This window comes from Sarcophilus harrisii, chromosome 4 (genome assembly GCF_902635505.1).
Source record: "Sarcophilus harrisii chromosome 4, mSarHar1.11, whole genome shotgun sequence".
Taxonomy (NCBI): Eukaryota; Metazoa; Chordata; class Mammalia; order Dasyuromorphia; family Dasyuridae; genus Sarcophilus; species Sarcophilus harrisii.
Genome location: NC_045429.1, coordinates 108,162,697 through 108,234,785, shown reverse-complemented (window position 1 = coordinate 108,234,785; position 72,089 = coordinate 108,162,697). Strand labels below are relative to the sequence as shown.

Sequence of the window (72,089 nt, the reverse complement as noted above, 5' to 3'; positions counted from 1 at the left end):
ATGATGGTGAGTTTACAAGAGATGAGTTTCCTGGAAGGGGCATCTTGTGCATGGAGAATAAAACAGCAAGGGCAGCAGATAAAAAGTGCAGTTAATGCTCTAAAACATTCTAAGTTACTTTAGATCACAAACACGTTAAAAATATAATATAATGGAAAGAGTATTGGATTTGGATTCATGGGAAACTTGAATACCTTCTCCATTAATTATGTGATCGTGGGCAAGTTACTTATCCTAAGCCACAGTTTTCTTTTATAAAATAGGGACAAAAAGAGTACATTTTGGGGTAACTAAATGGTATCAGTGCATGGCATGTTAAGGCTGGAGATAGGAAGACTCAACTTCCTGAGTTCAAAACTGGTCTCAGACACTAGCTGGGTGATCTTGGACAATTCACTTAACCATGTTTACCTCAGTTTCTTCATCTGTAAAATAGTTTGGAAAAGGAAATGGCAAACTAATACAGTACCTTTGCCAAGAAAACCCCAAATAGGATCATGAAGAGTCAGATTATTATTCTACTTGTATGAAATCCTAGGGAATTTCAGCCAGTGACCTCCAAAAGTAGATTGTAATGTATTTCAAAGCTACTATTAATGACTACTAATATAGCCCTCAAATAATCTCCATGCTAAAATTCTATGAGAAATGGATATTAAAAGAGCAGATTTGGGATTATCATGTTTGAAATATTGAACTAGAATTATATCTATATTCCTTTATCTCCCCCCTCAAATATTGGTAGTTTGGGGAAAATATTTTAAAAGTTCAAGCCACTCTCTGATTACAGTCCCTTAAGTGAATAAGGAGTGTCCCATGCTATATATCTGAAAGTTTGACACATTTTCTACTAAATGCTTGTTACTCAAAAACTTTTATATTTGTGAATAAAATCATTTATCTAAACCAACAGAAAACAGAAGTTGGAGAAATTGTACAGATTAGAATATACTGGGCAAACACAGATTGAATGAGCTCCCCAACTAAGAGACCTAGTAATAAGATGTTTCAGTTCAACCAAAAGTGAAAGTCTCTGATTTCACCCAAAAGAAAATTCCCTCCAAGATTCTAGTAAGACTGAAACAGGAATATTCTCAAGGCATAAATTTTTCTACATTTTTCCAGGCTTCTTCCTGGAGTCTTTTTTCTTTTTTCCAGGGACTTCTCCTTGGAGATCCTGGAACCCTGGGTGTCTTGGGTGTCTTTTGTGAAAGTCTCAAGCCAGACGAGAAAATATTGCTCCTCTCCTAAGTCCTCACCAACTCCAACCTTCATGCAAGCACTGAGTGTTGTGCTTATGCAAGTTCCCAGACTTGAATCTTGAAATGCATTTGCATTCTATGTTGCTGTCTTTGGTATCTTGTTTTTTTTAAATGATTTCAAATGATTCCTTTTAATTCCTTCATCATTCTGATCAATCTGTTAATGCGTTTCCTAAAATGTAAAAAGTGTAGTTTGATCAAGACAGACAATATGATGATCATCCCCTCTATTCTGAACACTATAAATCTCAATTCAGCTTAAAATCTTTTTTTTTTTTTTTTTGGCTAGTAAAACTGTTGAATCATACTGAACTTGTTGGTGACTGAAATAATCTAAAATTGGAATCAGACAATCTGAAAGCTTTAACTACCAATGGCTAATAAGAATGAAAATACATGAGCCTAAGGGAAAGTCAACACAAGCAGAACTGCCAAAAGTCTAAGTTTGTGCAAGGATTTTACCTCCAAGTATCATTAGGGGAATTTCTTGTATTAAAGAATGTCTTTCTCTTTCCTAACATAAAGTACTCCTTGTTCCAAGTATTCATTACCTCACCTGAACTCTTACAATTATATGTAATCATCTATCATATGATCTATAATCTATATAATATCATCTCTTTATAATAATCAGAATTCTTATAACATTCTTCCAGTTGGTCTCTGTACTTCTAGTCTCTCTGCTTGTCAATCCATCCATAACCTAGCTGCCAAAATAACTTTCCTAAAGGATAAATCTTAAATGTCCACTTTCCTGCTCAAAAACCTAGGTGATAGATAAAGAAATTGGTCCTGTGCTGCCCCAAAGATATAAAACAGAAATTCTTCAGGCTGGAATTGAAGGCCCTCTATATTTTAGTTCCTAACCAGCTTTCTAATCTTATTTCACACTGTTCTCTAACTTGACATTTCAGCTAAATTGGATCTGGATTATCACATATTTCACTTATTTTTTGTTATGGGCCAGAACTCTGAACTTGAAATAAAGGATTCTTACAAGATAATGGTTCCTAGTTATATAATGATTGGTTTGTACTCAGTGTACAGCATATAAACTAGAAGTCCCAGCCAGGGAGATTCAGAGACATTCAGAGAGAAGGAAAAGGACTGGTGGCAGGAGCAGAACCAAGGGGAGAAATTCAATTTAGATCTTCAATCTTCCTAGTAGCTGGTCTGGCCTTCTGCACTTCCCCCACTTAGACCAAGCCTAGTCTGAAAGGCTCCCCAGAAAGCTGCCCAGCCCCAGGAAGAAGAAAATAAAGGATCTGGACTGTAAGAAAGCTAACCAGGCCCCAGGAAAGGAGACAAGGCTTTGAAAGAGATAATAAAGGATTTGGACTTTAATATCCGGCTGTACTTGTGGTGATTACTGAACTGAAACGAAGGCTGCTCCCAGAGACCCCAAGAAAACCAAATCAGAGAACATTACAATTATTAATTCTATTTTCCTTCTCTGTATATTTGCTAAAATAAACCTAAATAAGAAGTTATTTAAAATTAGAGGAGAGACAGATAAATTAGAAACCAAATTATCCCAGGCCTATCTTTGCTTATCTGGGCACTGAGAAGGTTTAGCTCAGTTGCCATTTCCTCTGTGAAGCTTTCCTTTGTTCTTCTAGTTATTATTTTTTATTTCCTAAAACTGCCTTGCATTTCATATCTGGGTACATGTAGGACTGCATCCCTCCTTCCAGAGAGTAAGTTCCTTGATAGCAATGACTTTTGTTTTTTTACTTTGTATCTACTGAACCCAGTATCTTGTACATGACATATGCTTAATAAATGCTTTTTGAAGTTGGACTGAATGGGATAGTAAGTAAACAGCCACATATTCAATACTCTAAGGGTTGAAGTAGAATCAAAGGCACCAAGGAAATATATCATGGCCCCAAGCTTGTTCATGCTCCACAGAACATTCTCATCAGTTTAAGTGGTTTGAGAGTAATATCCCATTTTTTCTTTAGTCTTAATAAGTGCTTGATACAGAACCATGAACATTTTTGGTTCCAAATAGTACTTGTCAACTCATTAAATTCAAGGACTTGAGATGAATAGGGTTTCTGAGAGTCAGTCAAGAATACTTTTTTCTTGCTTACTGAGTGCTGAGTACTCTCATGGGTATCACAAGGAAAAAACAAAGGAATACAAACAAAATGTTCATCTTTTCAGAGACTTTGCACATGAAACTAATCTCTTGGTTAAAAACTCATTTTGAAAGTTGGATTCTTTTAACATTTGCTTAAATATATGTATGATGAGGGAAACTCATCTACCAAAAAGATATAAAATATACAAAGACATGTACCTCCCAAAGTATTAATTCAAATTCTGAGGTGGGAATGAACCCTGCTAAGAAGAAAATGGAGAGAATAGCATGATTGAAACTAAAGAATTCATTTCAACATTAGGGTAAATCCAATAATCCATTTTTATGATCCTGAGCCCCCAGTGATGAACTAGAATACTTTGGCTTTTTTTTTTTTTTTTTGAATTGTGCATGACTTGGACTGATTTAGAGCTATATTTAATTTATATTTTTAAAAAATGTTATCTTTAATTTTTATGTCACTTGGTATGTCCTTTCTTTCTCCACAATTCAGAGTCATTCCTTATAACAAAAGAAGACAAAAAAAAAAAAAAAAAAAAAAAAAAAAAAAAAAAAGAAAGCAGTTTGGGAAAACTAACTAATGTATCAACTAAATCCAACAGTTTATTTCACATATATTTCCCACTTCTGCTGAGAAGTAAGAAGAAGGAGCATTCTCATAGCTCTTCAAGGACATTTTGGGTTAGGAAAAAGCTTCCCAGAACTACCTATGATTCAGATTCAAGACCCCAGAGCTAAATCAGAAACCAGCCAGTCTGGTGTAAGGAAGACTGAAGGGACATTATATCTTTCCTCCCCTTGTCATTCCAAGAAGGTATCTTCTCAACAGAAGGACCTTTAAAAAAAACTGCTCTAAAAAGAGCACATTAAACTTGCTACTTTTAGAAACCAGTTAAAAGCTTAGCTTATTTACTCTACTTTATCATACTTTTAGAATTGACAAATACCAAAAGCAGTAGAGGACCTATCCCCTGCAAGTCCCATCAACAAAAAGTCAGATACTGTGTCAGGTATAACTTGGAAGCATTAAAGTCTCTGATTTTTGTAGATAATTGTGATGTTAAAAAAAAAAAAGTAAACTTTTTCCTCCCAATTACTAGCTGAATGGTATGTTAGGATCAGAGTAAGTATTGAATGAGTTAATGTATGTAAAGCCTTTCCAAACCTTAAAGCATTATATAAATGCTAGCTAACTGTTATGGCGAATGAACTTTTAATCAATTGTGTATCCCAAAGAGATTGTTAAAAAGGGAAGAGAACGTATATGTATGAAAATTTTAGCGCTTTTTTTATATCAGCAAAGAATTGGAAATTGAGGGAATGCCCATCAATTGGGGAATGGCTGAACAAGTTGTGGTATAGGAATATAATATATTATGCTATAAAAAAATGATAAGCGGGTAGATTTCAGAAAAAACCTGGAAAGATTTACATGAAGTGATACAGAGTAAAGTGAGCAGAACCAAGAGAACATTGTACACAGTAACAGCAACACTGTGCTATCATCAACCTTGACAGACTTAGCACTTCTCAGCAATGCAATGATAAAACACAGTTCCAAATGACTCATGACAGAAAATGCTATATAAATCCAGAGAAAGAAATATGGAGACTGAATGGGGATTGAAGTATCCAATTTCACTTTTTTTCCTTTGTGGTTTTTCCCTTTTGCTCTGATCCTTCTTTTACAATATGTCTGATGTGGAAATATGTTTAATATGATTATTCATATATCCTTCATCAGATTGCTTGCTCTCTTCGGGAGGGGAAAAGGAGGAAGGATGAAAAAAATTGGAAATCAAAATCTTTCAAAAGTAAATGTTGAAAACTAAAAATAAAAAATAAATAAATTCCTAGCAATAGTACTTGAATAGGTTTCCCCAATAGTATTTTTTTCTAATTACATATAAAGATAGTTTTCAATATGTATTTTCATAGGTTCATTTATTTGTTTTTTACTTCATAGGTCATTGGTCATAAGACTCATCAACTAGCTTTGTAAGGTTATTCGATTGTTGAAGTCACTAAGGACATTTTTTTTTTAATTCTGGAAAGATAATACTATCATGGATTTAGGTCAAAAGATCTAGAAGCTTTCTAGACAAATTCCTTCATTTTCCACACTGGGAAGCTAAGACAGATATTTTCTTTTCTTGGAGCCAGGGAGATAACTAGGTAACCTTTGATATTTCCCTCTTGATTTATAGCCTGACAACATTCTATCTTTCTTGTGTACTTTGATTTTAATTTTTATCTATAGTTTTATAGCTTTACAGTTCTGAAGAACATTCATTAACATGGATTCTCATAGTTTGTTCCTTTAGAACAGTGTTTGTAAGGTGACAGTGTAAGCTTTTTTCCGGGAACCTTAAAAATCAAGTACTTTACCTTGTTGTGAAAAAATTAGTAGAAAGTAGGGAGAATAATTCTAAAATATCTCAAGCAAAGAAAGCCTCACACTAAAATACAACTTGGCTATAAGATTGATGAGAACTTCTGAAAAAAAATGAAGCAAGACTTTTTTAAAGGGTCAAAATGATATTATAGATAAATGAGAGTGATAAAGGAAAGAACTGAAGAGAAATGAGAGCTACAGAGAAGAGACTCAGAAAGTGATTTTACAGCTTAGCCCAAGCACAAAAACTTGCTCAAGTAACAAGCTCTTGGAAAAATCAGAATGTTAATAATAGATGTTAATAATTCCACAAGACAGTAACAAATGTTAAAACAATTAAAAGCCTGAAAAATGGAAAAAATGTAAGGTATCTAATATACAACACACCCACACCCATACATAAATTGATAAGTCAAAAAGATAATTTAAGAATCAGTGAACTACTGAAAGCAATTAACCCCACCCCATCCTCATATCTCAACATATTAAATCAAAAGGGCAAAGTGAAAATAGAAAAAAAAACAAAAAAAACTCATCACCTTTTGAAAGAAACTACAAAATAAAAATTTCCAGGAAAGTTTGTGGATCAAATCCAGAGATTCCACTTCAAACAAAAAATACTTCAAGCAGGTGGAAAGAATCTATTCAAGCATTAGGGAAGCACAATCAGAATGACACAAGATTTAACAGGTATACCACAGTAAAGGAGCAGAGAGCATGAAATAATTTTTGCCAATTATTTTTTTGTAAAATAAAAAAAAATTTGCCAAAAAGCAAAATAGATAGGTTTGCAACCAAGAATAGATTACCTAGAAAAATTGAGTGTAATCATGTTTTTAAAAATAAAATAAAAAAAAAACTTCAATGAAAAAGATTTTAAAGCAATCTTAATTAAAGCAACAGAACTAATTAGGACTCTTAAAATCCAAATATAGGAGTCAGAACAAACATAAAAATATTATGGGCCAGAACTTTGAACTTGAAACAAAGGATTCTTACAAGGTGCTAAGTCAGTGGAATTGATAGAGACAATAGTTATCTAATTTAGCATGGTTCAGTATGATTGATTTAATCTTACAACAAATAATGGTTTCCTAGTGATATAATGATTTGTTTATAGTCAGTGTAGTGCATATAAGCTAGGAGCCTCAGCCAGGATTCATTTGGAGAGATTCAGAGGGCAGAGAAGACAAGTGGGAGTCGAGATAGGTCTCTAAGAAAGCTAACCTGGCCCCAGTAAAGGAACTAAGACTTTGAAAGAGATAATAAAGGATTTGGACTTTAACCCCTGGCTACTGGTGTGGTGATTACTGAACTGAAAAGAAGGCTGTTCCCAGAGACCCCAGGAAAACCAAACCAGAGAACATTACATAAAAAGGTAAATATAAGTGAGAAATTGGAAAGAATTTTATAAGAATGAAATGTTTACATTCTAATGGTGGGAGAGATGATGCAAGTATTCCTTCAGAATCCTAAGATCATCAGGTATCATAGAGGGATTTAAATAAAATATAGGGTCTAGGTGTTGTTTACAGTTTTAATGATTTTAAAAGGGGAAAGTGGGGAGTGGGAAGAGGAAGGATACACTAATGGAAAAAGATGAAGAACTTGCTCTTTTACATAGGTTGTACAAGAAGTTTATACAAATGATAAAGGGGTAGAGAGAGCAGATATCAGTTGAAACTCATCATCATTTGAACTGGTCAAAGAGAGTAAAAAAACAGATACATATAAAAAGTTGAGTATGGAAAGACATCTAATTCAAGAGGAAAATGAGGAGAAAGTGGTAAAGATGACAAAAATTTTAATAGTCAATATTGGAAGGGCTGTGGAATGACAGGTACACTAATACATTGTAGAAGTGTGAAAAATGGTACAACCATTTTGGAGAGTAATTTGCAATGATCTAAATACAGTGACTAAAATGTTTATAGCTTTTTGAACCAAAGAATCCATTATTGGGCTTATATCCCAAAGAAGCCATTGATAAGAAGTTCCCATACACATCAAAATATTTATAGCAACAATTTTTGTGATTACAAATAATAAGAAACAAAGTAGAGGCCCATCTATTGGGGAATGGCTAAATGTAGTATGTGAATGTAGTGAGATATCACAACACTATAAGAAATGAAGTATATGATTAATATAGAAAAGCATGGAAAGATATATATGGAGAGTAAAATAAACATAGCAAGAAAACAATATACACAATAACTATAACAATATAAATGGAAAGAACAAATACACACAAAAAATCAAAAGAAATGTAAGAAAATTCTAAGATAAAACATGATTTTAATGAAGAGCTATTGGAAACCACCCTCCTAATCTTTTTCTTTGTGAAGGTAGCAGATCTACAGATTTTATACATTATATGCTTTTTTGCACTTTTTCAGTGTATTTATTAATCAATTGTGCTATTTCCCCCTTTCTTTTTCTTCGTTTTTTTCTTTTCTTTTTTTTTTTCTTTTTAAAAAATGCTGTTTGTCAGGATAATTTCAGAGAGGCCTGAAGAGACTTGCATGAACTGGCTGAGTGAAGTAAGTAGAACCAAAAGTTCATTATATATGGCAACAGCAAGATTACACCATGATCAATTCTAATGGGTGTGGCTCTTTTCAACAATGAGATAATTCAGACCAGTTCCAATGGTCTTGGGATGGAGAGAGCCATCTATACCCAGAGAGAGAACTGTGGTACCTGAGTATGGATTGCCACATAGTGTTTTCATTTTTTTGTTGTTGTTATCAGCTTGCATTTTGTTTTCTTTCTCATTTTTTTCCTTTTTGATCTGATTTTTCTTGTGTGGGATGATAATTGTGGAAATACATATAGAATTGCATATGTTTAACATATGTTAGATTACCTGTTATCTAGGGGAGAAGGTGGGGGAAAAGAAAAGGAAAAAAAATTAGAACGCAAGAGTTTGCAGAGTTGAATGTTGAAAATTATCTATGTTTTGAAAATAAAACGTTTTAATAATAAAAAAAATAAAAATAAATAAAAATGGTGTTTGTTATATAGGGTGGCAGTCTGGGAGTTAGAAGGAGAGAGATACTGGAGATAACTATGAAGACTAAAAAAATCCAGGAGACATTAATAAAAACTTATTTTAAAAAAAAGATAAAAAGTTTCAGCAAAGTTGCAGCATATAAAATAAATCCACATAAATCAACATTTCACTATTTCAGCGACTAAATTCAGCAAAAACAACAACAACAACAACAGAGGAATTTGATTCAAAATAATGACAATGTATAAAATGCTTCAGATGCTACTTACCAAGACACACAACTAGGTACTATATAAATAAAACTACAAAACACAGTTTACAGAAATAGAGACGTAAATCATTGAAAAAAAACATTCATTGCTCATGGGCAGGCCAAGCCAATGCAATGAAATGAAAATTAATTTACTTTTTTAGTGTCATACCAATCAAACTACCAAAGGATTAATTTATAGAACTAGAAAAAAAAATTAATGAAATCCACCTGAAGAAACAGAAGGTCAAGAATCTGAAAGGAAGTAATGAATAAAAAAAGAAAATGAAGGGTTCTTTGCAGAATAAGATCTCACACTATACAACAAAAGAAGAAATCAAAATAATTTACTACTGGTTAAAAAATAGAAAAATCATCATAGAACATATTAAGTATACAACACATGGAAGAAAATAACTTAGTGACTTGGTGTTCAGTAAAATCCTAAAGTCTGATTACTTAGGTAAGGATTTAGAATCAGAAAAAAAAAAAAAAAAAAAAACTACTGGGTGAACTAGACGGCTTATGGCAGAAAATAGATTTAGAGCAATGCTTCCTATTGTATATTAAGAAAAATTCCAAATAGATTCAGGATGTGTGTGTGTGTGTGTGTGTGTGTGTGTGTATGTGTGTGTGTGTGTGTGTGTGTGTGTATAGTCACATCAGAAGGAAATTAATGTAAGAAGACATCACCTTTCAGATTTATGGTATTATGGTAAGGAAAGAATTTTGATCAAACAAGGGAGAGAGAGGATCATAAAAGAAAAATAAAATGAACAATTTTCATTACATCAAATTAAAAAGGTTTTGCATAAATACATCCTATGCGGATAAGAGTAGAAAGGAACCAATTAATCAAGAATAAATCTCTTTCAATAGCCTCCTTTTCAAAATACCTCTCTGATGGCAGAAAGCAAAAAGAATTAAGAAGCCTCTTGATGAGGGTGAAAGAGGACAATGCAAAAACTGGCTTGGAACTTAACATAAAAAAAAATCCTAAGATCTTGGCAACTAGTTCATCACTTTCTGGCAAACAGAGGGACACAAAATGGAAGCAGTGTCAAATTTAGTATTCTTGAGCTCAGAAATCACAGTAGATAGTGACTAAAATTATGAAATTAAAAAAAATACTTACTCTCCTTGGAAGGAAAGCTATGGAAAATCTGGATAGTATACTAAAAAGCAAACACATTGATGGGCAAAGATATGGTTTTTCCAGTAGTAATGTGTGACTGTGAAAGCTGGACTAGAAGGAAAGTTGAATCAATACTTTCAAATTGTGGTTCTGGAGAAGACATTTGAGTGTCCCTTAGACAGCAAGGAGATCAAATCAGTCAATACTTAAATTAATTCAGACTCTTCATTGGAAGGTTAAATACTGAAGCTGAAGTTTAAATATTTTGGTCACATAAAATGAAAATGGAACTCATTAAAAAAGACTATGAAGCTGATATGATGTTTAAGAAGTTTGAGAGATATTATTTTGGGTAATCATTTTATTAATAAATTCTAGGATATTAATAAAATAGGGTCAATGTTACCCTTGAATGCAAAAAAAAAACCAAACCCAATTATGGTGATGGGCTCACAATTTATATGTCCTTGGAAAAGTGGATGTTCTTGAGGATGGCAATCAACTCTGATTGGTTATTAATGAGACATTCTATAAACTTTGGATGGAAAATGTCATCCATATCCAGAAAGACCCATGGAGACTGAATTTGGATCAACGCACACTATTTTCACCTTTTTTTTTTCCATCTTTTTTTCCTTCCTTCTCATGGTTTTTCCCTTTTCTGATTTTTCTCTCTCAACCATATTTGATATATGTGAGAAATATATATTTCTCACATGGAAATATATAAAAAAGGAATGTATATATATATATATATAACTTTTAAAGTTAATGAGAATGAATATTTTTTTCAGTTTTTTTTACAGCTTTTTATTTACAAGTTATGTGCATGGGTAATTTAAGAATGACTATTATAAAGAGAGATGAACTTATTTCTTTTTTTGTTTTTGTTTTTAAAATTTTATTAAAGCTTTTTATTTATAAAACATATGCATTGGTAATTTTTCAGCATTGACCCTTGCAAAACTTTCTGTTCCAAATTTTTCCCTCCTTCCCCCCACCCCCTACCCTAGATGGCAGATAGTCTAATACATGTTAAATATATTAAAATATATCTTAAATTATATATATATGTATATACATACACATTTATACAGTTATCTTGCTGCACAAGAAAAATAAGATAAAGAAAAAAAAACCTGAGAAAGAAAACAAAATGCTAGCAAACATCAACAGAAAAAGTGAAGATGCTATGTTGTGTTCCACACTCTGTTCCCATGGTTCTCTCTCTGGGTGCAGATGGCTCTCTTCATCATTGAACAATTGGAAGTGGTTTGAATCATCTCATTGTTGGAAAGAGCCAAGTCTATCAGAACTGATCATCGTATAATCTTGTTGTTGCTGTGTAAAATGATCTCCTGGTCCTGCTCAGTTCACTCAGCATCAGTTCATGTAAGTCTCTCCAGGCCTCTCTGAAATCATCCTGCTGGTCATTTCTTTCTTTTTTCTTTTTTTTTTTTTTCTTAAATAACCTTTTATTGACAGAACCTATGCCAGGGTAATTTTTTACAACATTATCCCTTGCACTCACTTCTGTTCCGATTTTTCCCCTCCCTCCCTCCACCCTCTCCCCAAAGATGGCAAGCAATCCTATACATGTTAAATAGATTACAGTAGATCTTGGATACAATATATGTGTGCAGAACCAAACAGTTCTCTTGTTGCTCAGGGAGAATTGGATTTAGAAGGTATAAATAACCTGGGAAGAAGAACAAAAATGCAAACAGTTTACATTCATTTCCTAGTGTTCTTTCTTTGGGTGTAGCTGCTTCTGTCCATCCTTGTGCTGATCTTTTCTTACAGAACAATAATATTCAATAACATTCATATACCATAACTTATTCAGTCATTTTCTACTTGATAGGCATCCACTCAGTTTCCAGTTTCTGACCACCACAAACATTTCTGCACATGTGGGTCCCTTTCCCTCCTTTAAAATCTCTTTGGGATATAAGCTCAGTAGAAACACTACTGGACCATTCTGGAGAGCGATTTGGAACTATGCTCAAAAAGTTATCAAACTGTGCACACCCTTTGATCCAGCAATGTTTCTGCTGGGCTTATACCCCAAAGAGATCTTAAAGGAAGGAAAGGGACCCATATGTGCAAGAATGTTTGTGGCAGCCCTGTTTGTAGTGGCTAGAAACGGGAAACCGATATGGGGAACCAATAATACAGAATATTATTGTTCTATAAGAAATGACCAGCAGGATGATTTCAGAAAGGCCTGGAAAGAATTACAGGAACTGATGCTGAGTGAAATGAGCAGGACCAGGAGATCATTATATACTTCAACAACAATACTATATGATATCAATTCTGATGGATGTGGCCATCTCCAGTAATGAGATGAACCAAATCAATTCCAATGGAGCAGTAATGAACTGAACCAGCTACGCCCAGAGAAAGAACTCTGGGAGATGACTATGAACCACTACATAGAATTCCCAATCCATCTATTTTTGTCCATCTGAATTTTTGATTTCCTTCACAGGCTAATTGTACACTATTTCAAAGTCCTATTCTTTTTGTACAGCAAAATAACTGGACACTTATTTTGTATTTAACTTATACTTTAACATATTTAACATGTATTGGTCAACCTGACATCTTGGGGAGGGGATGGGAGGAAAGAGGGGAAAAATTGGAACAAAAGGTCTTGCATTGTCAATGCTGAAAAATTACCCATGTATATATCTTGTAAATAAAAAGCTATAATAAAGAAAAAGAAAAAAAAAAAAAGAAAAAGAAACACTGCTGGATCAAAGGGTGTGCACAGTTTGATAACTGTTTGAATATAGTTCCAAACTGCTCTCCAGAATGGTTGGATCTGTTCACACCACCAACAATGTATCAGTGGCCCGGTTTTCCCACATTCCCTCCAATATTCAACATTATCTTTTCCTGTCATCTTAGCTAGTCTGACAGGTGGTCTGAGCTAGTCTGAGTGGTATCTCAGAGTTGTTTTAATTTGCATTTCTCTGATCAATAGTGATTTGGAACACCTTTTCATATAACTAGAAATAGTTTCAATTTCTTTACTTGAAAATTGTCTGTTCATATGCTTTGACTATCAATTGGAAAATGGCTTGAATTCTTATAAATTTGAGTAAATTCTCTCTATATTTAGAAATGAGGCCTTTTCTGATAAAGGCCTCATTTCTAAATATAGAGAGAATTTACTCAAATTGATGTTGAATATAAAATGTTTTCCCAGTTAATTGCTTCCCTTCTAATCTTGTCTGCATTAGTTTTATTTATACAATCCTTTTTAACTTAATCAAAATTATCTGTTTTGTAATCAAGAATGATCTCTAGTTCTTCTTTGGTCACAGATTCCTTCCTTCTCCACAGATCTGAGAAGTAAACTATCCTATATTCTTCTAATTTGTTTATAATATCATTTTTTTTTTACAAAGGCAAAATTTATTAGATGAAACAAGATCTTTTTTTTTTAAACACGTGAGGTTATTTTTTGATAGATTTTTATTTACAAGATATATGCATGGCTAATTTTTCAGCATTGACCCTTGCAAAACCTTCTGTTGCAATTTTTCCCCTCCTTCCCCCTCCCTCCTCCCCTAGATGGCAGGTAGACCAATACATGTTAAGTATGTTAAAGTATATATTAAATACAATATATGTATACATATCCATACAGTTATTTTTGCTGCACAAGAAAAATTGGATTTAGAAATAAGGTAAAAATAACCTGAGAAGTAAATAAAAAATGCAAGTGGACAAACACAGAAGGAGTAGAAATGCCATGTTGTGGTCCACACACATTTCCCAGAGTCCTTTCGGTGGGTGTAGCTGGTTCTTTTCATCACTGAACAAGTGGAACTGATTTGGTTCATCTCATTGTTGAAGTGGGCCACGCCCATCAGAATTGATCATCATATAGCATTGTTGTTGAAGTGTACAATGATCTCCTGGTTCTGCTCATTTCACTCAGCATCAATTCATGTAAGTCTCTCCAGGCCTTTCTGAAATCCTCCTGCTGGTCATATAATATCATTCTTTATGTCTAGATCATGAACCCATTTAGACCTTATCTTGGTATATGTACGGTGTTAGGTGTGGGTCAATGCCTAGTTTCTGCTGTACTAGTTTCCAATTTTCCTAGCAATTTTTGTTAAATAGTGAATGAGATGAGCTTATTCCAATAAGTGTCTTGAGGTACATGACACCAAACACTCAAATCTTGATCAAACAGATGTGAGAAATGTTATTAATAATCAATATCTTGGGGAAATTTAGAGGCTCACCACTTTTTCTAAATTCCTTATTTTGAAAAGTTCCTTTTTCTTGAAGGACATTATTGATGAGATTGCATTGACTTTTCTCATCTAGGTTAGATCCCATCCTACCTTGCAAGGAATTTAATCTAAAATAAGGAAGCCCATTGTATTCTACTCATTTCCTTGGAGACCAAGCTTTTTATTTAGATAGTCCCAGGCTGGGAGTGGTCTTATATAGCTGGAGGTGTTAACTTTCTCCTTTTGAGGGAGACATCAGCTCTTTGTTGCTTCAAAGAGTATATAAACTGTGAGTCCCACCACCTTGATTATCTTTGGTATAAGAGAGGTGGCCAAATGACCATTCTTTTATTAATAACCTACTGGCTTTATTAATAAATTGATTAAATTACTCAGAAAATATGTCTTGTGAACCTTTTAAAAGATCACAGAGACTTATCAATTTCCCTATCGGCCATGGGGACATTCCACATTTTACCAGAACTATCTGAATAAATGCCATGAACAAGAACCCATTCATTCATCTTAATTTAGAATTTCTTTACTGTTTCTGATTAAATCTTAGCATTCCTGGTTGGTCAAGTCTTTGAGTAAGATTTCCCACATTGTTTGATTTCTGGATGAAAAGAAAAAAAAAAAACCTTGACCTTAATTCAATAACTAGTTATTAAATACAATAGAGAAATAACTGCTTGTCTCATTGGGAAAGACCGAAGGCAAAAGGAGAAGGAGGTACAGAGGATGAGATGGATAGATGGTGTCAAAAAAACAGCAAACTTGAGCTTGGAAATTTTCTAATTTCCAACAGTGAGAGAATAGAAGATCCTGGAATGCTTTGGTGTATGGGGTCATGAAGAATTGAATTCACTGACAGATTGAACAACAACATCAAAATTCCAAAATATGAAAGGAATTCAAATTCATAAAAGCCTATTATTAACTGATAAATAACCAAAGAAATGAACAGACAGTTCTCAAGTAATAGTTTTGGGTAATGAAGCACTCAATACATAGATTAGCATTTTTAAAAAACCATGGAACTACATGCCTACTCCTCTATTTACTTTTGCTTTGAGCAGAACAGTTTGATTTTTCATAGGAATACAAAGGCAGGACAAGGAACAATCAGAAGGCATAGAGAATTAAACTATTGAGTCTTTTTGTATATACCTGGTGAAGAGTCAGAACAACTGTTTTTCTCTCTGATTAAAAGTGTATATATTCTTTTTAGGAAAAGTTAGCAAAATGTACAATAGAAAAATACTAGCTAAAAACAGTAATGTGTCAATGATTGCCAGCTAGGTAAGAGCACAGTTATAGAAACTTCCTTGAACTTTTATGGTCTGTTCTCTGTGTTCTGTTTTGGTTCAGCTGCCCAGGACAGGGTAACTTTTATCACTCCCACGTTGTACAAAATTGGAGGTCAGGAAAATGTTTCAACTCCAAAAAATGGAGACTTTCATAATCTGGCTCTAGTCTACCTTTTTTTCCAGGCTTATTTCATATCATTCTCTTTTATGCAATTAAGTCCAAGTTTAACTGTTAAAATATTTCCTATTTTTCTATTCTATATTTTGGTCTTTACATGAGCTATCTATCAAGAGGGCTCCCCAACTACAGTAGGCTGGCTCTGGCCTTCTCAAGAACATAGATTCAGTACTGGGGAAGTCTAATTTAAAAGAAAAGGGATTCAGGTTCTTTTTCAAATTCTCCAGCTCAGAGAAAATCTATCAATCAAATAATATTTTATTCATTTCTAAGGTATGCCCTAAAAATCATTAACAAGGGACTTGATATAATAGCACTTTTTTGGTAGCAAAGAACTGGAAGCAAAGTGGTTACTTCTCAAGTGGGGAATGCCCTGAATGCATATGAATATAATGGAATATTATTGTTTTATAAGAAATGACAAAAAGAACAGATTCAGGTAAGCCCAGAAAAGTTTGATGAACTGATGCAGATGAAGTGAACAGAATTAGACTTTTTTAAAAAGCAAATTCAATTTTATTTCATTTTTAATTCTATTTCTTCCCATCTCATCCTCCCCTACCCATTAAGAAGGCAAAAATAAATAAATAAATAAAATCATTTACAAATATGTGTAGCCAAGCAAAATAAATCCCCACACTACACATATTCAGAGAAGGAAAGAGAAGGTGGGAAATAAGTTTTATCACAAGCTCTTAGCCATTGTGTTGATCAAATCTTAAATCTTTCAAAGTTATCTGTCTCTATTGTTGTCATTGTATAAATTGCAGAACAATTTATACAATTATACAATTAATGTATACAATACAATACATTGTAAAGGAAAACAATGGTAAAAGACTAAGAACTATGATCAATACAATGGCCAATTACAACTCTGGAAGAGTAATGATGAATCATGCTTTCCTCCATTTTTTGAGAGGGTATTGATGGACTAAAGGGACAGAAATTTCTAGATACAGCTATATTTGAGTAGTTTTGTGAAACTATACTTATTTGTTGGTAGAGTAGAAAATTGAGGGGAATCAGAGAAATAGTGACAGTGATAACAAAAGAAGAAAAGAACATTAATGAATTATTAAAAATTGAAGAGAGCAGAAAGAAGTTCAGAAAGAATCATAAATGGCAATGTTGGAACTATCATGTTAAACTTGAAATTTTTTTAAAAAGGTATTTAATCTTTCTTTATATAGGTAGAGAACTAAAAATATAAAGTACTAAACATAATATCAGACTTTTTCAAAATATTGTTTTTTGATATGGTTTTAATCTTACTGTCTCATGGAGTCATTGTGTTCTGTTTGTACCATTCTGTTGTACCATTCTGTTTAAACTGGGCAAGTTTTTGTGTTTTTATTTTTTCTTTCTCTCTTATTTCTTGGGAGGGCAAGGCATATATTGGGAAATATAGGTCAATTAAAAACAAAAGGTATAAGTAAAAATTTTTTTAAATTAAAAAAAAATACTAACAACAATAGAGAGTCCCAGTTTTATACTTGTAAGAGAGGCTAGAAGAAACAGGGGTAAAAGGGCTAAAGGTCTTCCTTTGAAATACTCCTCAGATCCTTCATAATGCAGAATTGATCTTGGTTTCTGTGGAAGCTATGGTGCAAGATGCAAGAAGTCTTACCAGTCTTGATACCTTCTAGTACTATTCTCAGTCATTTTGCATCACTGGAAGAGGTCATGAGCATATCCTAGATTAGTTTATCAAATCATCTAGATAATACTTTTGAAAACCAGAGTTAAATTTCCTTTAGGCAAACAATCCTAGGTTGCAGAAGAAAGATTATAAAGGCTAGAGCAAAAGTGAAAGAGTCCTAGAAGTTGGAATTTGGACCAACATTTGACTTATTAATGAAAATTGGGTTATAAATATATAAATGAAAATGGGATTGTCCTGATGTCATTTACTCAGAATTTTCTCCAGGGTCTATTCTGGGTCATGATTATTGTGAAATACGGCATCCTTGGTTTTATTTTTTTGTTGGATACCAAAGGGAACCTTCTTTCATATTTTTTTTCTCCATTCTTGACCTTTCTTCTGACTTTCTAACATAAGGCCAATTAAAATCAAATTCTACTTAAAAGAAAGTGAATTGTAGTAACTTATGTATGGAGCAATTTTAGCATTAAGAATAAATCAGTGTCAACTCAAAGGAGTGGAAAAGAACAGAGAAACATTACATTGTGTACTTTCTACTACTCCAAACTTCTTAAATAAATCAGGATAAAGTGAATATTAAGGGCAATCTTCAAAGGAACAAGAAGGTGGAGCACTCTTCTCAAATGTAGTTTCTCCTCAAACTTGGTATTTTCATTGATAGGTTGGGCCCCCAGAGAAAGAACTTACTACATTCCTCTTAACTCTGTGGGCCTTCTGATACTGTAGCTCCCAAGTCCTGCCTAGTATGTGTTCCATAAAAATCTGCTATAAACCTAGTTAATTTTTAGCAAGCACAGTGGGTATAAAACATTATCCTTTAATGCCTGAGGCATATTTTACCTCACATGTACCCAGCCTCTCCAGCAACGCTGTAATTATTGCAGCATAGGCTTTCCAGAATGGCTTAGCCAGGGGTCTTCAAACTACGGCCTGCGGGCCAAACGTGGCAGCTGAGGACATTTATCCCCCTCACCCAGGGCTATGAAGTTTCTTTATGTAAAGGTCCACAAAACAAAGTTTTTATTTTTATTATAGTCCGGCCCTCCAACATTCTGAGGGACTGTGAACTGGCCCCCTATTTAAAAAGTTTGGGATCCCTGGTAGACCCTTCTGAAACTCCAAAGATCATAACCAGTCTCAGACTTGTCCATCACAAGATGTTCACTTTGACTAAGATCAGGAAAGAATAAGCACAAAGAGAAATAGGTAACCATATGCTGATAGTCACATGGAGGTCAGATGGGACTAAGTGTTCCTTCCCCATCCAGCTCTCAGAAGGTAGAACAAAGTAATTCTGTCCCATATCCAGAAGGGAAAGTGTTACTAAGACTCCAGAAATGTGGAAGCCTTGATTCCAACCAGACTGCTATGTGTCAAGCAACAGCTGTGTGCTAATTTTTATGCCTAGGGAATTTATTGGATTCCAGTGACTTGGGAAAGTTGTAAGATTATTTCCTTTGTTGTTAATTCCTGTAGGCATAATGGATGTTCAAAAATGATTCCCACTACCCAAATGTCACTGGATATAAGTGTGATAATAGGTGAAGGTTCCTTTCTGACAATTTTGCTTGGAGTGTCACATCTAAACTTAGGACTCTATTAATTCATAAATTATCTAGTTTCTTTAGAAGCTTCATAGTGACCAATCAACTTAAGTTACTTTGGAATTATTGGTATAGATATCACAATAAAAAAAGAAAAGCAGGATTTGGATGTGCCAAAACTTAATATTTAATAGATACCAATTCATAATTATGCTAAATGATATCCATTCCTTTTGGTTCAGAAATCCCAATGTTAAGTAAGTTCAAAGGAAGAAAAAGATAAAAGATCTATATTTATCCTATATACAATAATATTTTCTGTGACAGCAAAGAACTTGAAACAAAATATTGAAGAGTAGCTAAAAAAATTGTGTTATATGAACTGAAAAAAGAAACAATGAACCTGAAGAATACAGAAAAGGATGGGAAGACCAGAAGACTACATGATTAAAGACCATAACAATGGAAATGCATGATAACATCAAAATGTGGTTATTTTAAAAATTTAATTAAAAAATTTATTTAATCATTAATTAATTATATTATTATCATTACAATTATTATATAATACAACAATATAAATACTATTATAATATTAATTAATTGAATTAAATTAAAAATTAAATTTTAAATTTAAAAATTAAAAATTTTAAAACAATTAAAAATTTTAAAAATCAAAATTTTAATTTAATTTAAAAAAATTAAAAAATTTTAAACTTGACATTTGAAATTTTATTCTTTTAAAAAGCTTTTTATTTTTAAAACATATGCATAAATAATTTTCAACATTCATCCTTGCAAAATCTTGGTTTCCAAATTTTTTCTCCCTCCTATTACTTTGCCCTCTCCCCTAGATGGCAAGTAATCCAAGAAATGTTAAACATGTATAATTCTTCTATACCTATTTCCACAATTATCATGCTACACAAGAAAGAAAAATCAAATCAAAAAGGGAAAAAAAAGAGAAACCAAAAAGCAATCAAACAACAACAAAAAAGTAAAATACTATGTTGTGTTCCACACTCAGTCTCTACAGTTGTCTCTCTGGGTGCAGATGGCTCTCCATCACAACATAATTGGAATTGACCTGCATCATCTCATTGTTGAAAAGAATATGGCTGTCAGAATTTACCATCTTTTAATTTTGTTATTGCTGTGTATAATGTTCTCTTGGTTATATTCACTTCAATTATCATCAGTTCATGTAAGTCTCTCCAGGCCTTTCTGAAATCATCCTGCTGATCATTTCTTATAGAACAATAATATTCCATAATATTTATATACCATAACTTATTCAGCCATTCCCCAATTGATGGCATCTGCTCAGTTTCCAGTTCCTTGTCACTACAAAAAGGGCTGCTACAAACATGTGGATCCTTTTCCCTTTTTTATGATCTCTTTGGGATAGAGGCCCAGTAGAAACACTGCTGGATTAAAGGGTATTGGACAGTTTGATAACTTTTTGAGCATCGTTTCAAATTGCTCTCCAGAATGGCTGGATCTGTTCAGAATTAGTGTCTCAATTTAATCACATCTCCTCCAACTTTATCATTATATTTTCCTGTCATCTTAGCCAATCTGAGACATGTGAAGTGATACCTTAGAGCTATCTTAATTTGTATTTCTCTAACTAACAGTGATTTGGAGCATTTTTTAAAAATGTGACTAAAAATGGCTTTAATTTCTTTGTCTGAAAATTTTCTGTTCATATCCTTTGACCATTTATCAACTGCAGAATGTCTTGCATTCTTATAAATTTAAATCATTTCTCTATGTATTTTAGAGAGGAGGCCTTTATCAGAAACCTAGGATGTAAAAATTTTCTCCCAGTTTTCTGCTTCCCTTCTAATCTTAATTGCATTGGTTTTGTTTTACAAAATCTTTTTAAGTTAATCAAAATGATCCATTTTGCATTTCATAATGTTCTTTAGTTTTTCCTTGGCCATAAATTCCTTCCTTCTTCACAGATCTGAGAGGTAAACTATTCCTTATTCTCCTAATTTGCATGTAGTATCACTTTTTATGCTTAAATCACGAACCCATTTCAACATTATTTTGCTATAGAGTATTAGGTGTGAGTCAATGCCTCGTTTCTGTCATACTATTTTCCAATATTCCCAGAAATTTTTGTCAAATAGTGAATTCTTATCCCAGAAACTGGAGTCTTTGGATTTATCAAATACTAGATAGTCACTGACTATCATGTCTTGTGAACCTTATCTATTCCACTTATCAACTACTCTATTTCTTAGCCAATGCCAAATGGTTTTGATGACCATTGCTTTATAATATAATTTTAGGTCTGGTATACCTTCTTTTAATTTTTTTCATTAATTCCTTTGAAAAGGAATTTAACGTTTTAAGAAATTAAAATCTACAATAAAAAATCTTAAAAGATTTATCCTTATTGGAAGTCTTAGGAGTTTTAACTTTTTTCATTAAAAATAGCTGTGGCAATTTAGTGAGGCTAGACTTTTAAGAATCATGTTTTTATAAGAATTACGCAGAATTACAAAGGAAAGAAAGTATATTGAAATACACTGATAAAATTTTTTTAAAAAAAGAATCCTTTCCACCCCAGTTATTTATCAAATATTCCTCATACTCTCAGGAAAGAACCTGAAACTGAAGCTTTAACAGTACAGCTTTTAGAAAGAACATGAGATAATAGCCCTTCCTGCATTCCTTGAAAATATAATAGCTTATATTTAACTGTAGGTGGTTGTTCAGTTTCAGTTTGGTCTGACAAAACCCATTTTAGATTTTCTTGGCAAAGATACTGGAATGATTTGCCATTTCCTTCTTCAGCTTATTTTACAGATGAGAAAACTGAGGCAGAGTTAAATGACTTGCCCAGTATCACATAGCTAACAAATTTGAATTCAGGAAGATGAGTCCTTTTTACTCCAGGCTTAAAAGTCTATCTACTGTGCTCATCATCCCAATTTTAAAATATTATTAGACTGTAAGAAATTACAAAGGATATTATTTCAAAGAAATCTAGCAAGGCTTATATAAACTGATGAAAAGTGAAGTGAGCAGAATTAGGAGAACAATTTATACAACTACAACACAAAAATAAACTACTTTTAAAAGCTCAGAAACTCTGATCAATATAATAATCTGCCTTAATTTCAAAGTACTCATGATGAAACAAGGTACCCCACCTACTGAATGGGGTTATGTTTGTGTGACTTACAGCACAATAAACTTTTTACAAAGTAGGAGGTGACATAAAAGAAATTATTTAGGAAAACTAATCTGGAAGATTGCTGAGACCCATTGGCCCAGCATCAGAAAAAGGATCCTTTAGTTTTGAAACTTGATAGCTCTAACTTTTCTCCTGGCTCTAGCACTTAGGATGACTTGCCAGACTTAACGGGGCTCAGGAAAAATTGGAGAGGAGAGTGGCAATTAGGAAGTTAGTTGGAAAAGGCTTCCCCATCCCATCCTTCAGTCTCAAAAAGCCTCAGCAGGTGCTGCCGACCCTATGAATGGCACACTGCCTATTATCTGGAAGGAATGAAGCAGTTAATAAAATTCAGATGGCCTAGTCCCACTAGGATTAAGCAGTGTGGGGACCAATTTAGCAAGTCAGGAGGTCTTCATGGCTTCTTGGGAAGCTTTCGTCCAGATATGAGCCTAAGACAAAGATTCTAGAAATATGCTGATGACTAGTTTTTGGAGTCTGACAACCTAGATCTATTTTCTCTACTATTTATTATTTTGTCAGATCTTGACCAAGTTACCACCTCAGTTTCCACATCTTTAAAATAAAGGTGTTAGATTAGATGATCTCCCTTTGTCCTTCCCCACCTTCTTTCTATAACAAATAGTAGGGATGTGATTGTGTATCCACATGCTGCTTTCTCACACAGGATGTGACTCCTCCTGTCTTAGAGTCATTTCCTTCATCACCCTTTTTCAGTCAAAATCATAGCTTTTACAGTACCCCTTCCACGTAATTCTTTCCCTGTCAGTTTTGAGTCCAAGAGCATCATTTAGCTCCCAGTAATAATCTTATTTACATAATGGACATTGAATAAATTTTCAGTGGTATGGTCTCCGACCATGTGAAAATGATCAAGTAACTTGTATATATGCCATCCAAGGACCAGGTTATAGCTAAGTTCAAAGGGATTCATCACAAAGAGGTTCATCTGGTCATGAAGCCATGAAATTTTTTGGTACAGCAACTTCTGATTATTATCTCTTAAGGCAAAAAAAATGTTTGTGATGGTTGTCAGTGATAAGCTTTACTTATTTACATATTCAGAGATCTATCTTTTCCTTGGTGTGACTATAGTTTCCAATGAAATAGACTTCAAGTCCTCATATAATCCAAATGATGGTATTCGTGGGTTTTTGTAACAAAAAAAAAAATGGATTACCCTCTAGCTAACCCAATGATTAAAAATTTATCTGAAATCAGGCCAGTCTCTGACAGACAGACACAGTCCATTATCATTAGGCCAATACTTGGTGCCTTTCCAACTGGAAAGGAATTATGAAAAAAAATCATTAAATGTTTTCTGTGTGTCAAGCACTGGGAATACAAATAGAAAAGCAAGATGGTCTCTGCTCTTAAAGAACTCATCTTAAAGGAAGGAACTCATAACTGGGTTGTTGTTTGTCCTTAGTTCTGGAAGAGGACCATGACATCAGGGAGGAGATGCTGTGACATGCAAGTGAGTTGGATTGAAGTGAGGGAGGTTGTGCAAGGTCACCTGCTTCACTTTCTCCTCCAGAGCTCTCTGGCTCCTGTGGTCAGATATAGAAGGAAACTATACATAAAGGAGGGTTCAGAAGTAGAGTAGATAGTGCCTAGTAAGCTACTAGAAGAGGTAAGGGAATAAGAGGATCAGAGTGGAAAAAAGGAAAGAAATGTGTGGGTAGGGAGGTTGAGGGAAAGGAGAGACCAGGGGGATCTAGTGTTAGGGCACAGTAGACTTGGGGAAAAGGCTCTCCTATGGTGCTTGCTAATTGAGACCTGATACACAGTGGTATCCTGGTATGGCAGGTGAGCTAAGGCAGAGGAGTCAAGATAGTAGTGGAATCAGTGTGTCAGAGGTGGAGGCTTGAACCCAGGCCTTCTTAACTCCATGATCAGCTTTCTATAAACTGTACTAGTAGTAGTATCCAGGACTTCTGATTCTCTTAAAAGACTAAGTGGTCTACAAGTTTCCAGCCTCTTCATTTCTTAATCTTGAACCATATTCTTTTACTGTTTTCCCAAGGTACATTTTCATACTGAATTTACCAAATATCAATGTATATGTTGCTTTGGTTTGAAGAATCTTGTCCAGTTTTTCATCCTCTGCAACAGCTGAAGCCACATAAATTGTAATTATTTTCACGATGGTCTTTTTGCTTATGCTCATCCTAAGCAGTGCAAAACAAAATGACAAGTGTCTCACAAATATAATGCCTCTTGTTGCCTCTACAAATATGGTAAAAAAAAAAAATTCCACTAACTCATTTGCTATTTCTTGGACATGTGAATCAACCTTTTGTTTAGCTGCTATTTGTCTTTGGTATTTTAACTGAGAGCAAACATATTAATATTAATAAATGTCAGTTCAGTTTTTCCAGTAATAGAACAACTATTTGATTGTTGAATAAGGATCTCACTTCCTGAGCACCAAATTACATTTAATGCTTATAGATTATCTAAAAATGTGTAATTTTTAGCACTCTCTGCTCCACCTTTCCAACAGTTTGGAACTGTATTGGAACAATTTCCAACTATCCTTGAAGCAGAAGGGAGCTATATAAGAATGAGGTCAATATTGTATTTTCTCATGTTTTACAGGATGTCACAAATAAGAATTTATCCCCAATGGTTAACCTCTTAGTGATGAGTCTTTCTGCACTTGGCCAGGCAGATTTCCAGATAACAGACACAATTTGTTGCTGAGAATGTACTCTACCTTTTTAGCTGGGTAGAACCTGCATTCTGCTGGCACAAATCAACAAGCCTTTATTAAGCTCATAGCCAGCTCTGGGAATACGAAGAATAAAACAGTTCTTACTCATGAAGAGCCTACATTTTATGGGAGGGGAAGGTATGTATACATACACACATATACATGTCACTATATACACTATACTGTTTATACTATACTAATAAAATAAATGCTAACAATGCAAAGCAATTACATACAGAGTAGTTTGGAAAACACTTGTAGTTGGAAAGAATTAGAAGAGGCTTCCCATAGTAGATTGAATTGTAGCTGGGAAGAAGAGATTATGAGGGGGATAAGGAGGAATGCATCCTAGGAAAGCAGAGGGGGATGGCTTGCGAAAAGTCACACAAACAGAAGATATAAAGTCCCTGTGATAAGCAGGGAAGCTAATTTGGAGACTGAGCTTGTTAAGAGTGAGGGTGTTTGAGTAACATGTCCATTGAGGCTGGAAACATAAGTTGGGTCTGTGTTATGAAGGACTTTATAAGCCATTTTTTGGCTTTGTCTGTGGGAAGCCACTGGAGTTTATTCAATAGAGTTTAAGTAAGATGGTTGTATCTGAGCTTAAGGAAAATCATTTTGGGTAGCTGTGTGGAGGCTCAATTGGAACAGGTGGGGTGTAGAGACGAGGCAGTAAAATCTACAAGGCCACTGGAATGATCCAGAAGAAAGGTAATAAGGACTTGGAGTATGGTGATCATCGTGCAAAGTAGAGAAAAGGAGTCAAATGCAAGAGATGTGGACATAGAGAAGATAAAATTCAGGGACTGACTGAATATGTGGGGTGAGGAAGAGTGAGGAGTCCTCAAGAGTCCAGAATCATGAAATATAAAGATCAGTATTGTAAAGCAGCATATGCAAAATGACATAACAGTTTTGGGAAAGAATCACTGAGATCTGAGATAGTTGGACCATGAAGACAAATATAAACTGCAAGCTCTATATGAGCCAACTCTCCAAAAAAGATATTTTATTCAAAGAGATTTAGGGCAAAGAATGGGGAGGTCCATCATCTTTGCTATTCCCTGCCTTGATGAAACCTCTGAATGAAACTTTGGATACCACATTTTAAAAACTATATCTAGAGGATGACCACAATGGCAAAGAATTGGAGAACTTCCTGTATACTGGAGAGATTTATTCTGGAACAGAAAAAACTTAGTGGAAACATTAAAGCCATCTTTATCTGAAGGGTTGTATCATGTGGAAAGGGAGTCACTATTTTTCTCTAAGTCCCAAAAGGCAGAAATAGGAGCAATGGGTACAGGTTGCAGAAAGGGAAATAAATGAAGAAAAAGTTCTTAACAATAAAACTATCCAAAAGTGTTAAGAATGGTGAGCTTCCCTGACAGATGGTTATCTTTCCACTCTGAAATAAATCCTATCTTACAGGACTTTGAGTAGCAGTGTCATCTAAAGGTTAACCTAACTAATCAGGTTAATAAATAACTGATAAGAAGTGATGATAACTATCGTAAGTATAATCACAGCAAACAAATACAAAGATGAGAGATATTCACTTTATCAGTTTACATATAAATGTAAATTTATAAATTTACTACTTTCTGTAGTACTCTAAAGGTAGTTCACATATATATTCTTACTTCCTCCCCACCAGACCAGTAAAAAATGAGGTGGTGGAGATGATCAGAAGTAGGGAAACAGACCAATCAAACACAATGATCTTAAGGGTCCTGGTGTGTGCATAGGCAAAGCCTTCTCCTAGATTTATTAGGAAACGGGCATTTCCTGTCTCTGGCTCACTTTTTTTTTTTTTTTTTTTGATAAGCTTTTTATTTTTAAAACATATGCACGGATAATTTGACAACACTGACCCTTGCATAGCCTTGTGTTTTAGATTTTCTCCTCCTTCTCCCCCCCCTCCCCTAGATGGCAAGCAATTAAATATATGTTAAACATGTTAAAATATATGTTAAATCCAATATGTATAAACTTTTTTATATAATTCTCTTGTTGCACAAGAGAAATCAGAACAAAAAAAGAAAGTAAATGAGTAAGAAAACAAAATGCAAGAGAACAAAAAGAGTGAGAATGCTATGTTGTGATCCACATTCAGTTCCTAAAGTTCTCTCTCTGGGTGTAAATGGCTCTCTTCATCACAAGATCAATGGAATGGCATCAATCATTGTTGGAAAGAGTCACATTCATCAGAATTGATCATCGTATAATATTGATGTAGTCATGTACCATGATCTCCTGGTTCTGCTCATTTCACTTAGTATCAGTTCATGTAAGCCTCTCCAGGCCTCTATGAAATCATCCTCCTGATCATTTCTTATAGAATAATAATATTCCATAGCATTCATATATCATAATTTATTCAGCCATTCTCTAACTGATGGGCATCCATTCAGTTTCCAGTTTCTTGTGTGGCTCACATTCTTTATAGCTTTATATACCAAGTTTTATTAATATGGGACTCAAATGGAAATTTGTCAATAGTAATTTCATAATTACACAAATTCTTTCTGAAAATTATAAATTTATATGTTCCATTATATGTGTATACTTCACATTATAAATGTAAAAATTAATGTTGCTGTAGCTAGTAAAAAATCAATGATATTTAAAATCAAACTTTTCTTGATTTATATGAAAAAAATGAAATGTGACAAAATCAGACTGAAACAAAAATGGCACATTTTTAATTGGACATTTGGGTATGGCAGTTGCCACGAACTAAACGAAATAAGTTATAGTCTGCCTCTCACCTACATGAATTTCCTTATCTAAATAAATGTTACCACTCTGTGGTATCTCTAAGGCACTGATGAAAGCAGCAGCAAGAGCAACAATAGCTGCATTTGTTCCCACCCTTCTCCCTAACCATTTGATTAACTTTTAAACGACACACAGTCAGTGGCAGAACTGGAGCCAAACTCTGGATCCAGAAATGCCAATTGAGTTTATTTTTCATAAACTGAACTAATAACAATTTAAAGTTATCCATAATTCTATGCTGGTGGCCCCTATAAAGACCATGTTCTTTCTTTGGTCAAAAAATGTATTTTTTTTTTCAATGCTGCCACCAGGTGGTTTATTAGGAAATTATTTTCCTGGAAGAAATCTGGGAGGTTATTTTTGAAGAAAATGCCGGAGTTTGGGAAACAGTTTCAAAGCATTCTGAGTTGTCACTTCTATAACTTCTTCCACTGAGATCCCTTTCACCTGGGCAATGTATTCTGCAGAAATGGAAATGTTCCTAGGTTCATTCCGCTCCTATAATACAGAAAAATAGATCTGATGAGCTATGACAGCTAACAATACCAAATTTCTTGTACCTGAGGGAAATAAGACAAGCAACAGAAACTTCAGATAGGAACAGATGCACTGCTTTTTACAAAAAACAAAAATCAAAGTCACTGTCTTTTATTTTCAAAGATGCTATACAGCTCAGCAAAAACATACATGTTCATGCTTTGCCTGAAAAAAATCACTATAAATCAGTAAGGACTCATAGCCCATTAGCCACTTATAAATAAGATTAACATTGAAAATAACAATATAGTATGAAACACACTGAACAAATATAAATATTAAACCTCTACACAATCCTACTTTGATGCTAGTAGAATGCAGGATCAGGCAGGTTCTACCATGCTGGCCAGCCTTTAAATGGGGTTCAAGGAAGAGACCATGTCTGCTTTCCAAGGGACAGCCTAACTAGTACAAAGAAGCCCAACTCCAGTAGCCTAGTCACTTAATGATGATTTCCAAAGCTATGGTTATTTATGAAACAAAGAAAAATGCGAAATGGCCCTAATTTCCTACATGGCCCCTTTCCACTTCTGCCATGATGGGGACATTAAAGGGCAAATTACGACGAGTTGTTTTTAACATATATTGAAAGACAACAAGAAATATCATCTCAGAAAACACTTAATCATCTCATACTACATTATTTATGATAAGAGGAAGAAATATATCACCATGAAGATAACTGCAATTTTTGTATCAAAATAGACATCAAAGAGAAATTTTATGAAGAATTTAAGACCCCTTCAAATTAAATCAAAATTTACTTGGTGGCTTCAATGAAAAGTTGAGTACAGGAAAGGATAGCAAAGGAATCTTGTTGGGAAATATGGTTTAAAGCTAAAAAATGAGAAAGATCAAAGGCTTGAAGCCTATATATAAGCCTTTCTTTATATTAACACTTTCTTTAAAATGAGGCTGAAAGTAATTAATCAATTATGACTATTCCTCCACCCCCCCCCCCCCCCCCCCAAAATCTCCGACAACAAAAACATTGAACTGACTCTAATAGATTGGAAACAACTTGATTCTGATTTATGAGTGTCATTTATGAATAAGCTCTTTTTGTACACTCAGATCCCTGACTTGTAAAGATTAAAAATAATACCAAATGAGAAGAAAAAAATTGAAAACATTATACAAATAAGGCAATTTTAGCCAAACTTTTTGAATAAACATTTAAATTGCTTTCAGAAAGTAGAAAATGGATAAAAGGACATCAATATAGATATTACCATTTCCTAATTTGATCAACTTTTAAAATCCATCTCAACAAGGGGACTAACAGACTCTGAAAGCTGACCTAGTTAAGCAGGTAAATATAGAAGGCAAATCAGAAAATCAATTTGTTTATAAAATGTAATGGAAGATGGTGGGAGATTACAAGTAGTAGTATCTCCAAACAATAAAAAGCAGTGGAGAAAAAATAAATGTACAAAAGATACAAAAAAATTATCAATAAAACAAAATAAGCCATATCATTTCAAGGGCATTTAAAGATGAAATTTGGGACAATGAATGGATGAAAAACAAAAAAAAAAATCTATATTTTTAGAGCTTTTATCACCAAAAAAGGGATAGGGGAAATAATCACCAATCTATAAGCTTATTTTTCCATTTTTATAAGGTCTCTATGAGAATAAATTACTTAGGCATTTAAAGCATCCTTAATGAAAGTATGAGAAGTTTTCATCAATGATATTCTAAGAAGACTTCATTGTCAATCCCACAAATGACTAAAAAATGCAGAGGATACAAGATCTCTGTGTTCACATTAAAGCTATTGTGGGATCATTAAACAGATGGTAGGACAAATAGCCCACACCCCCCATGACCACTTACAACCTCACAAAATCTACCTTGGAACTTAGAAGTGCCCAGGGTCACAAAGATGAGGGATATAAAGGGAATACTAAGCAATGTTCTCTCAAGTACTTATGGCATCACAACCCAAAGAAACTTAACAAAGCACCCATATATGAATAAATGATATGCTTTTGGAGATTGTAAGAAGTCAAAACAGATGTGGTCTCTTCTCTTCCCTGACATTTCCCCACCCCCCACCTCCTTCCCCCATTTCTCTGGGTCCAACACTGGGATCTCATTAGTTCAGGGTGTAAACACCCAAAGGGAAATGCTCTCTACTGATGCCAATCACCAAGTGCTCATCTTAGACTCTTAGAACTGTTTGGGACACAGAAGTTAGGTGACCTGTCCAGGGTCAGAAAGTTAGTAAGGTGTCAGATAGGAAACTTGAACCCAGGTTTTCCTGACTGAGCCTAACTTAGTCCAAAATGCCTTTGTTCTTCCTTCTAGAAACTTAACATGTGACAGAGACAAAGAATACACAATATGCTTCTACAACAAAATAGGAGACATTAGAGAAAGAAGAATTCTATTAGAATCTGGTTCATTTACTTTTTAATTCATAAATTAGTAAAAATCCCAGGTCATATCAGAACACTCAGAGTATAACAATTATATGAAAAATAAATAAATAAATAAAGGCCTAACACAACACAGAGAAACTATAAGTCAAGTTGTGGGCCAATCCTCTCAATACTGTATTTACAATATAATTTAAAAATACATAAGAATTAAATTGCAATTAAAGAAGTATCATTTACCTGTTTTGCTAATCCCAGTGCAGGTGAATCTGTTTCTAAGCATATAGAAGATAAAGGCAGCTGCTTTATAAGTTTCTGTTTCTTGAGGGAAAAATGAAAGCTATTAAGTATTAAAATATGAGTACGTTAAATTTAAATGATATAGATATCTGCATTAAAAATGTTAGAATCTTAACTTCATATTTATAATGCATTTTAATAGTTAGTTGTAATATTGCTTTCCTATATGCAAAGTTCTTTCCATAAATTATCTTTTTATCTTTATGACAACTCTGTGAAGTAGTAGGGGAGGTATTACACTTTACAGAGAAAGAAACAAGCAGGATTAAGTGTCCCATCTATTCAGTGGTGGGGTCGTGATTAAAACATGAGTTTTTTGATCTCATATCTAGTGATCTTTCTGATATATTACAGCTTCCTGTATTAGATACTAACTAGTATTTTCCAAAGTAATAAGAGGGCCAATAATGGGAAATGGACTCGGCTAACAAGTCATCAAATATCACATTCCCACTGAAATATTATTTCTCATCTATTGCCATCTCTTAGTATACTCTCCTCACCTACTATATTTTAGAATTCAAAAGCTTTGTAGTTTAGAAAACTATACTACTACCAGCCACATCAGAATTAATAGTTCCATGAAATGCTTTCTTTCTACTCAGCATCCAATTATGCTACCACAGCATAAAATTTTGTCATAAGACACATTTTTTGATACTTCCAAATTAATTACTATTTTTAGGAATGCAATTTCCATCTCATGGGATTTTTGACCAAGAAAAAAAATGCTATTTGGTTAATCAAGTCTTTGCTGAGGGAAAAAAAGACATGGGATTTTTTTCCCCTAAAATATGTCTAGCACTGATAGATATAACTTCAAAATATTAACTCTCCCCTAAAAATAAATACCTCTTCCCAAAAGAAAATTCTTCTTTTTTCTTAATTTCTACTTATTTATTTATTTTTTAAATGAGTTTCCTTAGACATTGGTAGGCAAATATCATGGAATTTAAGTTTAACTTTTGCATAGCACCTCACAATACCAGGAAAGTTAAATAAAACTTGTTTGGTAGATTATAATCACCATGTTGAAATTTAGAAAAAGAATTCACCTGTTCACTCCTTGCAGAAGAAGGAGGAATTGAAAAAAAGTATCCTGCACTCACTCCTTCCAGGGCTACAGATGGGCGGCCATCAAATGCATGGAGTAGCACCTTTTCAGCACCTCTCAAAAAGCAAAGATAAATACACATTCCATTCTGATTGCTTTAAAAGAGGATTCTCCATTAATAAAACTGAAAAAGAGAACAGAGGTTTTAAGTAAATGTTGACCACAATGATAATGGGATGCCACTACTTGAATTCTAAAATGCGAATGTAAGAATGTATGATATTAGAATAGGTAATAATAGTCAATTCTTGAATATCCCTGGCTTTGGAAAACCATGATAGTAAGGGAAAAAAATTCTTGTTCATATGTCACTTTAAGATCTACAAAATACTTTCCTCAAGTGTAAATAACAGGCTTTGAGTTATGGAATCACAGAGTTTTAGAACTAAAAAGGGTCCAAGAGATCTTCTAGTTTATACTTTTCATTAGTTTCATTAATTTATTTAATCAATGAACTAAAGTTTATTGATAACATATAATCACTTGGTGGGTACACACAGGAGCAAAAAGGATAGAAGGAAAATATTTGCTTCATTGTCCCCTTGCATTTTATTCTTGTCTTGCTCTTGAGAAGTGAAGCAGTGATACATGACTACAATGCAGGAAATCAGTCATCCCCAAAATGGTAGACTGAGTTGGAGTGGCTCAAATGATTTGGGCTGCCAGTATTCAGTGGTTTTAATCTTTATTATCAAACTTTTTCCAGAACTGCTTTCATAAAACCAAATGGACAAATAATATGCTCACTCTAAAGAAATGCTCTAAGCCATTAATTAGGAGACAGAGAACAAGAGAGGTAAATGACCTACAAAATTAATAGTTAAGCAAACTATAATCTATTGATGTAATAGAACCAAATCAACATCCTTCTCATTAACATTTGGTTGTTCAGACATGCTGTTTCCAAGGTTTCATAGGGCTTTAAAACACACTGCTAAGCTATATCAGCCATTGTATTGACTGTACATAAAAAAAGATTCTTATTTTGGAAAAAGCAGGCCATGCAATACTTTGTGGTCAATAGCCTAATGGCCTCATTTGGTTTTGTGATGTTTGTACTACAAATGGTTAAAAGATACTCTTTGTTTAGAGAAACACATGCTGCCCAAACCCCATTTACCTTCTTTACGTAAGAGATTAATAGTTGGTCTGCCTGCTGAGCGTGAATGAACGTTTCTAGAAAAGAAAATCACATTTCTCTTTTGGCTAAAAAACAACAGAAAACAGGCTATTCTACTTAGTTACACAGGCAGAGACATACTTGAGAGGGAAGGTAAAGACTCTTTCTAAGGAAACTCATTGATTAATGGATCCTCAGCCTGCCATTCAAAACCTTTACTACGTAGTTCTACTCCATTTCTCCAGGCTTATTTTGTGCAACTCCAGTGAAGTGGGAAAAGTTTTAGGCTTGGAGACAGCCAGCCTGATTTCAGATCTTGGCTCTGTTACTTAACCTTTGTGTAATCTTGAAAACATTGTTTGGGCTATCTTTGGGCTTTAATTTTTTTTTTTTTCTAAATGAGGGAGTTGGATCTTTTAAGGTACTATCGGCTCTCTTCTGCATGTCCTGAGCTTTTGTGACTGCTTGTCTTCTTTAATCATGTTCTTCCCTGAATCTCGAATGTCCATTTGCCCATCTCTACCTGTGGAAATCCTTAGAGGCCCATCTAAAATATTATTTCCTCTACAAAGTTTACTCTGGATCCCCATTAGAGTAGGCAATGACAGTTCTCATCTGAACTCAAAATATTTTGTTTGTATTCTTCTTGTCCATTTGTCATATTCTGATTTTTATTAAAGTTATTTATGTATATACCTTAGCACTTATGCTGGACTGAAAACTTAAAGGGGAAGAACCCTGTCTTGTTAGTTATGTTTCAACTGAACTCAGCCCAGAAACTTGAATGTGGTAGTAAATGCTTAATAAGTGTCATGTGCTAATATTTTTAAAAACTTAATTAACCTACAATGGCAAATTTAGTTTTTTAGCTAATTGGATCTGTCTAATAAGGACTTGTCTCTGCTCCTCCTTGTGTTCATCAGTCCTGGCAAATCTGGGGGAGAAATCTAATCCAACCTGCAAACAGATAAAAAAAAAAAAGAGTGGCAGTTTTGATGACTCAACTCTAAACAAATAACAAAAGAAAAAACATCTCTATTGTGTAAATGTATTGTTATAATTTAGACTTTACTGAAATAAGAGTTCAAGACTTAGAATGTATTACCTTCAATACTAACAAGTGATGTCCATGCTTTACCCATGGACATGGGTAAATATTTATATCAGAGATCTTCATCTGAGACTTTAAATTTCTTAAATTCAATTTCAGAATTATTTATGTAGAAATAAACTAAATGTTTATTTAAAACTGTTCTAAATGAAACAATGACTTTGTAAAGGAAGGAATAATAGTTAATCATATAGAAAATAAAGATAAGTACCACTGAACTATTTTTTCACCTTTTGAAAGTCCTTTGGGGAGAACATTAGTCTGCTCTCCAATCTTTCAAGTTTACCATGGAGTTCTACTTCAATTCTGTTTTTTCTCCTATCTCCTAACTGTTGTACTAAAGGCTCTGTCTTTGGCCTACTACTCTTTCCATACTCTTTCTTTTGAATGGTGTCATCTACTCTAAGATCTCAGCTTCAACTATCACTCACACAAAAAATTCTCAATTGTAGTTTCTACATGTATAATATCTAACTCCATTCTAATCTCTCTCTTCTCTGCTCATGGAATATCACCACTTGGATACCCTACCAGGTCCTCAAATTAGGTTTATTTCTTTCTTTCTTTTGTTTTTTGTTTTTTTTTTTAACTTCAGCAGCTATTTTTTAAAATATTTTTTTATTTACAAGTTATATGCATGGGTAATTTTACAGCATTGACAATTGCCAAACCTTTTGTTCCAATTTTTCCCCTTCTTCCCCCCACTCCCTCCCCTAGATGGCAGGATGACCAATACATGTTAAATATATTAAAGTATAAATTAAATACAAAATAAGTATACATAACTAAACAGTTATTTTGCTGTACAAAAAGAATCAGACTCTGAAATATTGTACAATTAGCCTGTGAAGGAAATAAAAAATGCAGGTAGGCAAAAATATAGGGATTGGGAATTCAATGTAGGTTTATTTCTTTACAAGTCTAGAAAAAAAATGTACAATCTATGGTGATGAGGGACTTCATCCAGACATAAGATAGGAGTCTGCCAAAAATAAAGCAGCTAGTAACTTTTTAACTTGTCTCAGTGATAATTTCATTCTTCAAAAGGTAAAGGAAACAACCAAGGAAAACTCCATTGTGAATGTGATTCTCACTAACAGAGAAGAACTGGTTGCTGAGGTGGAAATGATAGGAATTTTAAGAGAAAATGAATACTCACTCCATTCTAGACTTTATTAAAGAAAATAAAAGACTGGTTAGAATCTGGCATGTTCCCTAGATTTTGGGAAAACAGAGCTCAATAGGTTAAAAAGAAAGATAGGATCCAATGAACTAAAATGCTTCAGGGGGAGTTAAGAGCAGGAGGGATGGGAAAAACTCAAGAATGAAGTGAATACAATAGAAAACAATTCCAATATTGGGAGGAATAGGAATTTGTCTGAAGACATTGGTATAGATTTATGGGGAACACACCAACCAACTTTGATTGTAAAAATAAGCGTACAGAAGATCTAAGCAAGGCTAAATACAGATGATAAATATTAAGAGTGTGGCATGATTCTATAAAAAGAATGATTGGAATGCTAAAGCTTGGAAAAAAGCTCAGGCTGGTGAGGGAAGCCAAGAACAACAAAACAACAAAAATCCCTTTTTAAATACGCTAAGAGAAAAAGGAAGACCACAAAAGAGCTAGTTTCTTTGCTTGGGGTGGATAAAAAAATGACTTGACAGGAGAAAAAAGGAAGACATATTCAATTTTTATTTTGTATCACTTTTCCCTAAAAAGGAGAATGACTTTTACACTGAAAATAAAAGAACATAAATGATTAACATGGAACTGATACAAAGAGAGAGTAATGAGACAGTAAGAGAGCATTTAGTTACCCTTGATGAATTTGAGTCATCTGGTCCATAAGAACTAATTCTTGCATCCTGAAAGAGCTAACAGATTTCAGAACCATGGTCACAGATATCTGCTGTTAGATCTCCAGAAAGGGGGGGGGGGGCACCACAAGATTGAAGGGCAAATGTACTATTGATTTTTTTTAAAAGGGAAGAAAAAAAGAGTCTGCAAATGAAGGGCTAGTCAGCTAAGGGGAAAACTGATGAAAGAATCATTAATGATAAGGTTGGTGAATAGTTTGAAAGGGAGGCAATTCATCAAATAATGGTAGACCATTTCCTTTTTTGACAGTATTATTACACTAGTAAATCAAGGAAATGTTATGGATATAGTTTACTTGATTTTAGTAAGGCTTCTGTTAGACTATCTCTCATTACTCTAAAAGAAGAGATGGAGAAGTATCAATTGGATAATAATAGAGACAGATGGATTTAGAACTGGTTGGATGGATGGGACTTCAAGAATAGTTAATGATTTGATGTTAAAATGACAGGAAGTCTGTAGTATAGTATCCCTCAGATTATTTAACATTTTTATCAATGATTTAGATAAAGTCATATATAGTATGCTCACTACATTTGCAAATAAAATACAGCTGAGACACAAAGTTAATATATTGGGTAAGAGTCAGGATATAAAAATATCTTCAAAGTTTAACACTGGGCTGAAACTAATAAAATGGAATCCAAAAGGAGTAATGTAAAATCTTGCATTTGGGTACAAAAAAAAAAAATCAACTCCTCAAATAGAAGAGGGTTGAGGAAGCATGGATAGTCATCAGTTTTTCTGAAAAGCTGGAAATGCTAGTGACTTGCAAACTCATACTATGCCACTGGGAATCTTTATACTCTAGATAACTTCCTCTAAGCATCAGCTATGTAGTGTGCTGCAGCTTACAATAACAACTGGGGCTGGTTTAAGAGGAATGTAGCTTCCAGGAACAGGGAGGCAAAAACCACACTATTTAATTTGCTCTAGCTAAATTTCATCTGGAAAACTACATTCAGTTTTTGATGACACAGTTTTATAAAGACATCGAGAAGCTGGAGAGTCCCCAGAGGAAGGCAACTAGGGTGATGAAGGCCTTGAGTTCATATCATTCAAATATTAGTTGAAGGAACTGTGCATGTTTAGCTTGGAGAAGAGAAAACTCTGATGGGGATATATTAGCTGTCTTCAAATTTCTGAAAGGGCTGTCATGTAGAAGAGGGATTAGATCTTTTTGTTTAGTTCTGTTATTTTCAAAATAAAAAGCAATGAGTAAAAATTACAAAGCAAAAAATTTAGATTTGATATTTGGAAAAACTATTAGAACTCTCCAAAAATGAAATGGCTTGCCTCAAGAAGTGGTGGAATCTCTTTCCTTATAGTTCTTTCTTTAGCCTGGATGATCATTTGTTAGGTATGTTACAGTGGTGACTCCTTTAGTGTATCAGGTGGCTGATATGGTCACTAATGTCCCTTCTAACACTCTAATTCTGTGAAGACCTGATTCTCCTCCTCATTTCTTATTTCTATTAAGGGTACCACCATTTTCCCAGTCATCTATACTTGTAATCACAGAATCATTTCTGGCCTTCTCTCTACCTTAATTTCATATACAATAAGATTCAATTCTATCTGCAAAATATCTCTGCCTCTTAATTCTTTTTTATTTTTAATTATTCTGCTTTACTTCAGGTATAATTTAAATACTATTTCGTTCCTGAAATTCTCTCCAATACTACAGCCAAGAATAAACTTTTCTTACTATTAATTCCTATAAAGCACATACTTATAGCTCTTAGCTTCTAAACTTATTCTACTTTTTATTAATTACTTGTATACATGTCTTAATTTCCTCCATAGACTATAGAGTCCCTGAGAGTAAACGTCCTTTCTAACTTAATGCCTCTCAAAGTGCTCTGAGAAGTTTGAAACACATAACATACATTTGTTGAATTGCTGGACATTGATTGGCATAGTATAAGGAAATCTGATGACTAGAACATAAATAAAAATGTTTTCAGGCTAGAGATGAGGTGTTTTCTGTGGAATGGAATTGTCTTTATTAGTCTTATTAACTAAATCAAAAGAGGCTTACCTCCCCAATTGCCAACAAGTGATCTTTATAATTTTCTATAAGTGGCAAAGCAACATCTAAATCCTAAAAGAAAAGATAAGATTGTTTTAAATAAAACAGATTGAAAGCAATTAAGTAATCCTCTTTATTTTGAATTACTTTGTTTAATTATATTTATGTATTTGTGTATACATACATACAAACACTATGTATCAGAACTTTTAGGGATTCAAGGATTTAGCAGCTAATTTTTGCCCCTCAGAATTTTAACCTACAACCTTGCCTTAATTTGTTAACTTGATTACATGGAATCATGCAAAATATCAAGCCAAAAGTTTCATATTCCGCACTAGATATTACATATTAAATATTTGTGTAATCCCAGACCAATATTTTAACTTCTTGTAACTTAGCTTTTCTCCATCAATTAAAATACCATTTATTGAGTACCTACCACATGCCCACCACATTACTATGCCCAATCTGCCTCTCTTCAAAAGTAAGTCAGCAACTATTTAAAAATATGAACTAGGGTCACAGATGTGGGAAAAAAAATTTTTTTTCTAATAATATAGAACACAAGCCCTTGGAAAAACTGATATCTTCACTAAAAATACTTTACTAGCAGTCATCTGTGCATTTAGTATCATTACTTATTCCATCTGACAGTACCTTTAAAGTGACACTTCGTTGGTCTTCTGGTAGAAGTCCCTGAACAGGGTGAACACCTAGGCATGGCAGAACAAACCCCATATATCTAAAAATAGAGAAACAGTTACCAAGTAGAAGAACTGGGAGTATTCTAGCATCCCATCTTGGAAAATAACCAGAAAAAAATACTGACCATAGTCATGGTTATACTATGGTTCAAGACCATAGTTGGCCATTGTTCCCTTTCAGTATGTTTAATGTTTAAACTATAAATTTCATACCTCAAGTCTATAAATGATCATCATTTCATTGGGTTTTAGCATATCTACTTTTAAAAGTAGATATATATCTACATAGCTATATAGCTAAGAAATATATCTACATAGATGCCTATATAATGATATATGTATGCATGTATGTATGTATGAAGATTTACAAATAAAAAAGGAGCTACCTTTCTGAAAGTTGCATGATCTTTTCAAACTCTCCTGAGTGTTCAGCAACTGCTACAATAGCCAACACATTGGCCTGCAACAAGAAAATAAGAAAACATTTAGAGCACCAAACAAAACTTAACCAAATACTTAACTGACCATAGTCAAATCTCTGAGACCAAAGTGAGGATAATTATCTGGCTTTTAGTGTTACTATAAGGAAAAGTGCTTTGTAAACCTTAAAAGTAATATGTAAATGGGTGATAGAGTCATTTGTTCAAGAAAACTTCCACATCATCTATGAGTTTTAACTATCCTGATAAATTCCATTTTCCATAAGCATGGATTTTTTGCAAATGAGCTATTATAGAAAGAAGAAAATTAGTATTTACTTTCTGCTCTTTCATTTCTCTTGAGAGATCAAAGAAAGCTCGAGTCAGAATGGATCTTAAGAGGTTTTCTAAGAATTAATCACTTGTTATTTTAATATTTTTTCTTGAAAAAATAAAAATAATCCAGAAAATTTTAATTTTTATCCAATATCTTCAGTGTAATTTAAATTTGAAACTCCATAACCATGATGAAATACTATTAATGCCTATGTCAACCAGAGAAGAAGCCAAAATTTTCAATCTTAAACAGTTTCTGCATAGAATTAGTATAGTCCATAGATACTGACCTTCTTGGCTCTCTCCAACACATCTTCAAGATCCTAGAAAATTGGATAAATAACCTTAAAATATTATAAGGCATATATATATATATGTATATATAATTACATTTTACATGACTATATACACCAGAATATGCAATTATTTGAAAACTGGCTGAAGAACCATAAAGAATGATAACAGATATAGTTAGAAAAAAAAAAGGCATTTTAGAGTTCCAAATTAGGTTCACATTTAACATATATGTAGAGAAACAGAATGATACATTAAACAATGTATATTCATTCACAAAATATACTAAGTGGTGTTTTCAGAATAAAGGATAAACATAGGGAAACTGAACAGTAAACAAAGATTATTGGTCCTGCTTGCATTATCTCTCTTTTCCCTATGCCCATTTTTTTTTTTAAACTGCTCATCATGATAAGAAGAGACAGGCGATTTAGAGAAAGGAGAACGAGTGTAACAGGATTATGGACTACACTGATGATTATATTGGTATAGGGAATTCTCTGATGAGGAATCTCTCTAACAGTAGACTCTTATAAAAGTCTTAAGAGAGTTGCTTAGAGTAATAAAAGATTAAGAGTCTTGTGCAGGGTCACAAAACCAGTGTGAGTCAGAGATTGGAATGAAACCTAAATCTTCCTGACTACCTATCTATCCAATAGATCATGCTACCTCTGAATGGAATATCAGGAATAAAGACTAAGAAATAACCAAGTACAATTATAGTGTTATTCAGAGTTTTTATACTGGCCAATGTTTGTACGAGCCATTAAAATTGAATAAGAGTATATGTGTATGTGTGATAAATAGGGAAAGATTTAGGAGAAATGCTTTCATGGGTAAAGAAAATCAAGAGAAGTTTAAAGAATTATAATTTAAAGAACCATATACTGGGAATTAGGAGGCTTGGATTAGAATCCCGGTTCTACTATTTATAATTTATATAATTTTGATCAAGTCACATATAATCTTATCCCGAATACTGTTTCATCTCTACATTAAGGAGGCAGAGCTGGAGGTTCTCTGAGGTCCTTTCAGGTCTAAGTCTTATGATCCTATGCCTAGTTAATATCTTGTTCCTTCTAGTCCTAACTCTAAAGATGAAACTCTAACAGTAGCCTTTGCAGAGGTGACAATGTTTTGCTTTTCCCTCGGGAAGGAGCCAGAGCCATTTCTGACAGTACTTTGATAAGCTTAAGGATCTTTACCTTGAGAAATCAGGAGAAGGCAAAGGGAGGAATAAGCATGACATTTGCTTTTTTTTGTTGCTCAATGTCCTTCCTGTCATTTATACTTTCTCCCCAAAGAAGTTTTACTGTAAGCTACTATGGCATAGGTAAGTTACCTCTTGTTCAAGCGTTCATCTCACACCTCTCCTCTACTTCCTTCTTCTTGTAAACTTTATATGGCACTTACTATGTGCCAGGAACTATGGTAAACACTTTACAAATATTATCCTATCCAATCCTGCCAGCAACACTGGGAGGTAGATATTCCCATTTTATAGATAGATAAACTAAGGCAGAGGCTAAATGACTTGCCTAGGGTCACATAAACTCAGCTCTCATTGACTCTAAATCCAGAGCTCTGTCTACTGTGTCTACTAGAAGCACAGTTTTTCTAAATATAATAATGGTAATATTATACAGCTGGATTCAGTTCTCTGTTGGAATCCTAGTGTCAACTCAACTTGAAACAAGGTGAAAATTCAAGAGTGATGTCAGAATCCTGGTGTTAACTCAATAGAATTGATACAGTGCTTATTGGTTCACATCTTAGAGAGAATCCTTACAAGGTGATAAATTGCTAATACTGATGGAAACAATGCTTGTGTTCATACCTTTAGAGAGCTCATAAGTATCTAAGTACTCAATTGAGTTCACACGTTTGGGAGAGTTCAGGATTTAGAAAGAAACACCGAATTCACACCTCCCTTTGGGCCAGAGAGCATGCTGGGAGATAACCCAGAATCCTTCTCCCTTCAGAAGGCAGAGTTAACCTTTAGGAGATCACATATACACAGGGAGCTCTTGGAGCTTGGGGGGGTTACTTGAGGGAGTTTTCTAGAGAAAGTTTACTAGAGAGTTACTTGGGAGCATTCCCAGAAGCTGGAGAGGAGCACTCTTCAAGAAAGCCCACAAGCCCTATCTTCGAGGCAAGAGATCCATTGCATCTTCCAACTTGGTGCTGGCTGGAGGCTGAAGAAAGCAGAGGCAGAAGCCAAGGACAAAGCTGCAAGAGCCTTGCAGAGAGATAGGCAGGCCTCTGAGCTAACTGGGCTATATTGGAGGACACAATAAAAGATCTGAACTCTTTTATCACCTGGCTGTGTTTTGGAAAAAGAACACAACAGTTCTCTATCTATTTAGGCCCTGAACTTTTGGGGAATGTTTTTTCCCCATCCTTGTTCGGTTTCCCAGAAATCTGCATCACCCAATAACCTCACAAAGAATTCCTAGGCTGGTCTTTCAGGCTGTGAGTTGTCCACAGCAAGGCCGACTCTTTATTCCAAAAGCATCAAGCACAAAGCAATAGCCAGTTTTATGGTGCTGATTATCAACCTTATTATTTACTAATTCCATGCCTCCATTTCATTATTTGTAAAAAAAGATGAGTTTCACCTCCCAACTTCCCTTCTGACTCTAAATCCTCTAATTTGTAGTATGTTCGGGTCAATATTAAACAGGCTTTTTCTATGGAGTAGGTTGCTATTGCTGCTTAATTTTTCTTTCTAAAAGTGGGTTAGCCCGCACTTTTCATTTCACAAATGAATGCCATACCCATCTACTACTTATCCCACTGGAAGATAAAATACATACTGGGAATTTGAAAGGATTAGTACCGAAACACCCTTTTGGAGTTTTCCTTGAATTCCTGAAGAAGACAATGAATTCTTGGCAGATAGAACTATATTTAATATAATATAATATAATAGCTGGCATTTATATAGCTCCCTGAACTTACTGAGTGCTTTCTAAATGTCATTTTATCCTCCACAAAAACTCAGGGAGGTGGGTGCTATTTTTTATCCTCATTTTACGGGCTAATAAATGCTTAATAAATAAATGCCTGCTGAATGAATTAGTTCTGCTCAGTTTTAGGCAGGACTAGGAAGGAGTACAAGAAGCTGCAGGGGAAAGTGCACATAAAGAGGAGCACCCTCAAAATCAGCGGTCCAAAACTGGAACGGGCTTAAAGGAACGGTGGTACGCTCCTTCGCATCGAGTGGCTAGATACTCAGCAGGAGGGTTGCCTTAGGGGCTTCTTTCAGGGATCTCTCTTCATCTCTGCTTCCTGGCTTCCTTCACATCCCCACTAAAATACTACCTCCTCCAGGAAGCCTTTCCTGACTTCCCCAGATGCGGATGCTTTCCCTCTATCATCCTCAACTCGTTTTGCATATATTCTTTGCCTCAGTTTCCCAGCATTGTTGGGAGGAGCAAATACGCTTATTAGCATATCTCTCAGCCCAGCGACCAGTCAGGGGTAAGTACAGAGAAATGTCAGTTACTAAGATTGACAGCAGAGGGGGAGGGGAGGGGAGAAAGGAGCCGCCCTTTTCCTTCCCAGCGCGGACTCATTAGCATATCACCAGGCAGGTATCAGGCGGTGAATAAGGCCCCACCGATGCCCGAGGCTCGCTGGGTTGGCAGGGCCCACAGGGCCCGCGCGCCCCCAGCGCCGGGGACGCCGGGACTCAGACAGCGAGCGCGAGAGAAGCTTTCCGCGCGGGCGCTCCTCACTCCCGCCCCCCCGCGCGGCCTCACGTACCGAGTCGAAGTCGGCCGCGGAGAGGTGGCAGTGACAATCCACATAGCCCGCTGTCACGGCGCCCATGGCTGCCTCGGCTCCCCAGCAGAACGCAGGCGCGAACGCTCCAGCCTCCGGATAGGACCGCGGACACTTCCTGTTTTCCATAGCCCCGCCCTTCAGCTTCCGGAATCTCTGCCCCGCCGATTTCGAGCTTAAATAAAAATGGCGGGGAACGCGGACCTGCCGCCGGGGCTGGACGAGGGGGAAGGCGAGGGGAAAGAGGTCGCTTCGGGAGCCGTGTCAGCCTCGGCCTCGTCCGGGGGCCCCGTAGAGGACTTCCGGGTACGCTGCTCCTCGCAGAAAGCTGTGGCCGACGTGCTGAAGTTGTGCGGCCGCTTCATCCGGGAGCTGGGCGACGTCTTGCCCGAAGAGACCCGCGAGCTGGCGCTGAAGGACGCGCTGTGGGTATGGGCCGCTTTCCCGCGTGCTGGCCCCGGGGGGGGGGCGGGGGGGGTCAGAATCCTGTGGCTTTCCTCCCCCTGCAGCGACGTCACGAACCCCTGAAACGTCCCGGGACGGAGAGGCCCGAGAGCCCCTGATTATACAGAGGAGGGCCCTGAGGTCCCGAGGGGTGATGCTGGGACTTGCAAGGGGCGTCTCTAAGTAGGGAGGACCGAGGCTCGCCGCTGGGAGGGGGCCGCTTTTGGCCCGGAGGGTCGTCGGCAGCTCAGCGGGGACTTCTCAGGGAGCACCCGACGGCCACACTTATAACACAGATCGGAAAGTGGGAGGAAAGGCTCGGAACTAGGAAAACTAGACTCTTTTGCTTGTTCTTAGTGTCACACGTCCACTCATTTCTGCTGTCCCTTAGACTCTTTTCCTTTCTGCTTCCACTAATGTGATATTCTCATCAAATTCAGTTACTATTTCTATGCAGAGGATTCCTAGAGTTGTGTCTCCTAGGTCACAGTTCTACATTACAGTTTGGCCATCTTGAACTAGATATTCCATAAACATCTCACATCTCTATGTGCCCAAAGTAGAACTTGCTACTTTTCTCCCCCAAATTTCCCCTCTTATGAACTTGCTTGTTACTGTCTGTTCTTCTAATAATCCGGGCTCACCACATTAGTGTTATCCTCGGGTTCTATCAAATCCTAGTGTTTTGATCTTCAGCCCATCTCTCATAAATGTCCTTTTCTTTTTTTATTTTTTTATTATAGCTTTTTATTTACAAGTTATATGCATGGGTAATTTTTCAGCATTGACAATTGCAAAACCTTTTGTTCCAATTTTTCCCCTTTCTCAGATGGCAGGTTGACCGATCCATGCTAAATATGTTAAAGTATAAGTTAAATACAATATATGCATACATATCCATACAGTTATTTTGCTGTACAAAAAGAATCAGACTCTGAAATAGTGTACAATTAGCCTGTGAAGGAAATAAAAAATGCAGGCGGACAAAACTAGAGGGATTGGGAATTCTATATAATGATTCACACTCATCTCCCAGAGTTCTTTCTCTGGGCGTAGCTGGTTCAATTCATTACTGTTCTATTGGAACTGATTTGGTTCATCTCATTGTTGAAGATGGCCAGGTCCATCAGAATTGATCATCATATAGTATTGTTGTTGAAGTATATCATGATCTCCTGGCCCTGCTCGTTTCACTCAGCATCAGTTCCTGTAAGTCTCCCCAGGTCTTTCTGAAATCATTCTGCTGGTCGTTTCTTACAGAACAATAATATTCATATACCACAATTTATCCAGCCATTCTCCAATTGTTGAGCATCCACTCAGTTTCCAGTTTCTGGCCACTACAAAGAGGGCTGCCACAAACATTCTTGCACATGCAGGACCCTTTCCTTTCTTTAATATTTCTTTGGGATATAAGCCCAGTAATAACACTGCTGGATCAAAGGGTATTCACAGTCTGATAATAAATGTCCTTTTCTTGCTCACTAGTCCAGGCCCTCATCACCTGTTGTGTTGACTCCTGCAAATTTCCTTCTAACTGGTTTCTCTATCTATACCATTTCATTCTCTGCTCAGCTCCCAAATGGTTTTTTCTGTAATATAGGTTTGACCATTTAACCCTTTGGTTCAGTGAGCTTCCATAACTACTTAGGAACCAAATCAAAACTCCTCTCTCATTAAAGTTTTTTTTATAAGTAGGCCTTTTCCTACCTTGGTGTTTTAACACTTTACTCTACCCCATGCACTTTATAATCCATTTTCAGTGACCTCTTGCTTTTCTTCACATATGATACTCTTTATCTTCTGCTCTGTTCCCCATGCGTGGAATAATCTTCCGCCTTATAGCTTATCTTTTAATTTCCCTGGCTGCCTTCAACTCAGTTGAAACCCCATTTTCGATGGACCAGGCCATCCTCAGCAACAAGATCAACCAAATTATTTCTAATGGAGCAGTAATGAACTGAACTAGCTATGCCCAGAAAAAGAACTCTGGGAGATGACTAAAAACCATTACATTGAATTCCCAATCCCTATATTTATGCACACCTGCATTTTTGATTTCCTTCACAAGATAATTGTACAATATTTCAGAGTCTGATTCTTTTTGTACAGCAAAATAACGGTTTGGTCATGTATACTTATTGTGTATCTAAGTTATATTTTAATATATTTAACATCTACTGGTCATCCTGCCTTCTAGGGGAGGGGGTGGGGGGGTAAGAGGTGAAAAATTGGAACAAGAGGTTTGGCAATTGTTAATGCTGTAAAGTTACCCATGTATATATCCTGTAAATAAAAGGCTATTAAATTAAAAAAAAAAAAAAGAAACCCCATTTTCCATTCTGTGTTTATATACCTTGATAATTACATGTCTCCCCTGTCAAGATGTGAATATCTTGGGGGGAAATGTTTTTGCTCTTTGTCTTTTGCATCCTCAATGTTTAACATAGTGATTGGTGCATAGTAAGAACTTAATAAATGCTTTTTGACTTAATTAGGAGTCAGCAGCTTAATATATATGTAAAAAACACTGGCTCTAGAGTTTGGGGAGATCCTGAATTCAAATCCTGCCTCTGACATTTATTACTGTGTAATCTTTGATAAGCCTAATTTCTTTAGGCCTCAGTTATCTCAAGTATAAAATAAAAGGGGAAAGTTTCTGAGCCACCTTCCAGTTCAATTCTATAAATAAAACTTTTGTTTTAAGTCCCTGGAATTTATTTCAGATATAACTTGAGTAAATTATGTTAAATGCTTGAGCCTCCCAGGAAATTAGTGATTCAGCTTGTCATTTTTATTTAGATTTTTCAATGTAATTCATACTAGAATTATTGGAAAACAAAATTCTTGGAAAAATAATGGTTTGGGTACGCAAAAAAAACCTTAAGGAAATATTACAAAATAGTCTAAGTTAATAAATTTAGTTCCATCTTAAACCACCTAAAATATAAAAATAATGTTAATTGCATTAGAGGGATAAACATTAACATGATATACAAAAAGTTTTTGTTCACAATATTAATAAGCATGGTGTGTAGTCTTTCATGAAAGACGGACTATAAAATCCCTTGCATCTTTATATGATGCTATGATTTGCTACTTCAGAGATTTGGAGTAGAAAAGAAACTATAGATAGTTATAGTCACAGCTTTAGGACTGCATGAGATCTTAGAGATCATCTAGTTTAATGGCCTGCTCGTTTTGTAACGTACAGTGGTATTCCATCATAGTCATATACAATAACTTGTTCAGCCATTCTCTAATTGATGGATATCATCTCAATTTTCTAGTTCTTTGCCACCATTAAAAGAGCTGCTATAAATATTTTTGTACTTCATAAGTCCTTTTCCTTTTTGTTTATGTCTTTGGGATACAAACCTAGTAGTAGTTTTGCTTGGTCAAAAGATATATATGGTTTTATAGCTCTTTGGGCATAATTCCAAATTGCTCTCCAGAATGGTTGAATCAGTATACAATTTCACCATAATACATTAGTATTTTAATTTTTCCATATCCTCTCCAACATTTATTATTTTCCTTATTTTTGTTACATTAACCAAACTGACAGGTGTGAGATAGTAGTTCAGAGTTTTAATTTGTATCTCTCTCAATATGACTGAGAGCATTTTTTTTATATGACCATAGTTTTGATTACTTTGAAAAATGCCTGTTTATATCATTTGACTATTTATCAATTGAAGAATGACTCTTTTTTTCTACAAATTTGACTGTTTTCTGTGTTTGAGAAATGAAGTCTTTATCAGAGAAACTTACTGGAAATTTTTTTCCCACAATAATGACCACCAACTATGTACCTCCATCCTATTTCCCCTGTTTATCCAACTCTTGATCTCTCTCTATCCTTTTATCCTGTTTATTCTTAAAGGTGTTTTACTTCTTACTTTTATCTTCCTCAAACCATCCTTCTATCAGGTCTTCTTCCTCCCTCCCCCCATCCTGTGTCCCTTCTTAATTTTCTGTATGGTTATATTTCTACACCTTATTGCCTCTTTAAACTAGTTTCAATGTGAATAAAGTTCATGTTCTCCCCCATTTCCTCTATTTTTCCTTCCACTGCATAATCTCAGAACTCTTTTATATTAGATAATTTATCCCATTCTACTTCTCCCTTTCCTCTTTCCCAGTGCATTCTTTCTCATCTCTAAGTTTATATATAATATGTAAGTTGAATGATTTTATATATATATATAAAATCATTCAACTTATACTTTTGCTTTCTATGTATATTCTAACTACCTTAATGAGAAAGTTTTTAGGAGATACAAATATTTTCCCATGTAGGAATATAAACAGTTTAATCTTATTGACTTCCTTATGATTTCTCTTTCCTGTTTAATGTTTCTTTCTCATCTTGTATTTGAAAATCAAATTTTCTATGCAGCTCTGATCTTTTCATGGGGAATACTTGAAAGTCCTCTGTTTCATTGAATTGGTCTATTTTTTTCCCCTGAAGGAAAATCTCTTGTTGCATAGGTGATTCTTGATTAATCCTAGCTTTTTTGCCCTCCAGACTATCATATTCCAGGCTCTCTGATACTTTAATGTAGAAGCTGGACTGTGACTCTACCAAATTTAAATTGTTTCTTTTTGGCTGCTTGGGAGATCTGGAAATGGGTATGACATTCTTGGGAATTTTCATTCTGGGATCTCTTTGAGGAAGTAATCAGTGGATTCTTTCAATTTTTCTTTTGTTTTGAATATCAGGACAGTTTTCCTTGATCATTTCTTAAAAGATGATTTCAAGGCTTTTTTTCTTTTTCTTTTTCTTTTTTTTTGACCATGGTTTTCAGATAGTCCAGTAGTTTTTATCTTATCTCTCCTGGATCTATTTGCTAGGCCAATTTTTTTCAAATGAGATATTTCACATTTTCTAATATTTTTTCATTCTTTTGATTTGTTTGATTATTTCTAGAAATCATTAGTTTCCACTTGTTTAATTCTAACTTTTAAGAAATTATTTTCTTCACTGAGCTTTTGTACCTCCATTTGTTCAAATCTACTTTTTAAGGAGTTCTCTTTTGTTAATTTTTTTATTTTTATTTTTATTTTTTAGCTTTTACCACTTGGCCAGTTCTCCTTTTCAAGGCATTCTTTTCTTCACTGGATTTTTGTGCCTCTTTTTGCCATTCATCTATTCTACTATTTTCTTCAGTAATTTTTGTAATTGTTAATTTCTTTTACTAAGCTGTTGACTCTTTCTTCATGATTTTCTTACATCAGTCTTGTTTCTATTCCCCAGTTTTCCTTCTGCCTCTCTTACTTGATTTTTTAAAAATTAAAGCTTTTTATTTACACAACATATGAATAGGTAATTTTTCAGCATTGGCCCTTGCAAAGCCTTCTGTTATTATTTCCTCTTTTCTCCCACCTCCTCCCCTATATGGCAGATAGTCCAATAAATGTTAAATATGTTAAATTATGTTAAATCCAGTATATGTATACATATTTATACAGTTATCTTGCTGCACAAGAAAAATTGGATCAATTAAAAAAAAAACTGGGAAAGAAAAAACAAAGTGCAAGGAAAAAACAACAGAAAGTGTGAGAATGCTATATTGTGGTCCATACTCAGCTCCCACGGGGCTCTTTTTGGATATAGATGGCTCTCTTCATCACTGAATAATTGGCTTTGGTTTGAATCATCTCATTGTTGAAGAGAGCCACATCCATCAGAATTGATCATCGAATAGTCTTGTTGAAGTGTATAGTGATCTTCTGGTTCTGTTCATTTCACTCAGCATCAGTTCGTGTAAGTCTCTCCAGGCCTCTTTGAAATCATCCTGTTGGTTGTTTCTTCAGATCAATAATATTCCATAACATTCATATACGATAATTTATTCAGCCAATCTCTAATTGATGGGCATCCACTCAGTTTCCAGTTTCTGGCCACTACAAAGAGGGCTGCCACAAACATTTTTGCACATGTGGGTCCCTTTCCCTCCTTTAATATCTCTTTGGGATGTAAGACCAGTAGAAACACTGCTGGATCAAAGAGTAGGCACAGTTTGATAGCTTTTTGAGCATAGTTCCAAATTGCTTTCCAGAATAACTGGATCTGTTCACAGTTCCACCAACAATGTACCAGTGTCCCAGTTTTCCCACATCTCTTCCAACATTTGTCATTATTTTTTCCTGTCATCTTAGCCAATATGAGAGGTGTGTAGTGGTATCTCAGAGTTATCTTAATTTGCATTTTTCTGATTAATAGTGATTTGGAACACTTTTTCATATGACTACGAATAGTTTCAGTTTCTGCATCTGAAAATTGTTCATATCCTTTGACCATTTATCACTTGGAGAATGGCTTGAATTCTTATAAAGATGAGTCAATTTTCTATGTATTTTAGAAATGAGGCCTTTATCAGAGTCTCTTACTTGATTTTTAAAATTCTTTTTGAGCTTTTCCATGATCTGAGATTAATTCATATTTTTCTTTGAAGCTTTGGGTGCAGAAATTTTGACTTCCTGTTTTCTTCTGATTGTGTTTTGATTTTCCCTATCACCATAGGAACTTCCTATTCCTGGTCAGAGTTTTTTTTTTTTTTAATTACAGAATTTTTTTTTTTTCTATTTGCTTATTTTCCAGCTTATTTCTTGACTTTTAACTTTATGCTACATTCGAGTTCTGCTTCTGGAGTAGAGGAAGCACTGTCCCAAGCTTAAGGTTTTTTGTGCAGTTATTTTCAGAGTTAATAACAGAGACATGTAAGTTTTTGGCTCTACCAAGGTACTGTGATCTAAGGAGAGGTCTGTTTACTGCTCTCTTGTGCTATGCACTAGTTTTTGAGAAACCAGAAGCATTCTTTTCAGCCCTGAAACTGTGACCAGGGTTTTTGCACCCCTGCAGCCACAAGTTCTGCCGTGCTAGTGCTTCTCCTTGCACTGGGATGCAGGACTGTGTCTGAGATCCAACTATAGGCAGTGCAACAGAGTCCTGCCCCCCTAGTGTCAACAAAGAGACCTTTGTAAATTCCCTTCTGACCCATTGTCTGATCCACTTACCATCTGTGAAGCCTGGAAACTGTCCCTGCTGCTACTGATTCAGTTGTACCAAGGCCTGCTCCTGATTTGCTGGGGCTTAGTCTGCACTGGTGGGGTTTGCTGAATCTCTCTCCTCTCTCACCCTGGTACAACGGACTTTCCTGACAACCTTCTAAGTTATTTTGAGCTAGAAAATTAACTTCATCTTTTTGAGGATTATTTAAAGGTATTTAGGGGAGAGCTTAGATGAGTTCTTGCCTTTACCCTCCCTTTTTGGTTCATCTCCTCCCCTAATTTTATTATTAAGGGAAAGATTATATCAGTCAGATAATGTCACTCTTTGATATTCCCCACTCCCCAGACAGTATGGAAATCCTAATATTCTAATGCTTTCAAGATGATGAAGCATTTTGCTCACAATAATTTGGTTATTTTGCTCACAATAATTCTGTTAGATAAATAGTGCAAGTATTAGGACCCACTTTTACTGTTGGGGAAACTAGCCCAGAAAAGTTTGTGATTTGCTCAATGTCACAAAGGTATGTAGCAGAGGTGGGCTTTGAACTTGGGGCTTTGACATCCTTCTCAGATCTGACTAGTCTCCCTGTTAGATGGGCTAAATCTAAAAGTTGTAGACACTACTTTAAACAAATGTTTGCAGTTTTTGTTTTTGCTTTGCTTTGTTTTAAACTTTTTAATTTATTACAGAATTTTGAAACTGCTGTGCAGGAGAATGTTAGTTTCAATGGGGAGGCTTGGCAGGAAACTTCAGATAAAGAACTTTCTGTAGGTATGTAATTAAATCCTTTATAATTTATTTACATAAAGAATGTTAATTTTGCTATTTCATTTCCAATTTTAGTTTTCTATTTATACTTAATTTAGAGAAATTTAAATCAATAAAGAAAGCATAATATATGTATAATCTAAATAAGCAAAGCAAATACCTTAGACTGACATATTATAATTGGTATTGGCAAAAAACATTCTCATCTAGTTAATCTAGATGTGTGCATTATCTTTTGTGTGCATTATCTCATTTTGTCCTCTGAGTGCCCTGTGAAGTAAACAAAGCTGGTGGAATTATCCAAGTTTTAGTATCATGATCTGGATTCTGAGAAAGCCTAATGGCCTGCTCAGCATCACAGAGTAAAACATGAATAAGTGCTAGAACTGGGTACAGTGCTTGTTTTTGTGTTAGTTTGATGTTCAGTAGCATTCATTTTGTTGAAGAATACTTGAAAAATGACTTAAACTGCAAAGTAAGATAGTAATTAATCATAAGCAGCCTTACCACTTTGCTGCTGTCAAAGGGCTTAGGAAGTAGGTGATATTTCAGTGATACTTCCAGTATTTATATAGTATTGGGAGTTTGTTTGACTTTGTTCTAGAGTATAACTTTGAATATATGTTTTTAGTACATAAAGAGGAAGATCTCAGGCAGTTCAATATAATAAATGTACTTCCTAAATTAATGAAGGCTCCTGTCATACATTAATTTTACCTATTCACCATAGAGTAGAAAACTTACTCATGCATAGAAGTGGTTGTAATAAACAATTCTTACCTCTCTTTTCTCAAAAGAGACTGTCTTCTAATAATATCTCACATTTCTTAGTGAGCTTTTTTCAGTCGTTACTCTCCTGGACCTCTGCAGTGTCTTGACAATTGTTGACTACTGTCTTCTGAATATTCTTTCTTCTGGGTTATTAATCTTTCTTAATTTTCCTCCTGACTATCTGATTATTATCAGCCTCCTTTGCTGGATCATCATTCATATCCCTCCCATATTTGGGATTCATAGAGAAGAAATCAGCAACAAGTGTGGAACCAGAGAAACCCTATAGAAGAAGTCATTTAAACTGAGTCTTCCAGGAAAACAGGGATTCTGACGGGTGGTGTTGAGGAGGAGAATGGCCGATAGCTACTGCAGAAGTACATAGTGTGAAATAAAGTTTTCTATACAAGGAACAGCAGATATTCAGTATGGCTGAATATTATAGAGTGTATAGAAGGGAATCATATAACGATCCAGGAAGGGAAGAAGGACTTAATCGTTTACATTTGATTCTAGAGTCAGTAAGGAGCCATCATAGTTTATTGAGTTTAGAGGGGTGATATGGTGAGACCTATACTTGAGGAAAATCATTTTGACAGTTATATAGAGGATGGACTAGTGCAGGATGGGATGTGAGAGATATTGATTAGAAGGCCATTGTAGTAGTTCAGGGGAAAAGAGGTGGCTCTGAGTAAAGAGATGAAGGTATACATAAAAGAAGTATTGATAGAATTGACAATATTTGATAACTGATTTAATGTGTAGGGTGAGGAAAAATGTGTTGTAAACTTGAGTTACTGAAAAGATGGTGATGCTTTCAGTAAAATTAGGAAACTAATTTTATTGATTGGTATAGGTTGACATATAATGAATTCTATTCTGAATACGTTGAGCTTGAGATAACTCTAGAAAGATGTTCAGTCAGCAGTTTGTGAATCAGGCCTGGAGCTTAGGAGGGAAATAAAGATTGGAGTCATCTAAAGATATGTAGTAATTGAACCCATGGGATCTGATAAGGTTAAAGAGTAGCAAGAAGAGTGGATAGGGAGGGTCCAAGACAGAATGGTATGCCCATAGTTGGTGGACATGACCTGGATGAAATTTGACAAAAGATGACTGACAGAGTGATTGTATGAGACAAGTATATCAGGAATACCTAGAGAAGAGATTGTATCTAGGAAGCAGATCTAGGATTATATTATATCCTCAGGCTTAACCATTTACTGTGGACTCTATACCCCTGGCAATAGTGATCCTAAGGGTGTCCTTACCTTGCTTTCCAACTTAACAGTTGAGCTGTTAAATATATTCTCTTCCCCAATTAGAATATGAGCATCTACTTTATACTTAGTGCTTAGCACACTGCTTGATACATAGTAACTACTTAAATGCTTTTTCATTGATAAGAAAAGACTAAGATTGTGATGTTTTTCAGTTTTGCAGATTGACCAATAGATGGTGCCAAGAAGCCAGTTTTTTGCTCCATTCATACTTGTCTTCCTTTAGAGACTTATTTTTTTGCAATTCATTATAAAATATTATAGTATTTTCTTTTAGGCTACTGATATAATTTCTTTGTTTTATTGTTTTAATTGAGCAAATTAAAATTTCAGTGAAGTTTTCACATTAGGAATATTGCAAGGTAAGTATTTTTATTCGATAGGCTTAAAATATTTAATATTGATGATAATGATAACTCATGTTTATGTAATATTTTTTGCATTTTACAAAGTACTTTCCTCCCAATTAACCTGTGACCTAGAAATTGTAGAGAATACATAAGACCAAAAGAAGTGGGCCAGTTGTGTGGGGAAAGCGTGTTTGGAAAGTCCACATAGTATATTGGTACCTCTTAGTATCTATCAAAAGTGCTAAAGGAATGCCCCTACTTGCATTGGGTAAGAAGATTTATGAGAAATGTTAATAAAAATTGTACAAAGTCACAGAGGATTTGTGATCTGTATTAGTGAAGCAACTACCAAAACAGAGGAAAAAAACAGGTTTGGATTGGTCAAGTCCACCCCTGTAATATGTGTGTGTGTGTGTGTGTGTGTGTGTGTGTGTGTGTGTGTGTGTGTAAATAATACTGTAAATGTTTACTGTAATTGACCTTAACTCATTTTTGTATAGCTCTTTTTTTTTTTGGCTGAGACAATTGGGGTTGAAAGGCTTGCTCAGGGTCACACAGCTAGGAAGTATTAAGGGTCTAAGACTAGATTTGAACTCAAGTCCTCCTGACTTCAGGACTGATGCTCTACCTACTGCGCCACCTAGCTGTCCCTTTGTGTAGCTCTTTATAAGGTGACTAGCTTATCTAATTTTAAGGGATAGCAATACCATTTTGAGAACCGATTCAGCTGGTTTAATTTGGCTAAGACCACTAAAGAGATATTCAATTGCATTACCTATTTGAATTGAATTTGGGAAATTGAATATAATGCTGATCCTTATATCGCCTTAGTATATGGTTTATATTTAAGTTAATTAATTTTCCTTGTTCAAAAATTACTTTTTTTCCCAGAAGCATGCTACTTTAAAAAAAAAAAAAAAGCATAAATTGAGTAGTTTCCTAGAGTATTAGTACTATACTCAGAAAAATATTTTAGGTACAACTTCTTTTGTTTTTAATTATTTCTTTTTTATGAGTTTAGATCCCAAGATCAGAATTCTTGAAGATCAATTTGATGAAGTTATAGTAGATACAGCTACGAAACGTAAGCAGTATCCCAGAAAGATTGCCGAATGTGTCATCAAAACTATGAAAGCACAACATGAACTTTTGGTAAGATGAGCTATCTTTGTAATTACTTAAAATCTAAGCTTATGGAAATTCTTATAATGAATTATCTACTGTTTTTAGGAATGGTATCTGTTGAATTAAGCTAATATTGAAATAAAGATTGAAGTCAGGAAACTAGAAGTGACTTTACAATACTAAGAATTGGGAAAGGGAATCAAAAAATCAAATCAAAATCAAACAAATCAAAAAATGTTAGCTATTTTCTCCTTTCTTTGTCACTTGCAATTGGTACTGCTGGACAGAGACTATTTCTTTGAGGGCATAAGAATATATGATTTGAATAGCATTTGATCTAACTGATGATGATCTAACTTATTTATGTGCTGGTAGGCACATGTTTCATGGACTTAAATATTATACCAATACTGATCCTAATGTGGGTCCTGGGTCTAATGTGAGACCCAGGTCTCCTAAAAAGACGTCATATAGAGTAGTTGTAGAACATGGCTTCTGAAGGGGAGAAACTCCATTACTTATAGCAATTTATTTAACAATCCCATAACACTTTGTTGTTTTAGAAAAACAAAAGCATATTGTATATAACTCAGTGTGTAATCTTTCAGCCAAGAAGATATTTTCTATTAGCTTCTTTTGTTGTAATACAAGGTCTCAGGGTAAGGAAGTCCCTAAGTGTTTCCTCTTCCCAATTCTACAGCTTTCAGGTGAAGGGAAGCAATGTGGGAAAGCTCCAGAATATGATCTCAGGCAAGTGATTGAAACTTCCTGAGCTTCTTTTTCCTAGTCTGTAAAAATAAGGGTTGGGATTAGATGCCTGTGGCTCTCTCTTTCCCCTCTAGGTTTATGTTCTAAGGTCTTACTCCTCTCTCCCTCTGCATGCTTTTTGAACCAGCTAGTAGGTTTCTTATTTCTGATCTCTGCTGTAATAAATGCATACTACCAGCCTTGGCCATTCCATTCCATATCCTTTTAGGAGGCCAGGATGTTTAAAGCTGGTTTTTGTGGTCTGTGTTGGAAACTAAACCACCATTTTATAACATTGTATCTGTGCCTCAATAGCTTCTAAATTCCATGAAGCTGCAGTGTCTTTGTGGTGTGTGTACTTGTTTGTTATAGTGCTTTTTCAGATAATGTTATCTGTGCTTTTTAATATAAATAGTGGATGGCAGCACTGAAAGGCAAAATTTAGCCTTAGTTGAGTAACTGTCTCTCCTTTTCATCTGCTAACTGATAATTGGAGTTGGTATTTTGCAGCAAATACTGATAATAATATATAGTATTTACTTTCAAAAAGAAACTCACTTTCATTTTTATAAAAAGCTTGTATTTCCAGATAAAGTGAAGTCTTTTTTTTTTTTTTTCATCAATTCTTATTCTATGTTTAGAAGCACTACCGACCTGTTATACATGCAGAGGAGATAAAATCTGATGCTAAACAAGGTGAGTCAACATTTGATTGCATGGAAAATGAAACAGCTCAAAATTGTTCTGAGTTTTGGTACTAATAGGTTAGCAACAAGAATGCCTTTACCTTTACTCATACCTTTACCAATTTAATTTTCCACAAATCTATAGCTACAATGGAAGAGAACAGGATTCTTTAGGGGGGAAGAAACCTTAAAACATGTTTCTCTGGTGAGACAGGTAGATTTTATTTATATCCATTGATAACCAGAGTTTTTATAGAAGACAAATCATCTGTGGACAGATAGATTATATTCTCGGAGGTACATCTGATGTAGTGGATAAAGCCCTGGATGTGGAGTCAGAAACACTTGAATTCATATCTGGTCTCAGACTCTTATTAAATTTGTGACTCTAGGCCCATCATTTAAGTATGCTTTACCTAAGTTCCCTTATTTGCAAAAATGAGGATAATTTTAGTAATTACCTCCTAATTTGGTTTCTTGGATAAAATGAGGTATTTGCAAAAAGGTTTTGTAAATTTTAAAGTGCTATGTAAATGCTATTAGGTATTATGAAAACTCTTGTTTTTAGTTCTCTTTTAGTTTCACTAGTTTCTCATGTATGTAAATTTTTATACAACAGGTTGTCACCATATATAAAGTATATGTCACCATATATTTTAAACATAAAAACTGAGAACTTTTCATTTGAGAGCACTTGAAAAATGATCCTATTATGTAATAAAAAAAGCTTTTTTAAAATTTTAAATTAAATTTTATTTTTCTAATTTATATTTTCTCTTCCCCAAATCCTCATTAAAAAAAAAAAGGAAAGGAAAAAACTATAACAAATACACATAGTCAAGCAAAACAAATTCCCATCTCAGGCATGTGAAAAAATAGGTATCTCATTTTGTGAATTGAGTTTATCATTTCTCTGTCGAGATCTTGTATATCATTTCTCTCTTAAGAGATGGATAGCATTTTTCATCCTTGGTCCTTTGGATCATAGTTGGTTACCACAAAGTTCTAATTGTCTTTACAATGTTATTATATAAATTTTTGGGGGGTTCTACTTCTTACCCTCAGCATCACTTAATATAGGTCTTCTCAGGTTTCTCTGAAATCATCCCTTTTATTATTTCTTAGGTATAAGTATTATATTTATATGCCATAATTTATTCAACCAATCCACCTTTGATGAGCATCTCTTTAGTTTCCAGTTCTTTGCCACTACAAAAAGAGATTCTATCAAGATTTGTACATATGAGTATTTTTACTCTTTCTGTGATCTCTGGAGTATAAACATAGTAATGTACATTTTAATGACTTTTGGGGCATGGTTCCATATTGCTTTCCAGAATGGTTAGACTGAATCAATTTAGAACTCTTATCAGCCACACAGTAAAGTGCTTGTTTTCCTGCAGCCCCTCCAACATTTTCCATTTTCCTTTTATGTCATTTATATCTGATAAGTGTAAGAACCTCAGAGTGGCTTTAATTTATATTTCTTTAATGATTAGTGACTTAAGGAGCTTTTTTTTTTTTTAAAAAAAAATATCGTTGATAATCAAGTTTGGATTTCTTTCTTTTAGAAAAAATCTAAAATCTTTTTTGACCATTTATCTTTTGGAGAATGGCTCTTTCTTATAAGTTTGAATCATTTCCTTGTAAATCTTGGAAATGAGACCTTTATCAGAGAAAATTTTCTCTAGCTATTTTCTTCTAATTTAGGTATATTAATTTTGTTTGTGTAAATCTTTTTTAATTTTATGTAATCACAATTGCGTATTTCACAAATGTGTACAGATTGCACAAATTTTACCTTCTGTGATGTTCTCTGTTCCTTGTTTGGTTATGAACTCTTCCCCATCCATAGCTACAAAAAGGTATTTTCCTCATTGTTCCTCATATTTGTTTATGATGTGACCTTTTAAATATCCATTTAGAGGTTATTTTGATATATTGTATGGAGAGGTTGCTCTAGATCCAATTTCTGTCAGATGTTTTTTAGTTTTGCCCGTCGTATTTACTTAATAGTGAATCCTTACTTCAGTAGTTGGGGTCTTTGGGTTTATTGAACCATAGGTCACAAGTTTTATTTCCTAATTATGTTATTATCTAATAATTTCTTCAATCTTCTCCACAAGAATAATATACTTTATCAAAAGCTTTACTAAGACCTATGTAAATTATTTATATAGCATTCCTCTACGGTACTAATTTACAAATTTTATTTTTAAAAGTTTTTTTTGTTATTTCAAAAAAAACTTTTCAATAACAAATTTTTGTTTCTCTTTTGATCCTTACCCAAAAGTTCCCCATTGTGCTTCCCCATTGATGTTTTTGCCCTTGTATGTATTACTAAACTACTATTTTTATAAGTTTTCTTTTTTTGAATAAAGTATGCCTTTCCACTGCCATTTTAGCCATGAATCCTTATCAAATTGTAGTGGCACCTATGAGACCATGCTTATTTCTTTGCAGTAAGAAGTTTACTTGATCTTTGCTTTCTGCCAAGTTTTTCATAATTTTGGATGAAATTTGTGAATAATTTGTGTTCTTGGAAATGTCTCCAGTGAATTTCTGAATACTTTTATTAATATTTTTTCTTGAATGTTATATCTTTTGTGGTATCTGACTTAACAGTTGTAATATGGGAAACTTGTTCCTTTCCCCCTTCTATTTTTCTTTGGAATGTGCTTCATCAAACCTTCAAGTCTCAAGGAAAATATATTATAGTATATTAAAATTATTGAATATGTTATTATGTATAGTATTAATATATCATTTAAATATATTACTAGTATATTTTAAAATATTAAATATTCTTCACTTCTGGCCAAGAGCTCACAATTTGAATTTTTAGATGTAAATTTCTTGTTTGGAGATCTCTGATACCATGGAAACCAAATTTTTACTTTCTACATTTTCTTCTCTTATAAAGTCTCTTTCCTCACTGTAACAATAATGAAAATATCACTTATTCCTGGAAAGTCTTAAATTTCCTGACCAGTATTTTATAATCCCTAGAGGTCACGTTGTCTAGATTGTTTTGACAGTATCACTTGTTTCATGTGAATTCCCACAATTGGATATTAATTTTCAGGTTTGACAAATCACTATCACATCTCAGATTCATGCTTCAAGGACAAAGAATCAATCCTTCCCACTGACGCATTGGACTTTTTGTATACTCCTAGGAGAAACAGATCTTTGTCAAAGATTATGCGAGGGCTTAGTTTACTCACATACTTTTAATTTGTAATTATAAAGCCTTTTAAAAATATAATATTTTACATGGAAGATTCTATATAGAAGACTTCTAATAGAGTTACTCCCAACATACATATATGTAGCTGATTAAATATAACTCCTTTAGAAGAATGGTTGCCCTAACTTAACTGATATAAGATGTACCTTCCCACTACTAGCTGGGATATCCTTCCTTTTGTTCTTCCCTTAAGTTTGGCCCTGATTGAACTCTACTTCTTATTTCTTTCTCATACTAGCAAAATGAGAATAGTGGTCAGGGGACTTACTAGGTTGTAAGGGAATCTGCCATCATCTTCATTTACTCTCTATAACCGTAACATTCTCTTTCCCCATTCCTCTCTGCAGTTCTGTCCCTAGCTGATTTTCCTTTTCTGATAGTCTTGGTCATAGGCAGCATTAAAGGTAAAGAGAGAGAGAGAAGAAAAATTGAAAGAGAAGGAAAATGGGAAGCATTGTCATGATTCTTTAGTACCTACCCAAACTCTTCCTACTTAACCCTTAATTGCCTCTTTCTATATTCCTTAGCTCTTTTTCTCTTTGCCCTCTGACTGAATCTTGACTTTTTCCCTTACCTTCTGTCTCTTTATAATTCTCATCTCCTACCTCCAAAGTAGCCATACTAGAGTCTCCTAATACTTGATAAAACTTCCTGCTAATAACTTGGAATTGAGAGGCATCTACATTGAGGTAAGAAAAGGAATAGTTTCAGTTGTCTGGTTGGCCGGGTGTGGGCATGGATAAGTCCTGATGATCTGTGTTGAGATACAGAAGACATTTTGCTCCTTTAAAAATTATCACAATTTACCTAGTCTGATGATTAATGACGTTCATCTATAAATGGAAATACTGTCTATAATTCTTACCCCATAGAATTGTTGTGATGAAAGTGTTTGATATGATATTGAATACTACTTAAATATGAATTATCATTCCTCCACTAATACTATACTCAGATGCCTTGTTGGTAATGTGCAGATGACTGGTTTCCCAAAAATATTCTAGTGGAAACTAAACTTTTACCAAGTTGGGAAAATTTTGAGAAAAAAATCTGATGATAGACTATACTGCATGTGAATCATTCGAATGTCAGGCTAGCTAAATTAAGAGACTTTAATTCTCATATTGGCCATCAGGTGGGAAAGAGTTTCAGTCATAGCAAAATTTACCTGGGCTCTATTTTAAGTCTCATTGGAGTTGGGGAATAGTCTTGTTCTTACAAATTTGAATTATTTCCTTATGGTTCTTTGATATTAGACCTTTTAATCAAAGAAAAGCTCTCAGTTAACTTTCTTTCCTAATTTTAACTTTATTAATTTTGTGTAAAAAAATTGTTTATTATTATTGTTTGTGAGGCTCTCTATTTGTTTGGTCATGAATTCTTTACCCATAATTGCAAAAGAAAGGGTGTTTCTTTTGTTTCTCTCCTGATGTGTTGATGATGTGACCTTTTATGTTATGTCACCTTTTGGAGCTTACTTTAGTATGTGTATTGTGTGGTAAGGTGCAAACTGAATTTCTGCCAGACTTCTTTTTATAATCAGTTTTTGTCAAATAGTTGTTGGGATTCTTTGGGCTTATTGAGTACTGTACTCTACATTGTTTGCTTCTGTATGTTTTATACCCAATGTGATGGACTCATTGACTTTTAACTAAACCAAATTGTTTTGATAATTACTACTGTGTTGTTATGAGATACAGTACTTCAAGGACCCTTTCTTTCCTGTTGGTTTTTTTCCCCCTTATTTCCTTTGAGATTCTTGATCTTTTGTTCCTTCACATGATGTTCTTTACTGTTTTCTTGAGTTCTATAAAGTAATTCTTTGATAGTTTTTAAGATGTGGCACTGAATAGCTAAGTTAATTGATATTGTCATTTTATAATATTGGTGTGGCCTAAGCATGAGCCATTAATATTTATATAGTTATTTAGGTCTGTCATTACTTCTGTAGAGATTTTGTAGTTGTACTCATATAATTCTTTGTACACCTTGATAAGGAAACTTAAATATTTGACCCATTCTGTAAGTTATTTTGAAGGGAATTTTTCTCTCTCTTCCCACTATATTTTTGTTGGTAATTTGGAGAGAAGCTGATGTATGAATTTATTTTGCATATTGTAACTTTGTAGAACTTAATAATTTTCAATTAAAAATTTTAATTTACTAAGTTGTTGGTGTAGTTGACAAAATTGAATCGAACATCCATTAGTACATGTGATTAAAGAGAGTTCAGTTCTCTAAATATAATGGTTGAATATAATTCACTGTAGTAGTTTATAGATTGTTATAAAATTCACTTGTAGGTTTAATTTCACCAGTGTATTTTAACATGTGACATCACAAATAGAATTGAATTTAAACTCAGCTAAATGGCTGTAGTTGAGATAAGAACTAAAACTCTGAATTAAACATAGAGGAAAGTTTAAGTAGGAGTTTTTTTTTTTTTTTTTTTTTTTTTTAAATTAATGGAGTCATGGAAAGTATTAAAAAGTGTCAGTTTCTTTGGAAGCCCACAACACTGTTTATTATCTCAAAATTCTAAAAAGGCACATTCAACTGAAAATAATTCATTAGGAAGTTATAAATAATTTTATTTGTTTCATTGTCAGCAGTGATCTGTTGCTTATTTGTAGCTTTAATTACCATTTTTGAAATGAATCCAAAATAAATGCTTGCTTGATCATATTAATCAAATGTAGTTGGAAAATGGAAAGGAAGGGATTGGAAAGTGGAAAGGAAGGGATTGAGTACTTTTGCTAAGTTTATACATTTGTGTAGCCTCTTAGAAGTTCATGTTTCCTAGATTAGTAAATGAATCAGAATACATTTGAAGTATTGCAATGACCCTTGAAGGTGGGTCATCTGACAACCTCTCCTTGAAGGCCTTCAGTATCCTGAAAGCAAAACTAGTTCAGTTGCTCAATCTTTCATTTCCACTTTTTCATTTCCCTTTGTTTTGGAAAGCCAATAACTGGAGAAAACAATTTTCTCAGGGGTAACACTCTACTTCCACATTTTAAAGAACTAAGTAACTTTTTAAAGTAACAGTGCATTAGTCTGCTGTTTAGATAGCCAATGGGAAACATTTAGTCTTACCCTGTTAAGCTATTTTAAGAAAACAGTTTTCATGGTCTTTAGGCTTTCTTAAAGGTTGCTTCCTTGTCTTATTCTTTTTAAATCATTGCTTATTTTGAGATTAGTAACTGAGGAGATACTTTTCTTAATCCTTAAAGGAATGTGTAGTGATATTTAAAGAACTAATTTTGGTTCTCAATTATAAGACATGATGCTTCTAGTTCTTTTGCTGATCTTGCAAGAGCAGTCTCAGAGATGTATATATTTTCTTTCTTTAATCACAAAGTCTGTTAAGTCATTGATACATCATTAATTTTTGTAGCATGTTATATTCCAAAAATTTATTTGTAAACTGAATTGTAAAATTCATTCCCCTGTAAGAAGAGAAAATGATTTTTTGGATCTCACAAAAGTGTTTAACCCATCAGACTTTTATTAGTGCCTACCATGTGCCACATGCTAGACTGAAAAGAAAAGGCTTCAAGGAGTAATTGTAGGAGTGGAAGTAGGGGAAGGAGAGATAAGTAAATAGAAATTATATATAAAATAATTACAAAGTAATTGGGAGGATCAGGATTGGCCTCTTGTTAGGAGATCACACTTGAGCCTTAGAGGAAGCTGGGGATTTTACAAGGTGGAAGGGAGGAGAGAGAATTCCAGACATGATGAATAATAAAATACTATTACATGTGTTATATTTCAGAAATATTATGAGTTAAATGAATTTTTATAAGTTAATTTAGTAACTAACCTAAGCTGTTCAACATTTATGTTTACTTGTTGTATGGTCCTAACTGAGAAAACAGATGAACTGTGAACATTTTTCTACCCTACAAACACCATACCAAGATAGAAATATTGCAATGCCAAAAATATTTATTCTTCTAGTCTATTATTTGATTATATTTAGTCCATATTGCTAAGTTATGGTATTAACCTGTATAGTATCTTCTTAAATAAAATAATAGTTGGGGGTTAATTTAGTATCTTTAAAGAAAGAGATTTAGTGGAAATTTTTTTTAATATGAAAGATCTTCTGTCTAGTGAAAAAGTTCATATGTTTTAGACTTTTCTGTTAGAATTTAATGTAATTACCTGCATATTTAAATTAAAGCATTAGTTGCAGAATTTTTGCTGCAGAAGTTATCTAATTTAAAATTTAGTGGTTTTGAAATAATTTCATCCTTAAATTTATTACTGGTATATAATCTCTCTCTTTTTAATTAAAGTTTTTTATTTACAAAACATATGCATGGGTAATTTTTCACCGTTAACCCTTGCAAAACTTAGTGTTCCAAATTTTTTCCTCCTTCACCCCACTTCCTCCCCTAGATGGTAGGTAGTCCAATACATATTAAATATGTTAAAATATATGTTAAATCCAATATATGTATACATATTTATCTTGCTGCACAAGAAAAATTGGACCTAGGGGGGAAAAAAAACTTGAGAAGAAAAATAAAATGCAGATATCAACAGCAAGCATGAAAATGCTATGTTGTGGTCCACACTGAGTTCCCACAGATCTCTCTCTGGGTGTAGATGGCTCTCTTTATAACTGAACAATTGGAACTGATTTGAATCATTTCATTGTTGAAGAGAGTCATGTCCATCAGAATTGATCATCGTATAGTCTTATTGTTGCATATCGTTGTGTATAATGATCTCCTGGTTCTGCTTTTTTCACTTACCATCAGTTCAAATAATTCTCTTCAGGTCTCTCTGAAATCATTCTGTTGGTCATTTATTACAGAACAATAATATTCCATAACATTCATATACCATAATTTATTCGGCCATTGTCCAATTGATGGGCCATTCTCCAATTCAGTTTCCAGTTTCTAGCCACTACAAAAATGGCTGCCACAAACATTTTTACACATATGGATCCCTTTCCCTCCTTTAAGGTTTCTTTGGGATATAAGCCCAGTAGAAACACTGCTGGATCAAAAGTATAAGTTTTTGAGCATAGTTCCAAATTGCCCTCCAGAATGGTTAGGTCTCTTCACAGTTCCACCAACAATGTATCAGTGACACTGGTATATAATCTCGAATAAAATAGCCATTTTGACCAATTTCATTCAGAAAATAAATTTCTCCCAATTTTTCTTCAGATTTTTTTTGTCAGGAAGGAATTTTCCTATTTTAGAAACTTAATCTTATTTTTTTCATGCATATGTGGTTTGTTTTTAAAATTTGCTTAGGGTCATTAATTAGTTCAAATGGTCATGTTTATATTAGTAATATAATTCATGGAACAGTGGAATTTTGAAAAGTAGCCTATAGAACATGAAAAGTAAACCAAATTTTCTCCTTGCACTTGAAATTTCACACATGGAGAACCGTTGTATCTCTTGCACAGGTTTTGAATAATGGATGGTATTTTTGCGTTTTCCCAGTTATGAATAGAATGACACACAGTTGTGTACTTGCTCCCATGTCTTTTATTTTATTTCTAATATAATTTTTAAAATGTTAAATACAAAATGAGAAAACAAAAAACAAAACATCACCATGTACACAGCAGATTATAGGAGCGGATTCAATGAAAAATAATAAATTTCCATTTCAAGAAAACCTAAATATTGTTTTCAAAGCTGCCCAGCTTTTCTTTGTTTCCTTGTTGATTTTCTATTGTTCTCTGTTATGAATCACTCCCATAGTTTTTAGCCTGTTTTCAGCATATTGTCAGATGGCTTCATCAAGAACAAAATGTCAGGAAGGCATACTCTGATAAATTATTTAACTTGAAAAGGCTACAAGCCAAGAATAAGTGGAAGAAGAGTTGGTGCACAACTTTTTGTTCACAGATGATTGTGTCCTCAGTGCAGCCTCTGAGACTGAAGTGTAATAAAATGTGGTTTGATTCTCTGCTGCTTGTCCTAATTTTGGTCTTACGATCAACACCAAGAAAACAGAAGTTCTCCCCAAGCCAGTATTACTCCATCTACATGTGGAACACAAATGGAGAAATTTTGAATGCTGTGGATAAGTTCATTTACCTTGGCAGTATACTTTCCAGGGATGTGTACACAGATGATGAAGTTAACACACACATAGCCAACAGTAGCTCAGCATTTGAGAAGCTCCAAAAGAATGTGTGGGAGAGAAGAGGTATTAAGTTGTTTACGAAACTGAAGGTCTGCTGAGACTCTATACTGTCCTTGTTGTATGTGTGTGAAATCTGGACAGTCTACTGGTGTCATGGCAGAAAATTCGATGGCAGAACTGCTTCCATTTTTATTGTTTTAGGAAGTTTCTGAAGATCAGCTGACAAGATAAGATACCACACACTAAGGTCCTTTCTTGACCTGAACTGCCAAACATTCAAGCTCTTCTGCAGAGAATGCAACTCCAGTGAACTGGCCACATTGTTCAATTACTAAACATACATTTGTACATGTTAGTCCAAAGAAATGATACAAGGACACTTTCAGTATTTCTCCGAAGAACTTTGGTATTTGGTATGAGACATGGGAGACACTGGCATTGGATCATCCATCATGACATTTCCACATCAAAAATGGCACTATGCTCTGTGGGCAAATTAAAATTGCAGTAGCTCAAAAGAAACATGAAGTGTGCAAATTGAGAGATATCTCCCTCCCAAATGATAATATGAAGTTTTTATGCACATCCTGTGGTACAGTCTTCCAAGCTTATAATTGGTCTGATCAGCTACAGCCAGACACATTGAATGTTGATCTCCAACATCATGGTGTCATTTTGGTCTTCTTCAAGCATTAAGGATAAACAACAACTTGAAATTTAAATGTACTTATAAGACACTCTCTTTTGGATGTTCTCACCCATTTCTTTTTATTCCTTAAATGTTTATCCAGGCTATACAGGATGGAGACTGATACAAGAGAAAACAAAACATTATAACTGGTTTCTATGAAGAAATTGCTTTGATTGTATGCTGTTTTTTGAATATGAATGTTCTGGGCCAGAACTTGAAACAAGGTACCAAGTGGAATTGAGGAGACAATGGTTAAATCTAGTTTAGTATGGTTCAGTATGATTGATTTAATCTTACAACAAGTAATGGTTTCCTAGTGATATAATGATTGGTTTATACTCAGTGTGGAGAATATAAGCAGGGACTGAGAGCCACAGAAGAGAAGCTTTCAGAGGGCAGAGAAGACAGGCGGGACAGAACCAAGGACAGACAGACATTCATTCGATCTTCAGTCAGGCCAGTGGTGGTAGGCTCTCCTGCATTTCTCCACTGAGACCAAGGCTGGTCTGAAAGGCTTGCCAGAAAACTGCCCAGCCCCAGGAAGGAGATAATAAAGAATCTGGACTGTAAGAAAGCTAACCAGGCCCCAGGAAAGGAGACAAGACTTTGAAAGAGATAATAAAGGATTTGGACTTTAACCTCTGGCTACTCTTCTGGTGATTACTGAATTGAAACGAAGGCTGCCTCAAAGACCCCCAAGAAATCGAACCAGAGAACATTACATATGAATGTGCTTGTAATCTACCATTATCTATTTAAAATCACACAATATTGCTGCTTTTGGTCTTTATATAGATTAACTAATCCAAAGGTTCTTAAATTAAACCTCCTTAGCTGATTTTGGCAGTTTATGGGTGAAACCTATGGGCCCTTTCTCAGAATAGTGGTTTCTTTCAGGTTTTGTTTTTAAAATCATAATCGGAAGAAATAATAAATTTTAGTTAAAGATTAGTGAAAATAAAGGTATATAATTTTTCTCATTCAAGTTTGTGAACCTTCTGAAATCCATTAAGATTCTTCCTTCACTGCCACCTAGCCCAACTGCCTCAATTTATAGATTTAATTCCTCAACAAATATGTTTTATAATTCTTGTTATATGTAAGGCATATAAGTGAGGAACTTGGAGCATAAAGAAGTGGTAACTTGTAAGTGACCAAGTCAAGACAGAAAATACAAGCGAGGAAACCTGGATTCAGAATTAAAAAGGAATTTAGCCACTGAAGGACAAGAAACAAATAGCAGTGTTAATATAAACCCAAAATTCTGTTCTGTGTGGGATTTTGTATCTCAAATTCAAATATTGCTTTGGATTATTAATTCTTACATGTAAGGAGTGTGTATATATTTTGAAGGAAAAGATGCAACTAAAATATTGCTACTAATTTTGACTTATTTTAGCATATATTTCCTTTAAAATATGATCATTCTTAATCATCAGCATTATATCATTGCCAAGTGTTGCTATTTTTAAAAAAAGACATAAATATGATTCCCTGCCTATGTGCTTATATTATAAAGATTCATCTTTCTATAGTACCTGTGTTTGCCATTGTTGATTTTATTATGATAGTATAAAATCTTTTGTAGCTTTGGGTAGTTAATTTTTAATTTAGTCAATAATAACATTGTAAGAAATATCAAATTAAGATGAATATCTATTTAGAAATTTTATTCTTTTTTTTTTTTTCTTTTGGAAAAGAAATAAAATGGTATTGGGGTTTTCTTTGCAGAATCTTACATGGAAAATTTGAAAAGCAGAGGAGAAACAGCTACCAAGCAGATTACTGAAATAACAAAGGTAAAAGCCAATGTTGCTTTTAAATGGAAGATATGGGGCTTGGTACTCTCTTTGAAAATTCATGATACGTATTTTTAGAATCAGTTTTAGCATAAATTCTCAGGAGTTTTTTTTACTTGATTTTTCTGTATTTCTCTAAGAGAGGAAGGGGGTGGGATGGGAAAGAAAGGGAATAAACATTTATATAAACCTATTATGTGCCAGGTACAATGCTAAACATTTTATAAATACTATTTCATTTGAGTTGCACAAAACTTAAGGGGAAAAGGGCTATTATTTTTCCTATTTTACAGTTGAGGAAACTAAGGCAGATGGCATTTGAATGACTTTTATCCAGTGTCATACAGTTAGTAAGTATCTGAGGCCAGATTTAAACTCAGGTTTTCCTGATTCCAGGCTCAACATTCTATCCACTGTAGCATCAGCTGTCTCTAACAAGTTGTTAAAAGTTTGGCTTTCATGGTTAGTGGACATTCTGGGTGTTGGTTTTTGATCCAACCAACTTTAGAGGCTACATTCAAATTTGAAGTCTTCACAATATCATTATAGCTTGTATTGTTGAATTAATTTATCCAAAATGAAAAACAAAAGTGAAACTTAAAGTATACAAAATAATTTGAAATGTTTTTTATGTAACATTTTATTAAAAATTCGACTATTTAGCATCTCTTTCTGGTTGACTGTTAACTATTGCTTCAGTTCATGTCAGCTTCAAAGGTCAGCTTTAAATCTTTTAATCCTTGATGTGATTTAACCTGATTGCCTGAAAAACCATGACTTTCTTTTGGTACTTGCGTGCAGTGGATGCTTCTTAAATATCCAGCTAACTAATTTGAGATTGTAATCTAAAACACCTTTTACCTGCTTGTAATTCTAAGTAACAGAAGCTCTTCTTTTTAATGGAAAGTTTTAAGATGTGGCTTTCCAATAAACTGAAAGATTGGCATTATCTATGGTTTTTGTTCTTTCATTAATTTATTTCATAATTTTGTTCCCATGTCCAAAAAATTCATAGTGTAGAGATTACTGTAGTACTTTACTCGAGCTGAGATATTAATAAGCTTATTTTCAAGTATTCATTTATCAGGGTTTTCTAACTATACCTGAAGTTTCTCATCTACTATTGATATAGTCTCTTGGTAGTTTGAAGAAAGTTACCCTGCTAGTTGTGACCTCATTATATTCTAAAATATATTTCTAAAATAGCTATTGCCTGAAATCTAGGCTATTATGTTTTTCTTTCATTGAGAATTAACTTGAAGTATCATTTTATTTGTTAAGACCTTGCCAGCGTTGATTGAGCAAGCAGAGGGGTTCTCCAAAGTTCTAACGATGCAGCCCATTCTACAACTTCAAAAGCTCCATCAAGAAGTTTTCTCTGGAAGCCATTCGAAAGAAGCTATAAAACCTGAGAACTTTATAACACAAATAGAAACCACCCCCACAGAGACTAATGCCAGGAAAACCACTAACATAGTGTTGAGGAGAAAGAAACCTAAAAACTCTCCACAAAGAAAACAGTATCCATTGTTGCAAAGGAGAATTGATCTTGATTCATGAGATGCTCCTGTTTGTCTTGGAAGTGGTAAAAGGGCTTTATCTGTAGCATTAAGCCTAACTGAAACTTTTTGCAGAATAGGAAATGAATTTTTTCAACCAGTCATGCATTAAGCAAATGTAATAACTATATAACCAATCAATGAACTTGTGATATAGATATAGTGTATATATTTATTCACCATTTCAACTGCAATGAGATGAAAAACTTGTGTTTGAGTTTGTGATATAATGGCCATAAGTAGGCAGTTCTGGTGTAGATGTTCCATATTCTCAAGTACCATCAATTTTTTTTGTTTTGTTTTGTTTTCATGGTCACTTTCATGGAATTTCATGGTTGAGATAAATAAACTATTAGACTTCCATGAATTATATTTTTTTAAATAAAGGTAGCTTACTAACAATTTATATGTTTAACCTATTGAAAAGGAATCATCAGTTATGAGCAATAGATGTAATTTTGACTTTATAAATTAATATCCAGATGGGAAAATGATATTAATAGTGTTATTCCTATTCTTAATTTGGATTTTTCATTTGGACTTAATGAATCAATATTTTCGTGTGAGACTTTCAAAGGTTACTTATGTTTATTTAGACAGTATTCTTGTAAATAAAAGGAGACTCCATTGTTTTCCTTGTACAATGTATATATTTTTTATATTTCATAAAGCTTTTAGTCTTCAAACAGCATTTGACTGTCAAGTACTGTTTTCAGATTTTATATTTGTGTTTAGTTCTAGTTCCAAGTATTTGTGTCAGATTAACACTTTGATACATAATTTTGACACATTATGAAAGAATGTATATGTATCCATACTGAACTATTTTACATCAAAATAATATGTATGTATTATATATGTAATCATTGTTAGATTGACTGCAAGAGAGTGAATAATCCTTTATCTTCCATATTTTTTTCAAGTCACAGTTTTTAACATTTCCTTATTATAGCTTTAAGTCACAGTATAAAGACAACCATACAGTTTACCGTATGTTTTTCTGTTTTCGTGACTGACAATATCATCTATTTTCAAAGGCTTTTGCTAATTGTGAAATTGAAAAATCTCTCTTTATTGGTTATCATACTGGTAGTATCTTAATCATAAATATCTGATTTTTACAAAATCAGAATTCCCTAAATAAGAAAATTGTAAAAGTATTTTGTGTATATTTATATCACACTTGTATTTGTATATTTGTAAATAGAAATGTAGTTTATATTAAAATAATAACACAAACAATTGAGTCATGCTACTTTGAATATTTGTTAGTTTGGGAGCATTTTTGAGTACTGGTTGTATTGTATTTGATGGGTCTGTTATCTTCATTCTCTAGTTCCTTGTAACATTCATCTTTTATTTAGAGACATATATAAAAATTTGCTTTTAACCTATGGAGTGTGCAATATTTCAGCTCTAGGTAATTTTGTTTCTTTATAGCTTCAAAATGTAGCACGCTACAAATTTAATATAATAAAATTTTTCATTTTTCCAAAACAAATTTTAAAATGCAAGTGCATATAATAGAAGTGACATTTCAACTTAATTTCCTCTTAAGTACAAATGACTGCTGTCAGACGATCTTGAGCCCCTTGGGAAAAATCTGTATACAAGAAA

General features: G+C 34.2%; 2 protein-coding genes across 2 annotated transcripts; one reads left to right on the top strand and one right to left on the bottom strand.

Annotated features, from left to right (window-relative positions):
• Positions 1 to 27,726: 27,726 nt before the first annotated feature.
• TATDN3 (TatD DNase domain containing 3) lies at positions 27,727 to 44,002 on the bottom strand. Its single transcript, XM_003767697.4, has 10 exons — positions 43,838 to 44,002; positions 40,066 to 40,098; positions 39,407 to 39,480; positions 38,974 to 39,058; positions 38,323 to 38,385; positions 34,133 to 34,242; positions 33,286 to 33,341; positions 32,107 to 32,219; positions 30,992 to 31,072; positions 27,727 to 28,328 (listed from the first exon to the last, which is right to left on the bottom strand). Exons 1-10 carry the CDS (start codon positions 43,982 to 43,984, stop codon positions 28,185 to 28,187), a joined length of 906 nt encoding a protein of 301 aa, XP_003767745.3. The 5' UTR covers positions 43,985 to 44,002; the 3' UTR covers positions 27,727 to 28,184.
• Positions 44,003 to 44,034: 32 nt separating this feature from the next.
• On the top strand, positions 44,035 to 71,714 carry NSL1 (NSL1 component of MIS12 kinetochore complex). Its single transcript, XM_012547875.3, has 6 exons — positions 44,035 to 44,284; positions 52,010 to 52,091; positions 55,511 to 55,641; positions 57,003 to 57,057; positions 68,846 to 68,913; positions 70,195 to 71,714. The coding sequence occupies exons 1-6, from the start codon at positions 44,042 to 44,044 to the stop codon at positions 70,471 to 70,473; spliced, it is 858 nt and encodes a 285-aa protein (XP_012403329.1). The 5' UTR covers positions 44,035 to 44,041; the 3' UTR covers positions 70,474 to 71,714.
• The last annotated feature ends 375 nt before the right edge of the window (positions 71,715 to 72,089 follow it).

Bases quoted from the DNA above. Each gene is read 5' to 3' on its own strand.
- TATDN3 (XM_003767697.4), bottom strand. From the start codon at position 43,984: ATGGAAAACAGGAAGTGTCCGCGGTCCTATCCGGAGGCTGGAGCGTTC. The intron at 32,220-33,285 runs GTAAATGGGGTT...GCTTTTTGAGAG, and splicing joins TAATCTCTTACGTAAAGAAG to GTGCTGAAAAGGTGCTACTC. The intron at 28,329-30,991 runs GTAAATGATACT...TCTGTATTATAG, and splicing joins CACTGGGATTAGCAAAACAG to GAGCGGAATGAACCTAGGAA.
- NSL1 (XM_012547875.3), top strand. From the start codon at position 44,042: ATGGCGGGGAACGCGGACCTGCCGCCGGGGCTGGACGAGGGGGAAGGC. The intron at 52,092-55,510 runs GTATGTAATTAA...TTATGAGTTTAG, and splicing joins AGATAAAGAACTTTCTGTAG to ATCCCAAGATCAGAATTCTT. The intron at 55,642-57,002 runs GTAAGATGAGCT...TTCTATGTTTAG, and splicing joins AAGCACAACATGAACTTTTG to AAGCACTACCGACCTGTTAT.